This window comes from Schistocerca serialis, chromosome 5, assembly GCF_023864345.2.
Source record: "Schistocerca serialis cubense isolate TAMUIC-IGC-003099 chromosome 5, iqSchSeri2.2, whole genome shotgun sequence".
Taxonomy (NCBI): domain Eukaryota; kingdom Metazoa; phylum Arthropoda; class Insecta; order Orthoptera; family Acrididae; genus Schistocerca; species Schistocerca serialis.
In genome coordinates this window covers 15,760,054-15,832,142 of record NC_064642.1, presented here as the reverse complement: position 1 = coordinate 15,832,142, position 72,089 = coordinate 15,760,054, and the positions used below count along the sequence as shown (strand labels likewise).

The 72,089-nt window shown below is 44.9% G+C and overlaps 1 protein-coding gene across 1 annotated transcript; it reads right to left on the bottom strand.

Moving 5' to 3' along the window:
* Positions 1 to 13,053: 13,053 nt before the first annotated feature.
* LOC126481566 (serine protease persephone-like) lies at positions 13,054 to 53,448 on the bottom strand. The gene is made up of 7 exons (XM_050105409.1): positions 53,312 to 53,448; positions 41,526 to 41,816; positions 32,706 to 32,794; positions 30,264 to 30,379; positions 24,250 to 24,503; positions 18,135 to 18,286; positions 13,054 to 13,539 (listed from the first exon to the last, which is right to left on the bottom strand). Exons 1-7 carry the CDS (start codon positions 53,412 to 53,414, stop codon positions 13,378 to 13,380), a joined length of 1,167 nt encoding a protein of 388 aa, XP_049961366.1. The 5' UTR covers positions 53,415 to 53,448; the 3' UTR covers positions 13,054 to 13,377.
* Positions 53,449 to 72,089: the final 18,641 nt, after the last annotated feature.

Below are 72,089 nucleotides of genomic sequence, written 5' to 3'. Positions count from 1 at the left end.
CACACATCCATGCCCGAGGAAGGATTCGAACCTGCGACCGTAGCGGTCGCACGGTTCCAGACTGAAGCGCCTAGAACCGCTGGGCCACACAGGCCGGTGGAAAACAGGTCATCAGTGTCATTTGAATCACACATAATGATCTTATCTCAAGGTCATTGATAAGGGCTTATGGTTATACACTTGGGTGACTTATATTCATGGTCACCCCGAACTACTCTCCCTTTTGTAATCACCGGGAATTGATTAAACTGAATCAGGGAAACCTCCTCCCCTCACCCCTGTCCGCCCCCTGGACCAGTAGGAAGGCTGAGCCAACAGGAAACGAGATGCCCCACCCTCCCCTTTATTATATTATGAATCCAGCTGCCCGAGCACCTTCCCTCTCATTCGAAACCTTGTCGTCACAGTGAGAGGATGAAGTGACAGCAGCGGCAGGGACCAGGCAGCACCCCCATGCACGAGGAATAAGACTGTTACATTTGATAGTAAGTATCTAATAATATTGTTGTTGTTGTGGTCTTCAGTCCAGAGACTGGTTTGATGCAGCTCTCCATGCTACTCTATCCTGTGCAAGCTTTTTCATCTCCCCGTACCTACTGCAACCTACATCCTTCTGAATCTGCTTAGTGTATTCATCTCTTGGTCTCCCTCTACGATTTTTACCCTCCACGCTGCCCTCCAATACTAAATTGGTGATCCCTTAATGCCTCAGAACATGTCCTACCAACCGATCCCTTCTTCTGGTCAAGTTGTGCCACAATTGTTAATATTTTTATTAAGAAATATATATTTGAATATATACTTACGGTTTGTTATTGTTCCTCCAGTGCAGCGTGTCCCTGATCTGGTAGAAGTGGAACTGTTGAATGATGACACCGACCTACTTCTTCTTCTTATTTCATATAATCCAACTAAGGACCACAACTTTCAACTATTGCGTTTGGAGTGGGCTTTGACGTTTGCCCAGTAGTTTCGCATCCTTTGGCTGTGTTGTTCCTTCCTCTCCTGTGTCCAGGGGGCACCAGCCTTCTTTCCTGGTGATCTGTCGTGTAACCTCTTTTGTCTAAGCTTCTTCCTTAGTATTGTCCGATCCTTCAAGTTGCCTTCTGTTATTTCCAGTTCCTGGAGATCTTTCTCCACTTCCACGAACCATGGTGACGTGGTCTTCCTCTTTTGCCAGTAACAGAGAAGCTGGTTGGTTAAACTGCCACGATGCATCCTGTAAACGTGTCCATAAAATGCTAGACGTCTTTTCCTATCTACATCTGTGATTCTTTTACAGTACTCGTAGAGCTCTCTGTTGGGTCGCCTTTTACAATTGTCACCTCCCTTGAGCGGCCCCAGTATCTTCCCCATTATCTTTCTCTCCTGGATTTCGAGCTTTTCAGTACGACCCTTCCTACTGAGTATTAAACATTCTGAAGCATATAACGCTTCAGGATGGATTGACTGTTTGGTAATGCTTCAGTTTAGTGTTAAGGGAGAGACATTTTTATTATACGTATTCTTCGTTAGCTGGTATATCAGCTCTAGCTTGTTGACTCAAGTTGATAGCGCTGTTCCTTCAGATAGATTAGGTTCCAGCCATTCTCCCGAGCACTTAAACCTGTTGGTTTTCTTGATCTGGTCTAGATGCAGTTTACTAAGAGACTGACCTATGTTCGTGATGTACTGCGTTTTTCCAAGTGATACATGAAGCCAAACCTTTGCCGCTTGCTGTCTGAGAACGTTGAGTTATTTCACTGAAGTTTCTATTGAATCTGATAGAAGTGCTAGGTCATCGGCAAATGCCGGGCAATCAACATTGAGCCCATTGTACTTATGCCCCAGAGAGATACCATTTGGAATCCCCTCGCGACCTATCTCCTTGCGCCACTCTCTTATTACCTTTTCCAGGTCACAGTTGAACAGGAGACAGAGGGGACAGACCATCTCCCTGCCTTACTCCCGATTTGATTTGAAAACTTTCTGAGAGCGTTCCTCTGAACTTTACTCCTGACCTGGTGCTGCTTAAAGTCTGTTGGATAAGGCTGTGGGTCTTCTCATGTAGCCCTAGTTCTTGCAGGATCTTCATGAGAGTAGGTCTATCAGCTGAGTCATATGCCTTCTTGAAGTCAACGAAGATGTCGACATACTTCTTACCAGTCATTTTTACTTGTCGTAACACTGACTTCAGTTTCAGTATCTGTTCGGTACAAGAGCGTCCTTTTCTAAATTCTGCCTGGTATTCCCCTGGCTGTGAGTCCAGTTGAGGTTCGGCTCTGTTTAGTAAGGCCTTGGAGAATATCTTGTATGTGACAGGTACCAATGAGATTCCTTGATAATTATTGATGTTAGTCAAGTCCTCTTTCTTGTGTAAGGGATGAATCGAGGCAGAGGTCCAGTCGCTAGGTAATGTTTCAGTCTCCCAAATGTTTTTTACGATTTCCAAATGGCTCTGAGCACTATGGGACTTAACTGCTATGGTCATCAGTCCCCGAGAACTTAGAACTACTTAAACCTAACTAACCTAAGGACAGCACACAACACCCAGCCATCACGAGGCAGAGAAAATCCCTGACCCCGCCGGAAATCGAACCCGGGAACCCGGGCGTGGGAAGCGAGAACGCTACCGCACGACCACGAGATGCGGGCTTTTACGATTTCCGTCAACTTGCTTACACTCTTGTCTCCCGCCTGATTCCATAGTTCAGCCACTATTGAGTCTTCTCCTGGTGCTTTATGCTTTCTCAAGGACTGCATGATTTCTGTTACTTCTTCTTTCGTCGGTAGTTGCGCGTTTGGATGCTTGGTGCTGTCCTGGTAATGACCTACTATTGTTTGCACTGCCACAACAGCTTGCAGATGGTCTTCCCGGTTTCTTGGACCTGGTGTCATTCAACTATACCGCACTGCCGCAGTCGCAGGAGCCGCCACTGTTCAGCCACTGCAGCAGCTGCCACCGTTAGAACTGCCACAGCTCACAGAACCACAAGCAAGCCATCATGTGGATCTAAACGAGTAAATGTGGCTCCGTCGCTGGGTGTTGACTTTGCTGTGGTGACTGTAGTTGAAAATGCACGACATGTTGCTACCATAGTTCAGTTGTCATGGTACGAGTGGGAATATTTGTATAGTACAGTGGTAGACATTCGTATGTTTGGCCGTAAAGTCTCAATAGTTCATATGTATGGCGGGGTCACGTTACACTTGACTTCATTTGTGACAACCATATAGTTAAAATACTCAAGTGCTGTGAATTTAGATCTGTACTACGCATTGTCGATCGCCACAGAAAGATTGTGCCACTGGTAACCGTATATAAGAGCGGATGAATATGACATTGTGGACTATTTGAACAGAAATAGTGTTACAAGACAGCAGGCGGCGCAGCATGTCAATTCCTGTACATTGCCATCTACCAAAGCACGTCACTGTAGGAGCTGTAAAGTCTGTAGAGGGTAACTTCGCAGAGGGAGTTCCTATGCGAGTAATGCCGCCTATTGGTCTGAACGCCATACAGGTTGAATATAAGGCCTACAGCCGGCATCTGTTATCAAAATTTTGTGCTACCACTGCACAGTGAAACTTGTAGAAAAACTGACGAATAAATCACCGTGTGTTTTCTACAGAACTATTTGTTTCACATTAGATTAGATTAGATTAGTACTTGTTCCATAGATCATGAATACGACACTTCGTAATGATGTGGAACGTGTCAGACAAAATATTACATGACACTCAATATATATTTTTTTTTTGTGGAGGTGGGGGAATTACCCACTTACTATATCCAAAAAGTCATCTAATGAGTAGAAGGAGTTGCCATTAATAAATTCTTTTAATTTCCTTTTAAATGCTATCTGTCAGGCTTTTGATGCTATTAGGTAAGTGACCAAAGACTTTGTGGCAGTATAATTTACCCCCTTCTGAGCCAAAGTTAGATTTAACCTCGAGTAGTGAAGATCATCCTTTCTCCTAGTGTTGTAGCCATGTACACTGCTATTACTTTTGAATTCGTTCGGATTGTTAATAACAAATTTCATAAGTGAATATATATACTGTGAGGCTACAGTGAAGATCTCTAGCTCTTTAAATAATTGTCTATAGGATGATCTTGGATGAACTCCAGCAATTATTCTGATTACACGCTTTTGTGCAATAAACACTCTTTTACTCAATGATGAGTTACCCGAGAATATGATGCCATACGAAAGCAGAGAATGAAAATAGGCGTGGTAAGCTAATTTACTGAGATGTATATCGCCAAAATTTGCAATGACCCTAACGGCATAAGTAGCTGAACTCAAACGTTTCAGCAGATCCTCAGTGTGTTTTTTCCAGTTCAACCCTCATGAATGCATACACCTAGAAATTTTGAATATTCTACCTTAGCTACCGATTTCTGATCGAAGTCTATTTTATTAATGGGGTCATTCCATTTACTGTGTGGAACTGTATATACTGTGTTTCGTCAAAGTTTAATGAGAGCCCATTCGCAGAGAACCACGTAATGATTATCTGAAAAACATCGTTTACAATTTCACCAGTTAATTCTCGTCTGTCGGGTGTGATAGCTATACTTGTATCATCGGCAAAAAGTACCAGCTTTGCATCTTCGTGAATATAGAATGGCAAGTCATTAATATATATTAAGAACAACAGAGGACCCAAGACCGAACCTTGCGGCACCCCATTCTTGATTGTTCCCCAGTTTGAGAAATCACCAGTTTTTTGCATATTATGTGAACTGTTTATTTCAACTTTCTGCACTCTCCCAGTTAGGTATGATTTAAACAATTTGAGCACTGTCCCATTCATACCTTATGCCCTCCCCAACTGTCTATTAAACAAGTGCACAGCTTGTTACCGGGAGTCAGTGTGACAGTGCGCCGCCTCACAGCCACGCTGCCTGACTCCGGACGTGAATGACTGTCTGGTACGGATTGTGCGTTGAGAGCTGAAGCCCTGATAAGTGGCCGCAGGCACTCGCCTGCAGAGGTTCATATCTCTCAGTAAAGGATGGCTATAGCGAGATTCAAGTGTGTCTCACTGAACTATGAATTACTAGTTCATGAGAAGGTGTGGCCTAGTTGGCAGCATCTTACGTACCTCCACCAGTTTTTCCATTCGTCTTTAAACAATTCGTGTTAGTGTTTTGCAGCCGTGACTTATTAAACTGATAGTTCGGTAATTTTCACACCGGTCAACATTTTCTTTCTTTAGGATTGGAATTATTATATTCTTCTTGAAATCCAAGGGTAATTTTGTCTCATAAATCCTGCTCACCAGATGGTAAAGTTTTGTCAGGGTTGGCTCTCCCAAGGCTATCAGTAGTACTAATGGACTGTTGTCTACTCCTCTGGAGCCTTGTTTCGATTTATGTTTTTCAGTGCTCTGTGAAATTCTTCACGCAGTATCATATCTCCCATTTCATCTTCATCTAAGTCCTCTTCCATTCCCATAATATTGTCCTCAAGTACATCGCCCTTGTATATACCCCTTGCATCTTTCTGCTTTCCCTTCTTTGCGTAGGACTGGTTTTCCATCTGAGCACTTGATGTTCATACAGGTGATTCACTTCTTTCAATCCTTTAGTTATTCTGAAGTTCTGTCTAGAAACTTCTTGTCCTGCTTTAATGACAGATTCTGCTGACTTATAGAGGTTTGTGATACTTATTATATAAAGTTTTGTTAGTTCACCTGACCATAGCACTTCCAACAATACCTTTTCTGGCACGGTGTCATAAGCTTTCTCAAGATGTATGAAAACCAAATGACTGCTTAGATATCTTTCCAGTCTCTTCTCCATGATATGTCTTAGGCTACGATTTGTTATCTATACACGTCCTACTTTTACTAAAGCTACTTTGTTCTTCCACTTCTATTACAAAACTTTTCCATTCTTGATTATAAAATCCTCCCACGCTACTCGCCACTTGGGCTTGTAACACTTAGGCCACAATAATTGCTACATATTTTCTTGCTTTCTTTTCTATGTATGGAGCTTCCATACTCTAAGTTCCCCTCTGTTATAATTTACTTCCCATCCCATAACGAGAACTTAATTTGCTATTAATTACTCCCTCTTTCTTCCAAGATCCTCAGACCTAGAGAGAAGAGGTGTACACAGTTGAACTGGTTATATAGCATGATGAGGCGGAAGAGAGGGAGCTCGAATCTTTTTGGTCGAGGGTTTATCATTTTAATGCGGTCTCATTGGTCCAGGGGTTTTCCACCAATTTCATATCATGCGATCAGTGTCGAGTTACATTATGTCCTTGAATATAACGAGTCCAACTGCCTAAGATGTATGGTGGGTTCTCCTGGATGACCTTGATAAATTCCTGGTGATTCCTGAGTGGGGGTGATATTGATTATATGTCGCCCGAGTCTGTAACCTAGTATCAAAACCCCTTACCACCGACCTTGAGATAAGATTGTTACCTGCAACTGAAATGACACTGATAACCTACTTAGAACGTCATCTGTTTCGATACTATCCTGCGCACAACGAACGAGCTGTATTGACATTTCCATGAGCTTCATCATAACACAAACATTATCAGCAAGTTCTCCAAAATGATATATAATTACCTTTCATGAAGTCAGAACTTTTCATAAATCATCAGCCTTGTGACTGGTTTGATGCGACCTGCCACTAACTCCTCTCTTGTACCAACGTCTTCGACTCAGAGTAGCACTTGCAACCTACGTCCTCAGTTACTTGCTGGATGAATCCCAGTCTGTGTCTTCCCCTAATGCCTTTACCCTCTACAGCTCCCTCTAACACCACGGAAGGTGCTGCCTGTTGTTTTAACATGTCCAATCACTTCGTCCCTTTTTATTGTCACTATTCTTTTTTTCATTGACTATACGGAGAACCTCTTAATTCCATACCTTATCAGCTCACTCAAGTTTAACATCCTTCTACAGCAAGACGTGTCAAACTATTCCTTTCCCTTCTAGTCCATACAATACTGTGCTCCTAACTTACGTTCTCAGAAATCTCTTCCTCTAGTTTAAGGCCAATGTTTGATACTATCGGACTTCTAGTGTCCAGGCACGGCCTCCTTTCCTGTTTTAATCTACCTTTTATGCCCTCTTTTTTTCGTTCGTCGTGTGTTGTTACATTGTCAAGGTAGGAAAATTCCTTAACATCCTCTATTTCACTGTCCCCAATTCTGATGTCAAGTTTATGATAATCAGCTGATCACGCGATGTTCCCTGAGTATATATTTATTCCAGTATTCTAGTTGTCCACCTCCTCCTTTCTCCTCTTTCTGCACATCTCCTAACACCCCTGGTATCCATCTCTCCCATCCCCTTCTCTCTGTCCATCTGCTCCTCCCCCCCCTCTACCCAGTTGCATCTCCCCCCTCTGTCCACATCATCCTCCCCTCCTCAGAGCAAGTCTCTTCCTCCCCCTCAGTCTCCTCCTACGTGCTCTCTTTGTCCATCTCCTCCTGGCCCCCTTTGTCCCCCTCTTCCTCCCCCTCTTTCTGTCCATGTCTTCTGCCTCCTCTGTCTCCTCTTCCTATTCCTGTCTCTCTATCCAACTCCTCCACTTGCTTTCCTATGTCCATTTCCCCCTTCCCTTGCTTCTGTCCATCTTCTCCTTCATTCTCTCTGTCCATCTCCTCCTACCTCTTTCTGTCCATCAACTCTTTCCTTTCTTTTCCTATCTCTTCCCTCTTCCCCCCTCGTTGACCAGCTCCTACACATTCCTCTGTGTCCAGTCCATCTCCTTCTCTCTGCTGTCTATCTCCTCCAACCCCATATCTGTGTCCATGTCCTCCTTCCCCGTCTCTGTCTATTCATCTCTTCCTCCCCTCTTCTCTCTGCACGTTGTCATCCCTATGCCAATGGGAGGTTGGTGGTTCTGAGCCCCACAGTATTTCTTTTCAGATATTAAGTGATATGCGTACCAAGTTTGGCTGAAATCGATGCAGAGTTTTAAGAGGAGCTTTTTACACATGGCTTTGCCCCTTACGCACTTGTCATATATTTAACATATTTCACACATATTTGTGCACACAGTCAATTTGTATCTGTAGTGAATCTCGTACTAGGGTACAGGTGATAATTTGGAGAGAGACGACGGTAGGAGAAGATGGGACAGATAGGAAAGGGAAAGGAGAAGGTCGATACAGATAGGGGGGAGGAGGCGAGGGACAGAGAGAGGGGGAGGGCGAAATGGACAGAAAGGGAAAAGGGGGAGGTGGACAGAGAAAGGAAAGAGGAGAATCACGCCCTGTCCATTCTTTTTCAGGTAGCTCAATGTTTATGATGTCATGTGTCCTGAATTATGTGTCGTACAACGATATAATTTTGTAGGTACATTCAGCGGCGTGTGTAGAAACTGCCTACGAAACTAACTGCGAGTAGAGTTAGTAGGAGAGAAGTAATAAATTTAAATGTTATGTATGGTGTGGCAGTTTCTCATCCTTTTAACTGTTTATGACGTCATATCTCCTGAACTATGGACCGTACAATGATATCATTTTGCACATATATTTAACGGCATATGCGGATATTGTGTGCCAAAAGCGCTGTTAAGACTGTCTGCAAAATGTGTTGGTAATACTGTTAGTAGTAAACAAGTAATAAAGTAAAACGTCGCGTTTAATGCGGCAATTTTACTGCAGGCACATCGAAAGTGGAGTAAGCGAGAAAAAGCTTCGCTAAGGTTTGAAATTATGTGTAAAGTTTGTTGAAAGTCACAAGTGCTCTCATTGTCAAATAGCGGATGAGTAAGTGCCGGGCACCCGCACGTCGTGGGCTGCACCGCTTTTCCACCCCCTTTGATGGGTAGGAGGTTCTTACCCCCACAGTGTTTCTTTGCAGACAGTACCTGATTTGTGAACCACGTTTAGTCGAAATCGGTCCTGTGGTGTGGGGAATATACGTACATACATACGTACATATGTATGTGCATCCACTTTTATGATCTATATGGATCTAATTTCCGCTACTCCTCAGTACTTTCGTCTTTCTTCGGATTCCTCTCAGTCCGCCCTCTCTTCTCGTTATATTGTTTATTCCATGCAAGAGGTCCTGGGATTCTTCTTCAGTTTCACTGAGGATAGCAATGTCATTAGATAATCGCATAATCGATATCCTTTCACCCTGAATTTTAACCGCATACTTAAATCTTTCCTCTGTTTTTGGGATTGTTTATTTGATGTATAGGCTAAACAGTAGAGGCGAAAGAGTATATTCTTGGCGTACACCATTTTTAATCCGAACGCTTCATTCTTGGTAGTAGATTCTTATTGTTCCTTCTTGGTTCTTGTACATATTCTTCGTTACCTGTCTCTCCTTATAGCTTACTCGTATTTTTCTTAGGACTCAAACATGATGCACTACTTTACATCATCGTACGCTGTTTCCAGATCTACAAATCGTATTGATGTGTCTAGATTTTTCTTGAGTCTTGTTTCTGTTATCAATCGCAGCGTCATAACTGTCTCTCCGGTGCCTTACTTTGCCGAAATCAAAACAGATCGTCATCTAACGAATTTTTTCTCTTCTCCCGTAGCTATACTATTCTTGTCAGCAGCCTGGATGCGCGAGTTGGTAGGTTGATTGTGCGATAGTTCTCGCCCTTGTTGGCTCTTGCTGTGTTGGGGATTGTGTGTGTGATATTTCTCGAAAGTCTGCTGGCATTTGTCCACACTCATTGATTATACACAGCACCATGAATAGACGCTTGGTTGCCACTTACTCCAAATGTTCTAGATATTGCAAAGGAATGTTATCTATCTCGTTTGCCTTGGCGAAAACTCTGACTGCAGTACTGGATCCCCTATGTCCTCTATTGCGATTTCTTTCTCAGTCACGTCATTAGACAACTTCTCCCCCTAGTAGAGGCTTTCAGTGTGTTCTTTCCACCTACCCGCTCTCTCCTCCGCATTTAAGAGTGGAATTCCTGTTGGACTCTGAATATTAACGCCCTTGCTTTTTAATTTCACTGAAGGTTTTCTTTGACGCTCCTACATGCTGAATCAGCTCTTCTTTTTAGATTTCTTTACGTTTTTATCGCAAGCATTTCGTCTTGGCCTCCCTCCACTTCCCATTTATTTCATTCCTAAGGCACTTATATTTCTGTGTTCCTGCACATTTTTGTATTTCCTTTTTTCGTCGATCAATTGAAGAATTTGTTCTATTACCTGAGGTTCCTTTGAAGTTATCTTCCTTGTACCTACGTTATCTAACCAACTTCTGTAATTGACGTTTCTAGAGATATACATTACTCTTCAACTGAACTGCCTACTGTGGTATTTATTATCGCAGTACCTAGCAGCCTTAGAAAACTTCAAACGCACCTCTCCATCCCTCACTGCTTCAGTATTCTACATCTTCCCACATTCATTCTTTTACCTACTTTTCATCATCACTAAACTGTGATCGGGGTCTACATCTGCTGCTGGGCACACCTTATAGTCCAATAGGTGATTTCAAAATCTCTGATCATGACGTAATCCAGCTGGAATCTTCCTGTATATCCCGGCCTTTTCCAAGTATAGCTTCTTCTTCAGCAACTTTTGAACAATGTGTTCGCTGTTGGTAGATGAAGTCTATATTGGAACTCAGACAGTCTTTCCCCTCACTCGTACCTATTTGTCAACTCCTTTTACGAATTGAACTTCGTGTTGAACATCCTCATACACATTATCTATCTCCTCATCTTCCCGCTTGTGACATCGTATGCACGCATGAATTATTGTTGGCGTTTGTTTGCTGTCTATTCTGATGAGAACAATCATATTACTGAAGTGTTCACAGTAACTCGCTCTCTGCCCAGGTGTCCTGTTCATAACGAATCCTACTCTCGTTATACTATTTCCGCTGCTGCTGATATTACCCTATACTCTTCTGACCAGAAATCCATGTCTTCTTCCCATTTTACTTCACTGACTATGTAGGTCTATGAACTGAGTGTTTGCAGTTCCCTTTTCAAATTTTATAACTTACACATCACATTCAAACTTGTGACATTCCACGTTCTGACTCGTAGTATGTCACCCTTTCGTTCGTTATTCGGTCTTTTTCACATGGTTACCTTCCCCTTGGCAGCCCCTACCATAGATCCGAGTGAGGGAGTGATCCGGAATCTTTTACAAATGGAGACATCATCATGACAGATTTTCTTGTTACGGACCACATGTCCCGTGGGCGCGCATTGTTTGTCTTTATTGCAGCGGTTTCCATTGCCATCTGCATCCTAATGCTGTTGGTCGTTGCTAATTATTGCGCCTTTTAGGGGCAGTTACTCAACACCAACGGCAAGAGGTCGCCCAGAATCTCTGTCCGCTTCTGTGCCCTCTTTGACATGAGCGCTGGCCGAACGAGGGTGACTCCTTACATCAGAAGTCCTCGGCCGCTATTGTTGTTGATGTTTATTCAAAATTTAAGCAATGGCTGGGTTCGAACCCAGGGCACAGGACGTTTTATTATTAATTAAAGACGCTACCCTTTTCTTTTGTTACTGTTCTCGGCATGTGATTTGGGAGGACGTCGCATGGCACCCATTCAAGTTTATTGTTAAATACTTCATTCATTTTTTTAAACAAACTGAGCTACCGTGACGGCACCCCTAAGCCACGGGTCGTAATTACAGTACGTAAAGCACGGCGAGCGGACAACTGTACACTGACTCACGTTGACCAGCGTCGCGTTTACATCAAAGAGCCAGTGGATGGATGGAGTGCGTTGAAGAACGCCAGTCACTAAGTAAACAAGTTGCTGTACACAGGCTCGGGCAGACTTCTGCAGTTGTGTGTTTGCAGTCTTCCGTCTGCAGCAGTAGTGGATGGCGGCGTAGCTTCCCTACTGCTGTCGAAACTTTATTTCACATTTTCTGCTACAGGTACCTTTATTGTAATGATTTATGAATTTAATCATTTACAGTTTACCAAAGTTTTAAAAGGCCATTATGTGACACCGTGTGAATACAGTTTTACAAGCAACTCTTACACTAGACAATCTGTAAACTGGTTGTGACATGGTAATTAACTTTTTTCCCTGTATTACTTGTTTCATGCCATACAGTTGGAGCCAAAATTCCAAGAGGCCACGTTCCAAAGTGAGTGAAGAAACATTTTACCTCCTCCGGTACATCTCTCGTGTAATGACCGCGATGATAAAGTTAGAGGATTCAGAGCTCGTACAGAAGGATACGGACTACCTGTCTCCACACACGTTTCATCCACAAATGGAATAGGCTGGGAGAAAATGATACTGGCACTGTACAGTGTACTGTACCCTCCAAGTTACACCATGCGGGGAGGTGCAGAGTTTAGAGGCACGTGTGCATGTTGCCCTCGATGTGCGGTAGTGACTGGCGTCAGGTGTCAGGCGTCAGCCATATTGCTTTCGAACATGTTTTGTTTCAGACTCGATTGATTTATCTAGATTGTTAAAAAAAAGTGTGTTGAGCTTTCAGAAAGGAGAGCTGTACAAGAGTCCAATGCCACCATTCCTGGAATTCTCAGTCCTCGGTCGTCTTAACCCATCCGTAAAGAAGCAGAAACACTGGATTTAATAGAATATTGTTATTAAAACTGATGTGAAATCGACAAAATGCTGTAAGTCGAGTACATTAATACAATACTGAGTCCAGCATGCTATCTACATAAATACACAAGTGTAACTTAAAACCGCAACATTTCTCCTCAGGAACATATTACGTCAGAGAAATTCTGTTTTCGGACATGCTAGGCCCTATTAAACAGGACCATTAAAAGTGAAGGAAAAGTCATAATTTTTTCTTTACTTCTCTAACTTTTAGTATGTACATTGCTATAGTTATGTAGTATTTACAAAATAAACAACTATCATTTTATGAAAATGAATAACAGTAGTGAGTTGAATTGTTGTGAACACAGTACGTAAGAGTTCTATAGATTCGTCGTGTTGTGTGAGTGGTCCAGTCAATCGAAGTTTGATGTATGCTGAGATGATATTAGGAATAATACCAACTGGGACTGACGGTGAATTATTTTGTTGGCTGTCTTATTTGCAATATGCAGAAGTCATTTTAAAAACAGGAAGTAAGCAACTAGACTTGGATAAATTTGAAGTCTCATTACAGTACATGCGAAATATATGAGACGTTGTTGTTGTATTGCCTATGGGACATAAATTTTTCTCATATCGATACGTCTTTGAAGCAATTATTACAACGTGCAAAACTGAACTCTGACACTTTTCACAACTAATAAATAGTATGAGAGCATTCTTACACTAAACATATAGGTTATCACAGTTTGACAGCCGGACAGTACGCTTTACTGGCCATTGAACTAACTGGAATACAGTGTATGAAGGTATGTACTGGAAGACGAAGTTCAATGACTACGACTCCCATAAGCAGTTTAGTTTATGAATAATGTTTTATGGCCACACGTGTTTCTCAATCCAGTCTAGGTAGTTGGAGACTCGCGTGTACACACTGGGTATGGAGCCGCCGCACGGTTTCGGGCCTACGCTGGTAATCCCGACAATTGAACACGGAGCACGTTCTCCGATGACTTGAAGAGGGCCTCCGGAATCACCCTGAAACAGGACGAACAATCGTTTAGTTAGACAAATTTAAGTACACGACTCACCCACACATCTTTCTCCATAGATTCTAGCGTGACTCTTTGGAGATGAGAAATGAGTCAATATAAATACCAACTACGACACAATTGAGTCCACGCAATGAGTGATCGAGGAGGTACAGCGTTTCCTCTCTTTATTTCCAGTCGACGTTCACAAAACATTATCCTCAGCGTACCGAATTACTGAAGATGGTCATTACCATTTGAAATGGGTTATCGACAATGCTGCGCTATCATAGACTGGAAACAAGGAAAAGAATTACGAACATAAATAAACTGAGTATATGCTATTATAAAATAGTTTTGTTAGTTGCAATGAAAGTGCATCTAACACGTATATACACTGAAGACCCAAAGAAACTGCTATACCCGTCTAATAAGGTATAGGACCCCCGCTTGCGGGAAGAAGTGCCGCAACACGACGCGCCGTGGACTCGACTAATGTCTGAAGTAGTGCTGGAGGGAATTGGCACCATGAATCCTGCAGGGCTGTCAATAAATCCGTAAGAGTGCGAGAGGGTTGAGATCTCTTTTGAATGTATGCAGGTCATCAGACAGGATGGTTACTTACGTGTCACCTGTCAGAATTGAATTTAAACGTATCACGGGTCCCATATCACTCCAACTGCACACGCCCCACACCATTACAGAGCCTCCACCAGTTTGAACAGTCCCCTGCTGACATGCAGAGCCCATGGTTTCATGAGGTTGTCTCCATACCCTTACACGTCCATCCGCTCGATAGAATTTGAAACGAAACTTGTCCGATGAGGCAACAGTCATCAACAGTCCAATGTCGGTGTTGACGGGCCGAGACGAGGAGTAAAGCTTTTTGTCACGCAGTCATCAAGGGTATACGAGTGGGCCTTCGGCTCCGAAAGCCCATATCGATGATGTTTTGTTGAATATTTCGGACGCTGACACTTGTTGATGGCCCAGCATTGAAATCTGTTGTAATTTGCGGAAGGGTTGCACTTCTATCGCGTTGAACGTTTCTCTTCAGTCGTCGTTGGTCCCGTTCTTGCAGGATCTTTTTCCGGTCGCAGCGATGTCGGAGATTTGATGTTTTACCAGATTCATCATATGCACAGTACACTCGTGGAGTAGTCGTACGGGAAAATCTCCATCATACCGTGTCCCATTGCTTGTGTGCCGACTATAACGCTGCGGTAAAACTCAGTTAAATCTTGATAACCTGCCATTGTAACAACAGTAACCGATCTAACATCTGCACCAGACACTTGTTGTCTTATATAGGCTTGGCGACCGCAGCACCGTATTATGACTGTTTATATATGTACATATTCGAATACGCATGATTGTACCAGTTTCTTTGGCGCTTCAGTTTACATTGAGCTCACCTGAATTTCAAATGGCTGGAAATGTACATGTCGTCCAACAAAAGTACCATAAATGCTTTGAAAGAAAGATGCTCATATTCAATTTATATAATTCAAAAGTTTGTTATGTGACAGATAACACGTTATTTTGACATACGCATTGGCAGCCATGCAGGTAGACATGGCCTGACAAACATAAGTGAACCATTTAGCACACTCGATTAGATGTCAATGTAACTTGGTACTCGTGCACGCCGTGTGCGGATATCTAAATGATTAGAGCGGTAGTTGTCTGTGACAGGTAGATCGGCCACCAGTGTATGTTAGTGACGTGTGCGTTTCGTGTTGTCGCCAGGCCTGGTAGGGTATATAAGAGGCGTAACGGCGGCGTCAGACGTTTTTAATCACCGTGAAGGACGCGCAGCTGCCGGATACTTCCGCGAGACAACGTTATCGGCAATTGACAGAGTTCGACAGGGGTAGTTGTCGGCGTCCATTTGGCCGGCTGTTCGAATAGTGCAGTATCCACATTTGTGGCATATTCGGATGTGACAGCGGCCTTACGTTGGACTGGATGGGAACGTGAGGACAGCCCAAGTCTGACCACCAGAATGGAGGCTCGCTGAGTTGTGCACCGACCACTCTGCAGCTCATTCACGTCCGTGACTGCCACCAAACAACAAGTACTTGACTGTACGTCTGCCTGCACCATTGGTCGGAGGCCGGCTGGCAGCAGTCGGACTAGGGGAGTGACGACACGCCTGCCGTGACACCGCGACACGGACGGCTGCTTTTAGAGTGGTTCTGGGACAGTGAAGCGTGGACTGCGGATGTCTGGTGTCGCGTTGTCTTTGGCGATGAACTGTGGTCCTGCACCGCCGCGGATGAGCATCGTCGGCAAGTATGGCGGCGTCCCGTTCTTCAAATGATCTGGAGAAGCACCGCGGCTGTACTCCTAGCGCCACGATGTGCGAACTCAGCAGGTGTGACCAGTGGTGATGGCTGGCAGCCACAGAGAGCTGGCCCTGCCGCACCTCCCGGACACCCTACGCTCTCACCTGTGTCTTTCCGTGCGGTGCGGTCGTGTCGGACCCAACTCTCTTTATTTGTTCATGAGACCCAGAAAATATTAGATACAGGCTCCCAGGTAGATGCCATTTTCCTTGACTCCCGGAAGGCGTTCGAGATAGTTCTGCACTGTCGCTTGATAAACAAAGTAAGAGCCTACGGAATATCAGACCAGCTGTGTGGCTGGATTGAAGAGTTTTTAGCAAACAGAACACAGCATGTTGTTATCAATGGAGAGACGTCTACAGACGTTAAAGTAACCTCTGCGTGCCACAGGGGAGTGTTATGGGACCATTGCTTTTCACAATATATATATATGACCTAGTAAATAGTGTAGGGAGTCCCATGCGGTTTTTGCGGATGATGCTGTAGTATACAGAGAAGTTGCAGCATTAGAAAACTGCATCGAAATGCAGGAAGATCTGCAGCGGATAGGCACTTGATGCAGGGAGTGGGAACTGATACTTAACAAGACAAATGTAATGTATTGCGAAAACATAGAAAGAAGGATACTTTATTGTATGATTATATGATAGCAAACAAACACTGGTAGCAGTTACTTCTGTAAAATATCTGGGAGTATGCGTGCGGAACGATTTGAAGTGGAATGATCATATAAAATTAATTGTTGGTAAGGCAGCTGCCAGGCTGATATTCATTGGGAGAGTCCTTAGAAAATGTAGTCCATCAACAAAGGAGGTGGCTTACAAAACACTCGTTCGGCCTATACTTGAGTATTGCTCATCAGTGTGGGATCCGTACCAGGTCGGGTTGTCAGAGGAGATAGAGAAGATCCCAAGAAGAGCGGCGCGTTTCGTCACAGGGTTATTTGGTAAGCGTGATAGCGTTACGGAGATGTTCAGCAAACTCAAGTGGCAGACTCTGCAAGAGAGGCGCTTTGCATCGAGGTGTAACTTGCTGTCCAGGTTTCGAGAGGGTGCGTTTCTGGATGAGGTATCGAATATATTGCTTCCGCCTACTTATACCTCGCGAGGAGATCACGAATATAAAATTAGAGAGATTCCAGCGCGCACGGAGGCTTTCCGGCAGTCGTTCTTCCCGCGAACCATACCCGACTGGAACAGGAAAGGGAGCCCGCATCTCGTGGTCGTGCGGTAGCGTTCTCGCTTCCCACGCCCGGGTTTCCGTGTTCGATTCCCGGCGGGGTCAGGGATTTTCTCTGCCTCGTGATGGCTGGGTGTTGTGTGATGTCCTTAGGTTAGTTAGGTTTAAGTAGTTCTAAGTTCTAGGGGACTGATGACCATAGATGTTAAGTCCCATAGTGCTCAGAGCCATTTGAACCATTTTTGAACAGGAAAGGGAGGTAATGACACTGGCACGTAAAGTGCCCTCCGCCACACACCGTTGGGTGGCTTGCGGAGTGTAAATCATACGTAGTACGTGTCTCTGTGAACTGGTTACGTGACGCTGAGCTACTGCCGTGGCGAACGGTATCCCCCGATGTGTCGTAGGCAGGACAGGTGCGCTACCAGCTGGGACGTCAGCTCCACGTGCGTGCCTGCATCGTCCAGGGCGTGACAGACCGGTCGGAGCACTCGCAGGCCAGCTTGCACCAGGAAGGGGGTGCGACGGCTGCGTGACGCCGTCCCCAACGTGCAAGCCCTTCCTAAATTTGACTCGATTTTGTAATCACTGTCGCGCGGGATTAGCCGAGCGGTCTCGGGCGCTGCAGTCATGGACTGTGCGGCTGGTCCCGGCGGAGGTTCGAGTCCTCCCTCGGGCGTGGGTGTGTGTGTGTTTGTCCTTAGGATAATTTAGGTTAAGTACTGTGCAAGCTAAGGGACTGATGGCCTTAGCAGTTAAGTCCCATAAGATTTCACACACATTTGAACATTTCTTTTTGTAATCACTGAACTGACATCTGACTCGTCTTTGTAATCACTGAAATAACATCACACACCCTCCCACCTCTGAAGTTTCATTTCCTTCTCCCCTCCACTTTCGCCAGCTTCACTTTTTATTTTTGCCACGCTGTGTCCTTAAATCTACGTCACTCTCACGTAAAGAAGAAACGTGGAGTCGTTTTGACGTCTGAATGGTGAATGAATTGCAGTTTCCATCGCCGCATTTTTGCATGATGTGCTTACGCCAATGCGCAGAACTGGCCTGAAGTACTTACGACGCAGGTGTCGGCCTTCCCCTGCGGGTCGCCGGCGCAGATCACCGACGAGTCCAGCCCGTTGGGGAACTTGTTCTCGTAAGTCCTCTGGCAGTGCGACAGCGGGAACGGGGAAATTGTTGTTTTCAGCAGCAGCGGGCTCATCCTCGTCCCTGCAAAGAGGTCGCACATGGACTGTTAATATCTGTTACCCTCGGCTGCACGAGGAAGTGACTGATATCTAGAGGAGTAACTATAAATGTTTATAACCGTCGTAACCGATGTGTCTCACTACATACAAGGCTCTATGCACAAAGGAATGATCAATTTATTCACACAAAATAAGAAACAGAAGAAAAATATTAGGATGCAGTTAATCTACTTCTCATCACAGGCAGATAATACTACCTCTTTCTGCTGACACAGGCTCGTAGTTCGAAGATGCAGGTGCTCATATGTCCAGAAAAAAATTACGTTTTGTAATTATACTAGTACTATTAATTACTTAAATCATTCACACATTAGATGCACAATAATGCTGTATGACGTAGAACAACTCAATATTTTATAAAGTCATTATGTTACAAGGTCAATATATTACGAAGTCAGTATACCAGATAATATTTGGTGAACAGTCCTCACACATTCAATATGGTGCGGCACTACAGACGTACACTGACGGAAAAAGAAATTTGGAGCACAAAAAAATAATTAATGTAGAGTAACGAAATTTCGGGACTACATTTGTCTTGGAAACATATTTAAGTGATTAACATTGCGAGATCTCATGTTAATATAATCGCGAAATAAGCCATTGCAAATGTGAACTGCTGATATATTAATAACCGGTGTAACTGCCAGAATGTTGAATGCAACCATGAAACGTGCGTTCATTGTGTTGTACAGTTGCCGTATGTCAGTTTGTGGTATGGAGTCTCACGCATACTCTACTTGATCGGTCAGTACGCGTACGGTAAATGCTGGTTGTGGATCAAGCTGGAGCTGTAGACCGATGACGGAATATATGTGCTCGACTGGAGACAGATCTGGTGACCGACGACATGCCAACACTCTGTACAGCATGTTGGCTTACAACAGCGGTGGGTGGAGGAGCGTTATCCTGTTGGAAAACACCCCCTTGAGTGCTTTTCACGAATGGCAGCGCGACAGGTCGAATCACCAGACTGACGTACAAATTTGCAGTCTGGGTGCGTGGGATAACCAAGAGAGTGCTCCTGCTGTCACATGAAATCACACTCCGGACCATAACTGCAGGTGTAGGTGCGATGTTTCCAGCACACAGACAGGTTGGTTGCAGGACCTCAGCTGGCCTCCTACCAACCACCACACGGCCATCAGTGCACCAAGGCAGAACCAGAGTCCATCAGACCACTAACCCGCCCTGCAGGGAGCTCTCGCTTGACACCACTGAAGTCACAAATGACGGTGATCTGGGGTCAGTCTGGCTCGGAGCTGTCTCAGAAGTGACCAATTTGCAACAGTTCGTTGTGCCATGTGGTGCCGACTGCTGCAGATGGAGTATGATGCGCCACAGCCAAACACCGAATAGAACGTTCTTCTCTCTCGGCAGAGCGACATGCCGTCCGGAGCCCGGTGCTCTTGCGACTGTACATTCTCGTCATCACCGCTGCCAGCAGTCACTTACAGTGCCTACTTTCTCGATAAGCCTTTCTGCAGTATGGCAGAAGGAACATCAAGCTTCTCGTAGGCCTATTACACGACCTTTTGCGTTGGTCGATGATGGCGTCTTTGGCGCCTTAAAGGCATTCTTGGCTGACTCATAAAGTCCAGTCCCAAAGGTGACTAATGGTCACGACCGTTATGGCGTGCATTCAGAGCCAAACTGATTTGCATCCTCATAGTGACGCAACTACTACCACTCTTATGCGATTGGTGCAAAATGTGAATAGACATCATATTTCAGAACTAGAGACACGCCTACCAACTTTCGTATACGTCGGGCAACTCCTTCCTAGTCCTGCAATTTTTTTTCCGTCATCGTACTTGCTATCAGAATGAGTGCACAGGAAGTATAGCGAGACTTCAAACGGGCCGTAGTTTCAGGACCGTACTAATCCCGGCATTCACTCAGTGATGCAGGAGTGACTTGTATGTTGGTCCACCGTTAGTGCCCTTACTGCAACAGAACGTAGAGAGACACGCAGACTTGGAAACGTACTATTAAGTATCAGACACCAGAGAATCTAGTCACAGGCATGCTGAACGTGACCTCAACAGGCAAAATTTCTGCTGTTGTTCAGGTATATTGTCTGAGTACTACGGTTTAAGGAGTGTGCAGACTGCGGTGGCTCGTTGCAAAGTATCCTTTCTTTCAGGATTGCTAGTTCTGCAAGGTTCACAGGAGAGCTTCTGTAAAGTTTGGAAGGTAGGAGACGAGGTACTGGCAGAAGTAAAGCTGTGAGTACCGGGCGTGAGTCGTGCTTCGGGAGCTCAGTTGGTAGAGCATTTGCCCGCGAAAGGCAAAGGTCCCGAGTTCGAGTCTCGGTCGGGCACACAGTTTTAATCTGCCACGAAGTTTCGTTACAAAGTACTTCATTACGATCACTTTCTTTCCTCCATTTATCTTGCTATCTGAATCGCACTCAGACCGTTGGCATTACCGTGTAAATGTCGACGATATGCGCTGCATGTTTTTAGGAGAAATGAACCTTTTCCATTCATACATGGTATCTGCTGCTGGAAAAAGTAATGCCCACATTACTCTTCGACCTAAAACTTGCATTCGGTATCAGTCCATCTTGTCTCGGATACATCTTTCCAGCAGGCCAGCAGTGACTCTGCAGTGATGTGCAGCAGTGTGTGTGTGTGTGTGTGTGTGTGTGTGTGTGTGTGTGTGCTGAGGTGTTGCGGGCCGCAGTGACGGACCACCACGACGCGGCACTTTCGCTTCTGCCTGACGGCCGTCGCGTCGCTCTGCGTTTTGCGTTCTTCGTTTTGGTGGCTGTGTACTACAGGGCTTTCCACTGCTGTGAAGGTGTTCTCACAGAAACAGCGGTACGTGGTGTGACGAACCGTATACTGTAATTACATAACTACTCGAGATGACGCGACTCTTACATCAAAACTCAGAATGTATCCCTGAATCTCATCGGTAGAAAAATGGCTCTGAGCACTATGGGACTCAACTGCTGAGGTCATTAGTCCCCTAGAACTTAGAACTAGTTAAACCTAACTGACCTAAGGACATCACAAACATCCATGCCCGAGGCAGGATTCGAACCTGCGACCGTAGCGGTCTTGCGGTTCCAGACTGCAGCGCCTTTAACCGCACGGCCACTTCGGCCGGCTTTCATCGGTAGATTTCTGGTTCAGCTTGTAATGATGACGACTGCTTCAGTGAAAACTTATTTCAGGATATCATGCAGTAAGACGTTAAAAAGTGATTATGAGCAAGGAACTTAAGTTTTTGACATTTCTACCACCAAATTACTGTCGTCTGTGGTATAATCTCAATAAATATGGATCTCTAAGCACTTACTGTTAAATTTCCAAGCAATGTTCACAGCAATAAATCCTATAACTTTCTGTTCATTTATTATTTGTCCGTATTTCTGCTGTTTATCAGCTGTGCACGGATATAAAAATTTCACTCTCTCGTGAAGGTACCTTCGAAACCAGTTCCCTGCGTCGGTCATTTGATCGAATAGCTCCGTCTGTAAAATGAGTTTTCATTGTGGACTAGCACAGTTTCAGCACTATGCTGGAATACACACCTGCACAAAAAATAAACGAAAACTGCGTATGGCTTATCTGGCCAGGACTCTCCTGCTGAGGAGTTCGCCCGCCTGCTGCGAGCCATTTCGTTTGCCGGCACTTCCGTCGAATAAAGGAAATGTCAACGGTGACGCAGCTCTCCCTACCGATATCGTTTTATGCAACCCACAATGTTATATGTAGCCTCCAAACGCTGCGGGGGGTTCTCATACTCTCTCGTTCGCTACGTGCAAAGTAATAGTGCTTCAGAAAAGAATAATGGACGAGACTATTTGTAGGAAATTTAGTGTACTTAAATTCCGTACTGCGATCCGTTTTCGCTTGAGGCTGTAGTTGTCGAATAATTCAAGAAAAACGTACAAGATTGACCTGCAAAGGCACCCTACTCACACACTCTCTCCCCCCCCCCCCCCCTCCATCCCGGTCATGGTTTCTAGTATGTTCTGGGTGGTATTCGCTCCTACGAACATTTGCGAGTGCACGAATTATTTCCCACATTGGAAATTTTTTGGTCCTCATTCAGTGGCATTACGCCACTGGCTTAGTCGATCACTCGAAAATTGTAAAACTGACGTTTGTGTAAATTTTATGTAACAATTTTGCGAATTTAAGCAGCAGAAAAAAATTATATTGTTTTACTCGTCAGTTCTTCTGACTACGAAACTACTGTGTTTCTAAGGGTTAAATTAGTATCGAATTACCTGCCTAATCAGTTTTAGCGTAACGTTTACAAAAGTCGTTTTTCTTTCGGTACCTTCACGGGCACGTCTAAATTAATAATGCTAACGAAACAACCGACTATGCTGGTGGTGTAAGAGTCCAATCGATACTGACCAGAAAAGGTGGAATATCGGAAACAATTCGTGTAGTCAGACATGTTTGTACTGTGGTATGAGGGCTTTCCCGGCACGAATCCGCCCGGCGGATTAGTGTCGAGGTCCGGTGAGCTGGCCAGTCTGTTGATGGTTTTTAGGCGGTTTTCCATCTGTCTCGGCGAATGCGTGCTGGTTCTCCTTATTCCGCCTCAGTTTCACTACGTCGGCGATTGCTGCACAAAACAAGTTCTCCACATACGAGTACAGCACCATTACTCTACCACGCAAATATAGGGGCTACACTCGTCTGGTGTGAGACGTTCCCTGTGGGGTCCACCGGGGTCCGAACCGCACAATAACCCTGGGTTCGGTGTGGGGCGGTGAAGGGGTGAAGTGGACTGCGGTAGTCGTCGTGGGGTTGCGGACCACTGCGGCTGCGGCGGGGACGGAACCTCTCCGTCGTTTCTAGGGCCGGCCGAAGTGGCCGTGCGGTTAAAGGCGCTACAGTCTGGAAGCGCGAGACCGCTACGGTCGCAGGTTCGAATCCTGCCTCGGGCATGGATGTTTGTGATGTCCTTAGGTTAGTTAGGTTTAACTAGTTGTAAGTTCTAGGGGACTAATGACCTCAGCAGTTGAGTCCCATAGTGCTCAGAGCCATTTGAACCATTTTTTTTCGTTTCTAGGCCCCCGGTTAACATAGCATAACATAACATAACTGTGGTATGAGGGAGTGTCAGGAACAGTACACTAGGACTCCTGAGTGGTGACGGTTGAGCATGGGGGTGGAGGTGCGTTTGAAGGTCACATTTGTACATTTCCTTGAGTAGCTCGAAATCCGTTGCCTCTGGCGAGAAACGTATCCCTGTAGAACATTTAACTACATTAAACGTCGTACAAAAGGGTCATGTTCGTTTTTCTGCAGGACTAATAGTTTGCGTGTATCAAAACGAATATATAGTGGAGGCGTGGGGGGGTGGTGGTGGGGGGATGGGTGGGTTGGTCGCTGATGGTGTCTGAGCATTTATGTAATGTGTCTGTGTGGATGGATGACAACAGAGCGACACAATGACACAATCAGTGCTTCCGTGGTAAAACAGAAACAGGTGGAATAGGTTCAAATGGCTCTGAGCACTTTGAGACTTAACATCAAAGTTCATCAGTCCCCTAGAACTTACAACTACTTAGACCTAACTAACCTAAGGACATCACACACATCCATGCCTGGTCGCGCGGTTCCAGACTGAAGCGCCTAGATCCGCTCGGCCACTACGGCCGGCTGTGGAATAGGTGTGAGTGTGTGTTTAGTGAGTGAGTAGGATGACTGTGTATAAGTTGGGCGTAGATTCATCCTAACAGATTTCTTTTACCGTTAACTGCCTTCCGCTCTTGTATAATGTGTGTAACTGTATAGCAGAAGTGGAACGAGTATCGCCTCTTGTGCTGCGTTAATGTTGTTGTGAATGACCGCGGTATTACAGTGTGGGAGAGGACGGTGTACGGACGTGGTACAGGCTACAGTGGCGGCGAGGCGACAGTGGCGGTGCGGCGCAGGTAGGCCTACCCACCGCTGGCCGTGGTCGCCCCCCAGCCGGTGGCGGTGAGCGTGGGCGGGTCGCCGCCCTCCGTGTACAGGCAGGCGGGGAACACGGAGTCCGAGAACTGCACCCGCCGGTCCAGCCTCAGGAGCGCGATGTCGTTGGCGTAGTAGGGCCGCTTGTAGCCCGGGTGGACGATCACCTCCTTCACTCCGTACATGGAGTCACTGCCCTCCGTGGGGGGGATCTCCAGCGTCCCGATCTGCACCCTCAGAGGTCTCCTCCTGCAATCCAAAGGTCCGGGATTATCCCTGCTTTAATGTAAAACAGGTTCTCTCACGTGGATGCCAGTCTCTTTAACGACCGTAAACGGTACCTCTAAGCAAATTTGTCAGAAGAAATTAGACAGAGAAGACAATTAACTTTTATTTACTGTTTTCAAATCAAGAGCATTACTTTACATTAATACTTGTTCCATAAATCATGAATACGGCATTTCGTAATGATTTGTATTACAGTTGCCACTTCATATCTAAAAATTCATCTATTGAGTATAAGGAGTTATCATTCACAAATTCTTTTAATTTGCTTTTAAATGTTGGTTGGCTATCTGTCAGATTTTTAATGCTATTTGGGAAATAATCAATGGCTTTTGTGGCAGCATAATTCAGCCCTTTCTGTACCAAAGTCAGATTTAGCCTAAAATAGTGAAGATCACCCTTTCTTCTAGTGTTGTAGCTATGAACTTCACTATTATTTTTGAACTGGCATGGGTTATCAACAACAAATTTTATAAGTAAGTATATGTATTGCGAAGGTACTGCGAATATCCCGAGTTCCTTAAATAAATGTCTGCCAGGTGACCTTGGGTAGACTCCAGCTATTATTCTGATTACTCGCTTTTCTGCGGTGAATACTTTTTCTCTCAGTCATGAATTACCCCAAAATATGATACCATTTGAAGGCAGTTAATGAAAATAGCCATAACAGGCTAACTTACTGATACGTTTATCACCAAAATTTCCAGTAACCCAACAGTATATGTATATGAACATAACCGTTTCAGCAGATCATCAATGTGTTTCTTCCAATACGGTTTCTCATCAATGCACACTCCCAAAAATTTTGAATATTCGGCCTTAGCAACAGGTTTCTGTTCAAAGTCAATATTTACCAGTGGCGATACGCCATTTATTGTACAGAGTTATGCACAGTGTGTTTTCTCAAAATTTACTGAGAGTCCATTTGCAGAGACCCACTTCATAATTTTCTGAAAGACATTGTTTACAATTTCCTCAGCTAACTCTTGTTTGTTGCGTGTCACTACTATAATTTTATCATCAGCATCTTCATGAATATAGAGTGGCAAGCCATTAATATATATTAAGAACAATAAGGGACCCAAGACTGAACCCTAAGGGACACCATTTTTGATACCTCCCCAGTTAGAACTATCTGCCGATTTTTGCAGACTATCCATACTGTTAATCTGAATCTGTCATGTACAGCAACCATTTAAACTTAAACGTGATATTATTATTAAGATCACGTTGCACAATTATAGCTTCATTGTGAGCATCATGAAAAATATTCAATATAACATCTTATTTATGAAAAATGAAATAAAATTAGTATCAAACCTTCATCACCTGAAGTTATGAGCGCAAGGAGACAATATCTTATTGCAGCACAAACGTGATGTTCATGATTTCTATGTGTTGTATTAAAATACGTTACTTAAAAACTTATCTCAAGTGGCTACTTGATCTGAAGAATCTTTATTTAAACAACTTTTTGAAGTGCTCGAGTTATATGTATTCCGTTGAAACAGGCAAATCGCAACCCCATCTCTTCCCAGAAATGTTTAGTTTGGACCATTAATTGTCAACTAAAATTTATTAATAACTGAAGAAAGTTTATAAGGAGTTTTCTCTTCATTTGTAACACTTAAGAAATGTGTAACTACCGTACTTCCACTGAACATTCTTAAACTGAAATCACAGATACAAAATCCGGAAAGAGCGCAAAATTACGTATCGGACAATCGTATATTATAGGTCTACGAAATATGAAGTACCTGACGTCACAGGAGCATCAGAAAAGTGTTTGGTACATTTTTCATGGGGAACTAACTCTGAGGAAACACTGAGAATTCTGTAAAAAGCGTACCGCAGTAGGCGAGTGGATATTAAAAGTCAATTTCTCAGCGATATTTGGACTGTTTTGGAAGGAATCCTATTAATTTTCTGTGCCAACTTGTTATTTGTGGTCGAGACTAGGTTCCATTTGTTAACGAAGGAAAGCAGCAGACCAAAGCAGAGGGTGCAAGCAGATGGCTCTGCACCAAAACAGGCGAAGTTCAACTCGTCGGCTGGAGCGAAGTATATCAAACAAGTGAATAAATGGATTTTGCAAATGACGAAAAACTAATCTATACTCATAATAAATCTCTAAAACCACCGTGTGTCTGTCTGTTAATCTTTCAACACGCTAATCTCCAAACGCGCTAGACGAATTATCATGGGGTTTCCTAAGATAACGTCAGCAAATTTTAGTAAAACTTTATTGTATGTCTGTCTGTCTGTCTCCACATGCTAATCTCCAAAATTACTATACGGACTTTTATGGTGTTTCATTGGTAGCTTCAGCGTAGATAAAAGAAGTGTAGGCGACGTCTTGCGAGTACCCATATTTTATTCATCCAGTATTTTAGAGCGAGAGCCCTTACAGGGTTAGTGATTTGCAACAAACTTTATTCGCAATTTCAAACCTTCACGATAATTTTTCTCGTTACAACTCTCATATAATGATGAAACGAAAAAAAAAAAAAACTTACCGCTTGCTACCTTTTCCCTGTTCGTACAGTGAAACTGTGGCATGAGGCACATCGTTTTAATTTATTATTGATTACTGATAACTGTATTCACGATATATTTTTCAGACAGTGTTCACATATGGCTCTGAATAAATGTGCAAAATTATAGAATTGCGCGGCTATAGTCTTCAGTCACCTAGAACTTAGAACTACTTAACTAACCCAAGGACATCACCTACATCCATGCCCGAGGCAGGATTCGAACCTGCGACCGTAACGGTCGCGCGGTTCCAGACTGAAGCGCCTAGAACCGCTCGGCCACAGAGGCCGGCTGACGTAAACACTGAGATGCATGAAAATCCGCTGCATTTCGCATGACTCTTGAATTTATTACTTCTTTGATATTAACTCTGTTCGCAACGCATGTAGCACACAGTAGACACATGTGCCGCTGAATTTATCTAGAAAATTATATCATTCTATCGTACAGGGAGAGGGAGAGCAGGAGATCGACAGAGAAAGAGGGGGGACAGCAGATGGACAGAGAGATGGACACAGGATTGGGGTGGTGGTGGAGGAGGTGGACAGAGATGAGGGAGAGAAGAAGGTGGGCAGGGAGGCGGACAAAAGAGATGGACAGAGAGAGGGGCAAGGAACAGATTGACGAATAGAAATGAAATAAATACATGCCCGGGCAACTTCTGCTAGTCAGCTAGTCTTTCATAAAGACAAGGCACATGCTTACAGAGCCGCTTTGGTGATGCAAAAGTAAGGGATTTTAAGTATAAATTGTTGGAACGTACACACTCTTCAACAGAATACGTAGAATCTAACTTACATCTTATGCAGAACCTAAAGAAACTTGTGGCTGGAAATATCTGGAAAATATTTCGAGTTCAATGGGAAGGTAGCTGAGGCCGTAGATGGGTGTTTTGCAGACCTTACAGAATCACACTTCAGGTCTGGCGTCTAATCTTTTCGACCGGAAAAACGTTGAAAAAGAGCATTGACCCAAAAGTGAACAAGTGCATTAGTGACCAAAGAAACACTGCCTCTCACTTGCAGGCCGACAGATTCTTATTTTGTCCTTATAGAATACGTTCCATGAACATTTTGTTGTACATCCGAACGTAAGGTACCGTACCTAACGTATTTGGTACGTTCTGTCTTGGTAGTACTACAGTCTTCTAAATCTGTTGGGATTGTTGCTATGCAAGCTATCTATGCTAATGAAGTGCTGAAATAAGAAAAAGAGTACGTGACACTTACATACATGGTAACACACATTCACTGGCAGGAATTTGTTGATATTCACACTAGGTTAAACAGTTACTTTTTTCAGGACATCTATTTTTTTATATTTGACAGGTCTGAAAGTTTTAGTTAAAGCATGGGTGCTTATGTTCTTAGGTTTAACACAGCGATTCAAAGCACTGATAAATAGAAGTGGCAATGGATGGAGGGCTCATCCAAGAACTGATGCTGTCCGGCTCATAAATTGCTTACTTATAATTCATTCAAGTAAAAATACAGTCGTACAGGCATATGATAAGAAAACGTGAAGGGACTAAAGTTGGTATCGGCTTCTTACAACACACATTCGCCGTTGAAGCAGAGTTCGGTGGCTGCTGCAGAACCGAAATAACGCGACTGGACAAGTGTGTGAACTTTCTCCTAGTTCTGGAACTGTAGGCGCACTGAAGGGCGACTACCTTGTTTGGTGGTGTTGCCACCGTAAAGTAGAAGTGGAACTGAAAAATGCGGGTAAGCACACTGTGAAAAGTGGCTCATTTAAACTTTACATCATTGATAATGCAGTATAATTCAGTTTAAAGCACCTAAATGTTAATACAATTCCACGCTGCAAATATGGAGCGAATTTAGATGTTGTTTCTGTAGTTAGAATTGATTTCACGTTGAGCTCAAGAACAGATCTAGCAGGTCTCGGGTACGGGAGTGTGCAGGTAAAGTTAATCGATTAATCTGGGATGCAAATACTGCGAACAGAAATAGGATGGCAGGTATACTGAGGTGATAAAAGTCACGGGACAGCGATGTGCACAAACACAGATGATGATAATGTCGTGTACACAAGACACAGAAGGGTAGTGCATTGGCAGGTCTGCCGTTTGTAGTCAGTTGATTTATGTGATAAAGTTTCCGACTTATGACCTTATGTCGGGAATTAACAGACTTTGAACACGGAATGGTAGTTGGAGCTAGACGCATGGGACATTCCATTTCGGAAATAGTTAGGGAATACAGTGTTCTGAAATTCACAGTGTCAACGGTTAGCCGGAAACCCCGAATTCCAGGCATTACCTCCCACCACGGACAATGCAAGGGCCGTCTGTCTTCACTTGACGACCGAAAACATCGGCGTTTGCTTAGAAATGTCAGTGCTAACAGACACGAAACACTGCGTAAGATAATCGCAGTAATCGATATGGGACGAATGACGCAGCAATCCGTTAGGACAGTGTGGCGAAGTTTGGCGTTAGTGGTCCACGGCAGCAGGTGATCGCCTTGGAGTGCCTTTGCTAACAGCACGACTCCGCCTGCAGCGCCTGTGCTGGGCTCGTGAATGTATCGGCTGGAAGACTGTTGCCTGGTCACACGAGTCCCGATTTCAGTTGGTTAGAGCTATGGTAGGGATCGAGGGTGGTGCAGACCGCGCGAAGCTGTGCACTCAAGTTGTCAACAGGGCACTGCGCAAGCACTGGAGTGGGCTGCGTTTACATGGAATGGAGTGGCTCCTCTGGCCAAACTGAACCGATCATTGACTGGAAATAGTTATCTCCGGCTACATGGAGACCATTTGCAGCCATTCATGGAAATCATGTTCCCAAACAACGATGGAATTGTTACGGATGGCAATGCGCGATGCCGCCAGACCACTACTGTTCGCGATTGCTTTGAAGAACATTGTGGACAGCTCGGGCAAATGATTTGGCCACCCAGGTCACCCGACATGGGAAATAATCCAGAGATCGCAGACTACTGCAGCGGGAACACTTGCGCAATTGTGGTCGACTCCAGAGGCAGCGTGATTCAGAGGACCTCCATGCCACGTAGATCCGCTGGACTACGCCGCCGACACGATGTTAGGAACTGCCCCATGACTTTTGTCACCTCAGTGCGTATGTGACACAGTGAGAAGGACGAGGCGGCGGAGGTGCGGCCTCTCCTGGTCGCTCAGTGACTGCCGAGGCAGCAGTACAGTACTCACATGACTCTGTTGGCGCAGCAGTGGGCCGCGGTGAGGACGAACTGGTCGCTGATGAGGGTCCCTCCGCACAGCCAGCTGAGGCCCTCCGTGCCCGCCACGCTGTAGCCCAGGGCCGCCTGCAACACGACAGAGTCTGCTTGTGCACTCCACACACTACCTGGTCGAGTGTAGTTTTGAACCGGTACTACGGGTAGCCACTTTCCGTCCCGTTCAACCGGTGTAAGGAGCGACGGGAAAATCCTCAACAGGCCGCTAACCGCCTCTGAAACTCTCACGCAGCTTAAGCGAGTTATGCGATAGGCACGAGGAAAGTGATGCGCAGTCTTCCTTCAATAGTGGTTTTCTGCATTTGCGCAATAGTCCTGGGTTGCTCACAAGTACCTCCGTGGTTTCACAAAACGACTGCACGAAAACTGTGGGAAATACAGAAAATAGATTCACTGCCACTGGTCAGAGCGTCTTTCCAAGATTTTAACTCTTATTACAGGTGATCAACATGGGCGCCGCAAACGTCAAAACAAGCGTGCAGTTCATTGAAGCCCCTTCTGCTTCTTTCAGGCTGCAGAAACGATTGCAGTGCTCTTTGGAAATCTGTCCACTGGGGCCGGCCGCAGTGGTCTAGCGGTTCTAGGCGCTCAGTCCGGAGCCGCACGACTGCTACCGTCGCAGGTTCGAATCCTGCCTCGGACATGGATGTGTGCGATGTCCTTAGGTTAGGTAGGTTTAAGTAGTTCTGAGTTCTAGGGGACTGATGACCATAGATGTTAAGTCCCATAGTGCTTAGAGCCATTTGAACCATTTTTGTCCACTGGGTTGTTTATTTGCAGGTGATAACTAATTCGATGCGACAATCCAGAGCAGATGAAATGATCGTGTGGCATTGTTGGGCTGGAGGCCCCATCCGGAGAAGTTCGGCCGCCGAGTTCCAAGGCTTACTTCAGGTGATGGCACACTGGGTGACTTATATGTCGGTGATGATGAATGATGATGAGGACAACAGAATACTCAGTCCACGAGCGGAGAAAACCTCCAATCCGCCCGCGAATCGAACCCGGGACCGCCGCATGATAGGCAAAGCGCGTTACCACTCAGCTAAGCAGGCGGACTGCACAGCAGAGCCGGCCAAAGTGACCGATCGGTTCTAGGCGCTACAGTTTGGAACCGCGCGACCGATACGGTCACAGGTTCGAATCCTGCCTCAGGCATGGATGTGTGTGATGTCCTTAGGTTAGTTAGGTTTAAGTAGTTCTAAGTTCTAGGGGACTGATGACCTAAGATGTTAAGTCCCATAGTGCTCAGAGTCATTTGAACCATTTGAAAATTCTGAAGCTGATTTCAGAGGCCAGGCGAAACAGAAGGTTTTACGTTTTTCATACAATTATCGGCTTGAACGTGGCGGAGCTGAATAAAACACGCAGAATTGTTCCTGATACGAAACATCGCGGATGAGGATTCCTGACAGTTAGCTGCAGGACGGAACAGCTTCGCCAAAGCACGGATGTGGGAACTATCGCATCTGTAAGGGCAGGCTCTTCTTTTGTTGGAGTCAGATGCAAATTATTTGTGGCAGACGTGATTGCAGAACTGATCTCCGTGTTGAAGTGTCGGCAATCTCTGTAAGATATCCACCACAGGCAATAGCCACACATAACATCTTGCAGTGTAAATTATGTAGTGGTACAGTAACACGAAGACTGGTATGTGAGTCTGTGCAGTAAATCATAAGCAGTGGAATACGCCTGACATTATTGTGACACACAACGATCTGGACGCGCCAGAAGAGGCTCAGGTTGTGACGCTTCTCCGGGACAATCTGCAGCCGTGGCGTGTGCAGGGCTTCCCGCAGGCGTCGATGGTGTGCGGCTGAGGGTTGCTACAACGCACGCGACTGTCGAGAGGATGCCACACGTGTAGAGTCCCACTCCCCTAGCTCCTAAGTAACCAGCGTGACCGGGCTGAGGTCACTCCGTTCCAGTCCTGCTACCTAAGAAAAGTCGTTGGCAGTACGGGGCATCGAACCCATGTGCTCTGCATCGCAGCCAGACACGCTGACTACCGAGCCGCGGAGGCGGGCTTCCCAGCTAAGACTGTGAGACATTCAGATAAAACTTAGAACTAACTGAATAGGTCCAGCTTTTTTTTAAAAAAAATTTTCTCGACCTTCTATTTTCAGTGCTCTTATTTTTGACCGTTCGTCAACTCCATGTTTCTAAACAAGGCCGATGTGGTGTTGACGTTACTGGTGGATAAGGACGTCTGTTGCATATGCTGAGGGTGATTTAAGTCAGCCACGAAGAACACCATTCTGCCTAATATGGCTCTAGCATAGTACCTAGTGCTCACTCCGTGGGAGACTTGCGTGGCGTGCATCGACACGGACCGTGTAAAGTGTACTTACATAAATGTATAATGTTGTAAGCAAAAGCATTTTCTTAGACTTACCATATGTGGAAACTCCGCCTGTCGAGCTTTCTCGCCGTAGAGGATGTGGTACGTCAGACCATCGCGTTGACTCCTGTAGGATTTGCAGGCTGTGTAAGAGAAGAAACAAGGCTCTCAGTAGTTCCATAGCATCTGACGATATCTCTGAAATTCGTTAGTAGTTTTTGTTGTACTGAAACTTAAAAATAATTGTGTTCGTATTCGGTTCTATGCAAGTCGAAGGAAACTATTTTACACAGGATAGATACTAGGCAATGAATACGTGAAGACGGAGCGACTTTTCATGCAGAGTGGTTCGTATTTACTGTTTTGCCAGTTTTCCACGAAGAACCCAGGGAGGTAAGAAACAAACCCATCTGCAATATCGGATGCAACATACTTTCTACAAACAAGTATGTAATGAGATCGTTAATCGACTTCATTATTTGCACTTCATACAGTTTGAGACAACTATCTATCTGTGTAATTGCCAGAATTACTATTGTTTGGATTCTCACCGTTTCATCAGTGGTTTTCTTTAGCCCGAATCGCCAGGTAGTCTGAAATTTACTGCACCAAAAGGGCTCTAAACTAATTTAGGCCGTACTTAGGGACAATTTAAGTGGATTGTTCTCTAGCTGCCATGTCTGTGCAGGTGGTAGCGTCATGTCGTTCCGACACCCGTGCTTTTAATTGTTTTCCATAAGTGACTTTTGCTGGAAGTGAGGGAGATCCAAATTTGCGAAATTTTCGCTGTTAGAGCATGCCTAATATATCTACCAAAGGCCGAGGTAGCAGAACCAATGTATTTACCCGCCTTTTGGAAGCTCCTCTATCGAAAGATGAAGAGGGAAGAGGTGGTCAGCATCTACATCTACATCCATAAAAAATGGTTCAAATGGCTCTGAGCACTATGGGACTTAACATCTGTGGTCATCAGTCCCCTAGAACTTAGAACTACTTCAACCTAACTAACCGAAGGACATCACACACATCCATGCCCGAGGCAGGATTCGAACCGGCGACCGTAGCAATCGCGCGGTTCCGGACTGCGCGCCTAGAACCGCTAGACCACCGCGGCCGGCTCTACATCCATACTCCGCAAGCCACCTGACAGTGTGTGGCGAAGGGTACTTTGAGTACCTCTATCGGTTCTCCCTTCTATTCCAGTCTCGTATTGTTCGTGGAAAGTCGGTATGCCTCTGTGTGGGCTTTAATCTCTGTGATTTTATCCTCATGGTCTGTTCGCGAGGTATACGTAGGAGGGAGCAATATACTGCTTGACTCTTCGGTGAAGGTATGTTCCCGTACCGAGCTACTGATCGTCTCTCCTGCAGAGTCTTCCACTGGAGTTTATCTATCATCTCCGTAACGCTTTCGCGATTAGTAAATGATCCTGTGACGAAGCGCGCTGCTCTCCGTTGGATCTTCTCTATCTCTTCTATGAACCCCATCTGGAACGGGTCCCACACCGGTGAGGAATACTCAAGCAGTGGGCGAACAAGTGTACTGTAACCTAATTCCTATGTTTTCGGATTGCATTTCCTTAGGATTCTTCCAATGAATCTCAGTCTGGCATCTGCTTTACCGACGATCAACTTTATATGATCATTCGATTTTAAATCACTCCTAATGCCTACACCCAGATAATTTATGGAATTAACTGCTTCCAGTTGTTGACCTGCTATATTTACCTAAATGACAAAGGATCTTTCTTTCTATGTACACTTGTCTGCATTGAGATTCAATTGCCATTCCCTGCACCATGCGTCAATTCGTTGCAGATCCTCCTGATTTCAGTACAATTTTCCATTGTTACAACGTCTCCATATAGCACAGCATCATCCGCAAAAAGCCTCAATGAACTTCCGATGTTATCCACGAGGTCATTTATGTATATTGTGAATAGCAACGGTTCTACAACACACCCCTGCGGCGCACCTGAAATCACTCTTACTTCGGAAGACTCCGTTGAGAATGACATGCTGCGTTCCGTTATCTAGAAACTTTTCAATCCAGTCACACAATTGGTCTGATAGTCCATATGCTCTTACTTTGTTCATCAAACGACTGTGAGGAACTGTATCGAACGCCTTGCATCTACCTATGAAACCCGTGTCTATGGCCCTCTGAGTCTCGTGGACGAATAGCGCGAGCTGGGTTTCACACGATAGTCTTTTTCGAAACCCGTGCTGATTCCTAGAGAGTAGATTTCTAGTCTCCAGAAAAGTCATTATGCTCGAACATAATAAGTGTTCCAAAATTCTGCAACTGATCGACGTTATGCTTACATTGAGTAATTCAAGGAGACAGCAGGATGCTGTTTCTGGAGAAATTCGAACGCAAACACCTGTAGGTGAGTTTGTTAAATGCCGCTTCCGTGGCGGTATTTCTGCGGGTGAAATCAGTCGCTGATTATCACCCGCGGTAGGAAGCGCCTGCGGGCGCTGTCATTATCTCTCACGCCCAGCGAGCAAAAACAGGCCCCACGCAAGTACCAGCTCGGCTGGCCTTCACCTTCGCCGCCGCCACAGGAGCTGCTGCTGCTGCTCGCTCACCACACGTCGTGGCAGGTGGGCGCTCGTCCACTGCGCAGCGGGCCGCCAAGAGGCCATCACCGCGGCGCTTTCTGCTGACAGTGTTTCTAATTGCGGGTTTTTTTTTCTTTATTGATTTTCAATTGCCCCCGAAGGGGGCGGGCTGGCAGCAGCTTACTATGCTGCTCTACAGCCTACAGACTTTTTTTTAAAAAAAGGAAGAAGAAAGAAACAAGAAAAAAACAGGCGATAAAATGGTGATTTAAAGTGGAAAATGGCGTAAAAATGCGGAAAGTTAAAACAGAAAGCAAAAGGGGACGGCAATGTTGATAAAATACACAGGAATCAGACAAGTAACATAGGAGACACACAATTAAAAAACATGGCGACAGTCTGGTTTCTGTTCGCAAGTGATAAAAAGCACACCCAGCGACAGTATGATGGCTGTTCGCTACACTGCCCAAAAGACACAACACGGAGCACGCACTGGAAAAACACACTGTAAAACACTGCACGAAAAAGGCGGCACAAATATGGCACTCCCGACCCAAGGCAGATGGGGGGGGGGGGACCTGGAGTGGGGGGAAAAACAAGGAGGGAGGAGAGGAAAAAACGAAAAGGGGGGGGAAACAAGGAGGGAGAGGACTAATAAAGATGGGAGAAGGGCAGATGCGGGAGGGAATGAGAGGAGGCAGAGGAGGGAAATGTAAAAGGACCCGGGGGAGAGAAGGGGGCAAAGAGAGGGGAGGTGGGGAAGAAAGAGGATGGAAGGGGGGGAGAGGGAGCCCGGGAAAAGGACAGAGGAAAGGAGGGGGAGTGAGGATCAGAGTTGATAGGAGGGATAAATGGAGGGAGAGAGGGCATCATCCGGGAGGGGGAGTTGATGGAAGCCACCTTGGGAAAGGAGATGTAGGGTGTAGAGATGGAGGGTAGGGGGGACACAACGGTGAAGACAGGGCAGGGGGCGGGGATCGGAGAGGAGAGGAGCAACTGGGGGGTGAGGGGGTTCGAGACGGCGGGAGGTGTAGAGGATGCGGATATGTTCGAGGAATAGGAGCAGATGGGGTAAAGGAATGAAATCATAGAGGATCCGCATGGGGGACGGGAGGCGTATATGGAAGGCGAGGCAGAGTGCATGACGCCTAATTGCGGGTCGGCGCTCCGCTATTACGACTGTCTCCTTGAATTGCTCAATGTGAGCATAAGGCACGGTTGTCTAGTACACCCCACAAGCTCATGTACCGAGGTGTTACCTTTGGTTTTCTTCGTGACAGTATAAATACGGGATGTACATAACGTCCGGGACCACTTTCAATTATTTGTTGCACAAAAACAAAACATTGTACAGTGTTGTGTACATAGTTCCGAGTAGTCAGCGCGTACACAACTTTCCCACTAGAGCGCGCCCCGCTAAGCACAACAGCGCAGGCGCAGCGCTCGTCCGTCTCCGCACTGCGAGATGGCGCTGCCATAAAGACGGACCAAATTCTGTTTCTGCCGATCCGCGTATTAATATGTAACGCAGCCAATGAGATTGCTGCTAACGTAGAACCTTTTCTCCTTGCGGATCACACTCGCTCAGTGATACATGAACGCTTTAGGTATTATAACGAGTGTACAGACCTCCGATTACCAGTCTGCATTAGTCTGTACCAGTCTGCATTTGTCTGTACCAGTCTATAGTCAAGTTTCAGTCTGCGCCTAATAAGATTACCATATTCCTTTACATAGCCATGAAGACAAATGACTAGACACTTTGTCAAGTATCAGAGATACGTGAGAATAAGATTAACGTACCAAGACCAAAGGAACTTCAGATTGTCGATTGTAAACAGCATCCTGAATCAAGTTACGTAATTCCTACTTCGACATGTTGCAGCAACGGATGATGCCTCAAATGCATTCAGACTCTCCGTTCATCTTTTAGACATCACCGTCAATCTGCTACTCTAAGCATGCAAGTGGCATTTCTATCGTCTGACCTAACGGCAGAAGATAAATACGCCACGATAAGACCACGAGACATATTGCTGACACTCGCCTACTTCGTTAGAGCGACAAGTCAAATAATCTGATGGTGTGTGTACCGAAGGTCTTACAGTACGCACACCACATACAGATATCATACATATGTCATTTTGAAGAGAAGCCCTGAAAGTTTTTCTTTTTTTTTCATGTATACCGCCACAGCATAGTTTGGTAATTTGCCGACAGTCAGCGCTAGCAGGAAATATGTCACGTCGGAAACTGTACAGGCCATTCTTCTTCGCCGAGAGCACTGTCACTGGGTATTCCTAGTCGGACATGTTGCAGCAATGGATGATGCCTCAAATGCATTCGGACTCTCCGTTCATCTTTCAGCCGGATGGGGCTCCACCCCGTTTTCATCGTGAAGTTCGCGGGTACCTGAACACGGAGCTGCCGCACCGATGGATCGGCCGTGCTACGGAAGGGGACAGCTGTTCGATGAAACGGCCTCCCAGATCACCAGACCTCACTCTGTGTGACTTTCTTCTGTGGCGACACATTAAAGATCTGGTGTACGTACCGCCTCTACCACGTGATGTAGCAGACCTCTGGGAGAGAATACGGGAAGCGACTGCCACAGTCGACGATGCCATGCTGGGACTGGTACGGCAAGAATTCGATTACCGTATTCACGTCTGCCGGGTCACTCATGATTCGCATATCGAATGTTTGTAAAAATATCTTTCAGTGTTTCTCTTCAAAATGCGATATGTATGACATCTATACAATGTTTAGCTCTTGTGCAATAAATAATTGAAAGTGTTCCCGGACTGAATATACACCCTGTATATTGAAATACCTCACTATTGTCGCATAATTAATAACTAACTACACATACATCATATTTACTGACCAGTTAAAGGCGAATTGCGACAATAAGCACGGTTAGACCATTTTTTTGCTTTAATTGCACGAAAAAGTCGACATATTTCTCGCGCTGAAACTAGTGGCTGTGGAAGTCTATGCTAGTTTTTCATGTTTCAAACATTCAGCATTATACAAGTCAATGTCACAGGCTCATGCCGGATACGCTGTATTGTTCGTTGAGTTACCAGCAACTATATACATGAAGGTAATTTTCACAATTTTCGTAAAAAATATATGGTCGTAGAAAAATGTGAGTAGAGATGGATATGAATAAAATGTTGCAGTCTAAACTCAATTCGAAATTACGAACTATCCCTCATGTTGTTCAGCAAGTCGACAAATTCGGGTAAGGTTGTGTGTGACTGTGCGGGGAGGCAACAGTGTTGACCGGCGTACAGCTCCCGTCGTTATCCAGGGCCACCTTACCGCTGGGCGGTACATCGAACGGATCCTGCTGCATCATGCAGTGACTGCTGCGTTATGCGGGGGACCGGAATTGCTTCTCATGCACGATAATGCGGGGGTTCATGTGGCGGGAGCCACCAGGTATGTGTCGCGAAACCTGGATATTGAAGTAACAGAATGGGCAGGGGTGAGTCCCGACCTAGACCCCATCGAGCATGTGTGGGACACCCTTGACGGACGTGTTTGTGGTCTCCTGCTGCACCACACACTTTCCAGACTCGCTCGAGGGGTCTCACTGAAGAACCGAAACGGTTGCCACAGGGTGACCCTTGTAGACTTACATCTAGCATACCATGTAGTCGTCAGGCCATATTGAACGCACACAGATGTGATACATGTTGCTGAAGCTCTCAAAGTCCAATGAAAAGCACCCATGATCACTGGGTGAATGGCCGGCCGCGGTGGCCAAGCGGTTCTAGGCGCTTCAGTCCGGAACCGCGCGACTGCTACGGTCGCAGGTTCGAATCCTGCCTCTGGCATTGACGTGTGTGATGTCCTTAGGTTAGTTAGATTTAAGTAGTTCTAAGTTCTAGGGGACTGATGACCTCAGATGTTAAGTCCCATAGTGCTCAGAGCCATTTGAACCATTTTGAACTGGGTGAATGATTGTTCCCACTTGTCGGACCTTTCTGTTCTTTTTGTGTAAGTGAAAGGATATAATGATATTTTGTTGTGTTCTTAATTTGTGAAACATATAGGTTTAATTCGCTAACATACCCAGTCCTCAATTATTGCTCAATGGAAGATGGCAGATGCCCAAAGTGATGTTCCTCTATTCATCTGAGTTGACTCAAGACAACTCATTACCTCGAAAACTACGCATTGCACCAAAAAAAATGTTGTAGATGAAGACTTAATATTAGTTAGGAGAACATCTGTATGTTTTACAACAGGCCACTCCCTAACCTACCTCCTGCGTGGGCAGGGTCGACATTGTATTTTAAAATGCGAACCACCCCTCTCCCAGTCATACCATTTTTATTGCATATTCGAATTCTATGCTAGAAGATGCGTACGGTTCACTGGATCCACCCTTTTCCATTCGTGGTAGATGGCGGTATAATCGACAATTATCAGGTGTGCCTATTTTTGCTATTACGAACCGACGCATTTGATTCTACATTTCATTTACGATAGAAATGCAAACCTTAATGCTATAATGGTTGATATTTACGTGTGAAACATACTTTATGTTGCAATTTTGATTGTACAGTACGGTATTGTTAGCCGTTCCAATGTCTGGATAGATACGACGTTCAGCGTCGTTCAGGAAAAACGACCTGGATGTAATAGTTTTCTGCTCCCAGCAGGATGGTTCAAATGGTTCAGAGGGCTCTTTTTTTTTGAGCACTATGGGACTTAACATCTGAGGTCATCAGTTCCCTAGAACTTAGAACTACTTAAAGCTAACTAACCTAAGGACATCACACACATCCACGCCCGAGGCAGTATTCGAACCTGCGACCGTAGCAGTCGCTCGGTTCCAGACTGTAGCGCCTAGAACCGTACGGCCACTCCGGCGGGCCCCACCGGGATGGTTGATATCGGTGAGTCTCCTTGCTTCTCACCACTGGGGTGCTTGATTTCAGTGGGTATCCACGGCAGGTGCGCCTGTCGCTGTCGCTGTCGCTTCGTGGACGTTTTACCCCATTACAATGGTTGTGGTTTGCATTCCGCCGGTAGCCGCGTAGCGGCCAGCGCGAGAGTTATAACAGTTGGATGGAAACACACACCGAAATCAGTCAGCCTGATGGGGGATTCGAGGGCGGCTACCCAAATTAACCATTCTGATGGTTTGAGGACTCAACACGTCAGAACACTGTTGCGGAAGCAACGAAAAAAAGCATGGCAAATTCAGAAGAACGCAAAATCCCCAAGACTGGTTAAGTTTTACGGAAGCTCGAAATTTAGTGCGGACGTCAATGCGAGATGCTTTTCATAGTTTACACAATGAAACATTGTCTCAAAATATGGTAGAAAACCGAAACAGATTCTGGTCGTATGTAAAGTACACCAGTGGCAAAAAACAGCCAATACCGTCACTGCGCGACGTACTGTGATGTTTCAAAGTTCGGAGCAAGCCCATTCGTAGAAAACCAGTCAATAACTTTTCCAAAGACAGTATTTGTATCATTTTCTATTGGAGTTTCTTTTCATCAGCAAACAGTGTCATTTTAGCTTCTTGTTTCAGATAAGAAGGGAGGTCGTTCACATGTATCAAGAACAGAAGCGGACCCATGACCGAACCCTGTGGAACACCTAATGTAATTTCACCCCAGTTAGATGAAGTGGCAAACTTATTTAAATCACTTGACCCATATAAGGAAACTTTTTTGCCTCCTGTTCTGTAGGTATGACTTAAACCACTCATATGGTATTCCATTTATACCGTAGAATTGTAATTTCCGTAACATAATGTCATGGTCCACGCAATCCAATGCTTTGGATAAGTTCATAAAGACATCGCCCCTCCTGGCGAGACTGAGTTCTGTCGCGATGTTTGTGGGAGGACATGGGAATAAGTTCACAGGAATGCTGTACAAACGACTGGATACTCTACAATGATAATGCAGGACACGTAAGCCGTATATTACTCAAGGATTTTCGTGTAGAAACGGAATGATAGTTGTTTCCCACAAACCATAGTCCCTTGACTTGGCTTCGTGGAATTTCTTTCTCTTCCCCAAGATGAAATGAAATTGAAGGAGCGAAAGTTTTATACAGTGAAGGAGGTTCGAGTGATAAAAAAAGGAGGACTTACGGGGTGCATTTGAATAGCGGCAGAAACTGTGGGATCGATGTCTTCCTCCCTTGAGGGGACTAATTTGAAGGCGACAGTGCGGAATAAGATCTGGATAAACGTAGAATTTCTAATTAACTAATACACCTGGGTACCCCCTAACAGTGCGAGATGACGAGAGAGGCAGCGACGTGAGCAGCTCACCTGCGACGCTGGGCCGTTCGGCCGCGGGCCTCCTCCAGCCGTCGTCGATGATGTTGTTGGTATCGCCGCCGCCGCCGTCGGTGTCCCTGTTGGGGAAGTAGTCGGGGGCGACGACGTCGGGGACTGGCGGCTCCTGCTCCTCCTGCACGCAGCACACCACCTCCTCGTAGCCGGCGAACCCGCAGCGGCGCGGCAGCGGCCGGCGCTGCGCCAGCGCCTCGCGCGCGGCCGCGCAGTCGCGAACCCGCAGGCAGCGGCCTTCCGCGCCCGACTCCCAGCACTGCTCGCCCTCTGCAACACAACGCAACGCGGCGCGCGGCCGTCTCACTACTGCCCGGCGGCTAGGACTGCGCAAGCGGCGGACACTATCTCCACTCCGTGTAAAGAACGGCCCGACGGCACGCGGTTACAAGAGACGTCATCAGAATCTTGCGCACGTCACAGCGCACACCTACGAGGTGCATTCAAGTTCTAAGCCCTCCGATTCTTTTTCTCGGGACTGGAAAGAGATAGAAACATGCGCATTCTTTTAAAATGAGGCCACGTTCATTGTCAATACGTCCCAGAGATGGCAGCACCGTACGGCAGATGGAATTTTACCGCCAGCGGCGAGAATGAGAACTGTTTTAAGTACTTAAAATGGCGACGTTTTCCTTACTTGAACAGCGTGCAATCATTCGTTTCTGAATTTGCGTGGTGTGAAACCAACTGAAATTCATCGACAGTTGTAGGAGACATGTGGTCATGGAGTTATGGATGTGTCGAAAGTGCGTTCGTGGGTGCGACAGTTTAATGAAGGCAGAACATCGTGTGACAACAAACAGAAACAACCTCGGGCTCGCACAAGCCGGTCTGACGACACGATCGAGAAAGTGGAGAGAATTGTTTTGGGGGATCGCCGAATGACTGTTGAACAGATCGCCTCCAGAGTTGGCATTTCTGTGGGTTCTGTACACACAATCCTGCATGACGACCTGAAAATGCGAAAAGTGTCATCCAGGTGGGTGCCACGAATGCTGACGGACGACCACACGGCTGCCCGTGTGGCATGTTGCCAAGCAATGTTGACGCGCAACGACAGCACGAATGGGACTTTCTTTTCGTCGGTTGTGACAATGGATGAGACATGATGCCATTTTTCAATCCAGAAACAAATCGCCAGTCAGCTCAATGGAAGCACATAGATTCACCGCCACCAAAAAAATTTCGGGTAACCGCCAGTGCTGAAAAAATGATGGTGTCCATGTTCTGGGACAGCGAGGGCGTAATCCTTACCCATTGCGTTCCAAAGGGCACTACGGTAACAGGTGCATCCTACGAAAATGTTTTGAAGAACAAATTCCTTCCTGCACTGCAACAAAAACGTCCGGGAAGGGCTGCGGGAGTGCTGTTTCACCAAGACAACGCACCCGCACATCGAGCTAACGTTACGCAACAATTTCTTCGTGATAACGACTTTGAAGTGATTCCTCATGCACCCTACTCAACTGACCTGGCTATTTCCAACAATGAAAGACACTCTCCGTGGCCGCACATTCACCAGCCGTGCTGCTATTGCCTCAGCGATTTTCCAGTGGTCAAAACAGACTCCTAAAGAAGCCTTCGCCGCTGCCATGGAATCATGGCGTTAGCGTTGTGAAAAATGTGTACGTCTGCAGGGCGATTACGTCGAGAAGTAACGCCAGTTTCATCGATTTCGGGTGAGTAGTTAATTAGAAAAAAAATCGGAGGCCTTAGAACTTGAATGCACCTCGTATTTAACAGTAATGCGTTTGGTCGGCCGGGGTGGCCGAGCGGTTCTAGGCTCTAGAGTCCGGAACCGCGCGGCTGCTACGGTCGCAGGTTCGAATCCTGCCTCGGACATGGATGTGTGTGGTGTCCTTAGGTTAGTTAGGTTTAAGTAGTTCTAAGTTCTAGGGTACTGATGATCTCAGAAGTTAAGTCCCATAGTGTTCAGAGCCATTTGAACGATTTGAAGTAATGGGTTTCTTTATACATAACTTCCTGTTGCCAGTCACGATTTTCTTCGTATACGAATGCAAACGAAATGCTAAACGAAAAAGTTGAAAGTGAATCGGTGAATTTCTTCAGATACTTCGGCTATACACTTAAATAAAAGTAGTAACACACAGAAATAAACACCATTGTAAAACAGGTCTAAGCAAATCCCCTTTGTTATATAGCTAGAGAAGGCCGAAATGCACGCTACTAGCTCACGCAGGATGGCGTGAGGTCTGAAACAGGATACGTAATGAATGCTATAAAGAAAAGTACGTAGCTTCTGGAATACTTAACTTTAATCCATCATTTGTATACATCGTTCTTGATGAGACATGCTTCATACGATAACTATCAATTGCTATGGCGCCTTGCTAGGTCGTAGCCATTGACTTAGCCGAAGGCTATTCTAACTACCTTCTCTGCAAATAAGCGAGGCTTCGTCAGTGTTGCATCGCTAGCTAAGTCGTCCGTACAACTGGGGCGACTGCTAGTAAGTCTCTCTAGACCTGCCGTGTGGCGGCAATTACTGACTGCAATTACTGACAGTGGCGACACGCGGGTCCGTCGTATACTAGCGGACCGCGGCCGATTCAAAAGGCTACCACCTAGCAAGTGTGGTGTCTGGCGGTGACACCACACCCTTAATACCTTCTATACAATAGACGAGGGACACGAAAGGGAACCAATGGTTGAGAAGGGAGTGAGACGGGGTTGTAGCCTATCCCCAATGTTATTCAACCTGTACACTGAACAAGCAGTAAATGAAACCAAAGAAAAATTTGGAGTAGGAATTAAAATCCATGCAGAAGAAATAAAAACCTTGAGGTTTACCGATGACGTTGTAATTCTGTTAGAGGCAGCAAAGATCTTATAAGAACAGTTGAACGGAATGGACAGTTGATTGAAAGAAACATAAAAGATTAACATCAACAAAAGCAAAACGAGGATAATGGAATGTAGTCGAATTAAATCAGCTGATGCTGAGGGAATTACATTAGGAAATGAGACATTTAAAGTAGTAGATGAGTTTTGCTATTTGGGCAGCAGAATAACTCATGATGGTCGAAGTAGAGACGATATAAAATATAGACTACCAATGCCAAGAAAACCGTTTCTGAAGAAGAGAAATTTGTTAACATCGAGCATAGATTTAAGTGTGAAGAAGTCTTTTCTGAAAGTATTTTTTACTAGGAGAAGGGATCGATTGGTAGGACACATTTTCAGGCATCAAGGGATCGCCAATTTAGTACTGAAGGGAAGCGTGTCGGGTAAAAATCGACCAAGAAAAAAAAAGTCTGTGGTAAGGTCTTATGGAACTAAACAGCTGACGTCAACGGTCCCTAAGCTTACGCACTACTTGATCTAGCTTAAACTAACTTACTCTAAGGACGACACACAGACTGGGGGAGCCGCGCGGACCGTGACAAGACGCCCGAGACGTCTCGGCTACACCGCTCGGCTGAGGGACACCAAGAGATGAATACACTAAACAGATTCAGAAAGATGCAGGTTACGGTAGTCACTCGGAGATGATGAGGCTTGCACACGATAGAGTAGCATGGAGAGCTGCATCAAACCAGTCTTTGCACTGCAGACCACAACAACAAAACAATATCTGTGGAGGACCTGTAACATTATCTCTGCCAACTACAGCTAAAAACATATTCATAACTCTTTGTTTATGTAAGATATTCTCGACGTGTACAGTGCACTGAAAGTTGTGACTGATGTTTAATATGTGTGAGAGTCTGCACAAGTGGACCATAAGACAATTGTAAGTATAAGTTCTTCCAAATTTCGCCACTAACTACATATAATAGTCGATAACTTACTAAAAATTGCTCGTTTTTAAAAATTGCCGTAAAGTCAACAAAACGAAGCAGAACCTCACTCATCGAAAACATTACGAAAAAACGGCAGAATACAAACAAACACACACTGGAAAATGGGGATCATTTCCGGAAACGCGTCGTCATGTGGTTCAAATGGGTCTGAGCGCTATGGGACTCAACATCTTTGGTCATAAGTCCCCTAGAACTTAGAACTACTTCAACCTAACTAACCTAAGGACATCACACATAGCCAAGCCCGAGTCAGGATTCGAACCTGCGACCGTAGCAGTCCCGCGGTTCCGGACTGCAGCGCCAGAACCGCACGGCCACCGCGGCCGGCCGTCGTCATGTAAAACATAAATAAAAGCAAATCGTGACTGGTAGCGGAAAGTTATTTATAAACATACCCATTATTTTCACAGTTGCAGGTTTTCAAGAAACCCATTTATAATGGACAAAATCAGATATTTAGGAATAGCATGACGTAAAAAGCGATACGAAATGAGATGACGTAAGATAAGTATTACGGAAAGCGAATGGAACGATTAGATTTGTTGGAAGGGTTGTGGGCAAATGCAATGCAGAATGTTGGAGAATCGTGGTTAGTGGGAGTAAGTGCACTGAAAACAGCCAGTGTGTCAGGCATAATGACGACGACGACAGTAAGAGCCAGTAACGGTACATTGTACAAGCAACAGTGGACGGACACTGATCGTCATTTGGGATACTATAACTATTACTGTTTGTATTTTTCTGCTATCAGTCACGTTTATTCATTTTATTTTTAATTTAACTCAATGAAACGCGTTTTGAGCATGTTTTGCTCATCATCACGCGTTTACACCTGCAGGTGTTACTTAAAGATAAAGTGTCTCGTTCTATATGAACCTAGAACTGTTTTGATCACTTGTTCTGCTGCTGAAGTAGCTATTGCGGTATGTTGGGGGAGGGGAAGGCAATGGGTGGTCGGAAGTTGATGTGCAGCCTTGTCCTCTGCTAGTGTGGAGCTGTGCCTTGTTGTTGTGGTCGACACCACAGTCTACACAGGGCGCAGACGAGTCAAGAGGGTGGTTCATATGGTTCAAATGGCTCTGAGCACTATGGGACTTGACATCTATGGTCATCAGTCCCCTAGAACTTAGAACTACTTAAACCTAACTAACCTAAGGACATCACACAACACCCAGTCATCACGAGGCAGAGAAAATCCCTGACCCCGCCGGGAATCGAACCCGGGAACCCGGGCGCGGGGAGCGAGAACGCTACCGCTCGACCGCGAGCTGCGGTCAGTCAAGAGGAATGTTACATACGAGTCGTCGGCTTTGGCCAGTTACATAATGTTAATTCCTGCTGTCACGCAACCTTTTCGTGCATGTATTCTCAGTTTCGTTGTTAGTTGGCAAAGCCAACGATTATGAAATGGAAGGAAAGAAGCTGGTGGTGGTGACAGACAGGTCTGTAGCTTTGTCCGAGACCCAGGTTGAGCTGACAGGTGACAGTTCGGTTGTGAGTTGGCGAAGCCAACTAATGTGATGCTAAAAACGTGGTTGTGGTGGCAAACTGATCAGTAGCTTATCTCATTAAAGAAAAAATCGCCAATAACATCACGTCATAGTCGTCATATTGTTTACAGCGTTTGTCGCACGGTTTTCTAAGTCACTGGCCAAAGCCGACGACTCGAATCGAACATTCCTCCATATTCATTAGTTTTGCATCAGCCGTTATGGTGTGATATACTTTTTACATGTCGGTCGTTCACTTACGATTTTGACGTCCCAAAGCTTCGTTTGCATCGTTGGTACACTGGCGCAGCTGTTGTCAAACATTACACTACGGCACTGCTTATTTAAGACTGCTTTTTGACGCACTTTCACTGCGGAAACGTTTCTCCATAAATATAAACGGTACATCTTAATTACATTATGGCGGCCTTGCAGCGTGTGGTTGAGTATCGCTGATCCTTATATAAGCGATATTCGCTACACTGACATTCTGGTAGTCGCTTGCTTCACGTTCTGGTACTAGTTTGTTTCACACTGCACGTCTTACATATTCTGTGCATCTTACATATCTTGCATTAGTACTGTTTTAAGGCTGTTGAAGAATTTTTAGTTTTGAGCTCACTTTTGTCATTATGAATATCATAACATCTTTTATATTAAGAATAAAAATTTCCATTTCTTCCATGCTGTCCAGTCTTTTACTTTTTTCGATTTTCTGCAAAATTTTCAAATTGTCTTCGATTTTGAGTGGGTGGTCTGTGTCATCAATGTGTGTCGACCTTCTGATTTGTTACATTTCTCACTTTCAAGTACTTACTTTAAGCTTCCAGCTTCATTTCACATGGCCCAAGATTGAAATTGGTCGATCGCACAGATAATAAAAAGAATATAACATAATTGGACAACGCTTTCATTCTCAAAACACGTTGAGGCTGTGCACCCCCACGAAAACAGAATTGGAAAATTTCTGTCAGGCCTATACAGTATTTCCGGCACTGGCTGCAGATAATTTTGTAAATGTCAGATGCGTCAACATCTGTATCTGGTGGACTTATGTCTCCTACTTAGGTTGTTGATGGTGCTGAATCTGATTTTTTGCCTGTGTTTTTTGAATAACCTAGCTAATCTATCAGGCGTTACACCAAGAAACGGAATTTTTACATATTTCACTGCTGGTCAGCTGTCATTTGTGAGTGTAGTTTGCTGTTGTTTGTTCAGTTTGTTTTTTATTTGTTGTGACATCGTATTAATGCGTGAAAGATCATATCCATTATTTACTGGAGTAAATTTTATGGTTTCTGTTTCTTGCTGGAGTTCTGTATCTGGCAATTTGTGGGCTCTATAGCACTAATCTATGTGCAGGTTCTTTGTGGTAGTTGGGGCGTGTAGAAGAATTTGCTATAGGAATGTCTATACCAAAAGTTCTTTTTGTGAGCATTGAAAGACACCTGCTGGTTCTGTTTCGATATTTTCAAGGGTGAACTGGTATTTTTATGCAGACAATTGGATTTATTAAAAAGGGGTCTTACTTCATCACCTGTTACATATTACAAGTCTGTGTATAGAGCCGTGGAATATACTGCATACAAGTGACTTAAAAACTCGATCACTTTTCTAGCCACGTTGCTATGCTATCCACTCAAACTGAGCATCTACACACGGGAAACAGTCACCAGACTTCCATTACCTTCTCGAACTCGGTAGCAAACGTCAAAAGTGATCATACCGTGCTTCGATGAGTGAAGGCTCACCTTTATATCACAAAAGATGATTTTTATGGAAGCCACAAACAAGCTTATGTCACGGAGTGCCCAGATCCTACCGTTAAGCACGGATATATCTGGTCCGTAGCGTTGCAGCAGTTCCAGAGTATTCCAAAGTTCCCCATAGAAAAGTTGCAGGCAACGATTGTGTGGATACCGTTATCTGAGGTGATGCATTTTTGTTACGGTATACATGCTATTCCCTAATAGGAGCACTGTGTTACATACATAACGAAACCAGAGTTCATAGCGCTACCTCTGTTTAGGTGTGATTTGAAGAACGTGAAATCGAATTTTAGCACCTGTCCTGGCTAGTTTTCCACTGACCTTCACTGAACTTCTGAGGTGCCTGTGGAGCGGAGTTCGGTGCAAAAATTTGTATCATCACTTGCTGCACTAGGTAACGATTCATAAAAAAACTCATTTACAAATAATTAACGCCTCTTGTTCACGCATCCCTTTACGGAAACAGTCAAATACCTTTTTAAAATGAATAACAGATACTTTAGCCAATGCTAATTAATGGCAAGCGCACGAAATGTATTCCCGTGTAGGAGGTGGTCATGGATGAAACATACATAGGGGACACCAAATACCGACAATACCAATGAATGGAAATATTGTCTTCTCAGCCACTTGATATTTTTGACGAGAACTTCTTCGTCTGTTGCTAGTACAATGTATATTTTCACCACAACAGTAAAAGCCTCTGCAATTACATTACTTCCTAGAGTACATACACAAAATGTAAGTTTTTGAGTCTGGAGACACGTATGATTCTGTAGCATGTACTCTTATTACTAAACTTACGCGCTGCCGCAAACAAAACGTAAAATAAAAAAGTCAACTTTGACCAAAAAAAATTGCAGTCAGGCGTACACTGTTGTGAAAACAACGACGTTACATCAGACAGACTGAACGCTGCTTTGCAGTGGAAACGTTTTCGCTTTAAGCTGTAGATGACCTTTCAGAGCTACTGAATATCCATAACAGCAAACACGTACGTGTAGAACGTAGTTTGCGTTGTGTGTGTTTGTGTGTTGGGGAATTCGAAGGCGCAAGCACGACATTTACGTGCTTGGCGATGATTGATAGTTTGTAAATGTTCGTCGTACTACAATAATACATGATATTTATAATGTAGTGTATGTTCGAGTTTAACACATTTTTTTTCCATTGTATAAAGTCTTATACTCGAAATTTTCATGCATGAACGGGGTTTATGTGAATGATGTGCCTTCATCGATAGTTCACTATGTGTAATGACACTTCACTTATAACAAGAACAAAGTAATCAAGAGAAATACAATGAAGAGTTTTTCTATAGGTTAAAAGGTTAATAGATATTTTAGGGAGAACAATTTGCTAGTAAATGCAACAAAGACGAAAATCATGCAGATGCATGAAAACAGGACAGTGCAGCCAAATGATACCAATTTTGAGCCTGGATTCTCAGTTATAAACGAAATAGTCAGCTATAAATTGAAAGATGCAACGACTGATGGAGACATGGCATGGGAAAATCACATACTGAAAGTCTGTTGCAGAGAAAACATTAACATAACCGAAATGAAGTAAATGTCAGGGACAGTAAATGGAAATACACACTCTTTGATACAGCTGCATAATAAGCGGAAATGCAACTCATATTAATACAGAAAATTTTTAAAGGGTGCAGAATAAGGTTTCAAGTGCATTCATTATTAACTAGCCTCCAACACACTCCTGCAGTGATAAATGTAGACGTCTAAATATATTGACTCTGCCCTCACTGTAGGTATATAATATTTTACTTAAAAACAGCAGGGCAGATCATGGTTAAAATTCGTAAACACGTTTTTTTATCTCATTGAAATGAAGTGTGTTAAATTAAGTGAAAATGAGCCCATAAATGTTGAATGAATTTTATAAAAAAATAGCACACAGAACCAAAATTTACAAACGAGCAAATGACACACAGAGTTAGAAATCAGTTTAAGGATTACTAAATTTCATTCTGTTTTTGTGGTGTACGGCGATTTTTACATTGGTCCTGGTGGAGGTTCGAGTCCTTCATCGGCCATGGGTGTGTGTGTTTGTCCTTAGGATAATTTAGGTTAAGTAGTGCGTAAGCTTAGGGACTGATGACCTTAGCAGTTAAGTCCCATAAGATTTCACACACTTTTGAACTTTTTTTTTTATTTTTAAATTCCATTTATTGTAGAGGGACGTGTTAAATGTAAGATCTTCCTCATCAAGTGAGGTATCTAGACAGATAAAATGTATACTGTGTAATATCTAGACAGATAAAATATATACTATGTACATGATGTGTTTTGATATTGGAATGCTTTTGATTCTGCTTTTTTCTTGTTTCAGTTACCTTCATGCACACGGGAGAGAACTGAAGCGAGTCTTGCAAAGAAGGAGGTGGACAGGGTGAAGTGAAACAGTGTGAGTAAGGTAGCTGGTATATAACGAGCTATACGTGTCCCTGGGAGTGAATTAGAATAATGTATTATAACTGCGGTAATATTTTGTCAGTAGTATTCACAGACAGGTGTAGTAATTCATGGCCAACGAATAGATATGTTAAGATATGCCGATGATATAGCTGTCCTGGCTGAAAGTGAAGAAGATCTTGTAGTCCTACTGAATAGAATGGATAAAGTTATGGGTGAAGAATATAATATGAGAATTAATAAAGCAAAAACAAAAGTAATGGCATGCGGCAAAGAAGATCAAGTGAAAGTCCAAGTTCATGTAGGCAATGAACTGCTTGAACAAGTTGATAAATTTACTTATCTGGGCAGTAATATTACCAGGGATGGAAGGAGCAAGGCAGAAGTGAGAAGTAGAATAGCTCAAGCAAAGGCTGCTTCTAACAAGAAGAAAAACATATTAACATCTAAGAGCATCAGCCTTGAAATCAGGAAAAGATTTTTGAAATCATATGTGTGGAGTGTGGCATGCTATGGGTGTGAAACATGGACTCTCGGGACAGAGGAAGACCAGAAGCTAAATTATTTTGAAATGTGGTGCTATAGACGCATGCTCAAAATAAAATGTATCGACAAGGTCACAAACGAAGTGGTTCTGGAAATAGCAGGTGAGAAGAGAAGCTTCTGGAGTTTCATTGTTGAAAGAAGAGTTCAATTTACAGGCCATCTATTAAGACATAAAGGACTCCTGAACACAATCATAGAGGGATATGTCGAGGGAAAAAGACCAAGAGGAAGACCACGACTGAGGTACATGAATCAAATCGTGAAAGATGTGGGATGTGACACCTATAAAGAAATGAAGAGAAAAGCTGAAAGACGCACAGAATGGAGACAAGCTGCCATTGTAGCTGTTGCAAGCCGATCCTTGGATTGACCACTACAGAAGAAGAAGAAAGTATTGTTACATGTTTCTGTACAACTTGAAGGTTGGAAGGCACTGCTGCCACCACTGCCCACGACAAAAAGGTGGGTATGTTGATATGGAAGTTATACTCGACATTCTTATTCGTACACTTGAAACCAGCTCTGATGTCCTATAGGAAATTTAAGGTAATGATTATAATGAATTTCGAAACCAACGACTGTTTTGTGTTATTCATTGTAATTACAAAAAGTAATCGTAATCAGTACTAGCACGTGACAGTGAAAATAAGAAGACGGATGATTTTCTAAGAGATTCAAGTAGTCATGCATAACCCGCAGTTATGACATACACGAGGGACAGCAATATTGTTTTAATTATCACCTCGACGTGTACTGGGCGTTTTAAGAGTGTCGGAGAGTATTTTAAAGGGTGAATGCTGAGACGATTCCTTTGAAAAGAACTCGCCAGATTTTCGTTCTCGTCATTGTTCCATATGAGCGACCGCTCTATCACTAACGGCGTCGCTAGCTGTGCGTAAAAACTTAACCTGTCGTATTTTCTCGAAGTTGTGACTTTTCAGTCACTTGCACAACGTTAAGTTTTAAAAAATTCTTGTTGAGAGTGTTTAAAAACCTTTTCTGGTTACCGTTGTTAACTAATGGCGGCAATGTTGCTTCGGTTCCCGGTTTCCAGGTCGGATTTTTCTGTTCTGGAAATTACTGGAACGGGTCCAGTCAGCCTCAACTGAAACGCTCCTCGACATGCGACCATCAAAAGTCTCCGCGTCGGAAAGCTTTAACTGTTGCGCGAGCCGCATGAGTTGTTCTTGTTATTCCAAATGCATACACGGTGCACTAATAATAATATGAAAGATGGAAATGCTTATAAGTTATAGCGAACGCACGAGCTAAATTAAAATTCTGTCACTGCGAGAAATATGTTTATATTCTTCTCTATGAGCTCGTAAAATCATTACGAAATTTCCCGCTGTACATCAGGAACGTAAATCGACGTAAATGATAAAAAGAGGTGACTTGATTTGAAAATACTCACTGCGACAGCATTTCTGCATGCCAACACACATAGTTCCACAAGCCAAGAAGGTAGGGGTAGACACAAAACAGTTGGGCTTACATAAGTGAATCTTCGACAGTATTCTTCCCTCTGTTTAAACATAGGAGGTATAGAACATGTGTCACTGACATACCAGAAAACCTCATTCGCGTCCACACAGAGACAGTAAGTGACGAACACACACTGCTGTGAAGGCGACACTCGTACCACAGCAACCGCGAGAGGAGACACCGGAGCTATGAGAATGTTGCGGGAGCTGCGCTCACCTGCGAGGTGGCGTGGAAAAGCGGCAGCCGCCGCAGAGGCGAGCAGCAGCAGCGGGCAGAGCACCGCGAGGCCGGTCCCGGGGCGCGTCGACGTCATCGTCATCGCGCGAGAGGCAGCCGCTCAAACTGTGCCCGCCACGGTCGCCGCGGCGCTCTTATACTACAGGACCTTGCTACAGCCGAGGCGAACCGTCCAGAGACAGACGAGTGGAACTGGCGAGCTGAGGGGAGGGGAAGTGAGGGGAGGGGAGGGGCTGGCGGTCGCCCCCCCCCCCTCCCCTCACGGCCACGCCCACGCGTAGCGACGTCACACATCAGGTGTCCAGTCTCCACCTCTCCGGGCCGTCCGGCGTCTTTCCCCGAGGACGCCGGTCCATTTATTACGGGGACCTGCTTCCGGGTCTTTGCACAGCGTCTACTCGGGCTGCAAACGCGAGCTACAGGAGGGGAATTCTCGAGGGAAAAAACGTAAAACTGGTAGCAACGTACGTCTGAGAAAACACGCTCGGTCCACAATACACTGTCATCACATGGCGTAACACATCAGCTCCATTAACGGAAGACTCTCGTAGCGGACTACATAGGTCTCGTAGCAAATGACCAAAAGTCGAATCTACTGTTCCGTATTGTGTCAGAGGTTACAGGCTTCGTAGCATACACTGTACAAATCTGACGACTTGGCAACTGCCGGCCGGGGTGGCCGAGCGGTTCTAGGCGCGCAGTCCGGAACCGTGCGACTGCTACGGCCGCAGGCTCGAATCCTGCCTCGGGCATGGATGTGTGTGATGTCCTTAGGTTAGTTAGGTTTAAGTAGTTCTAAGTTCTAGGGGACTGATGACCACAGCAGTTGAGTCCCATAGTGCTCAGAGCCATTTGAACCATTTTTTTTTTTTTTTTTTACTTTGCAACTACTGTTCGACAAATGTTGCATGACGAACGATGCAAGTCCGCATACATATTAATCTGTTTGGTACGCATGAGATTGCCAAACAATGTTTATGACTATAGATTTCAGGAATAGAAAACAAAAACCTGTATATGCCACGACGACACTAAATTGATAAACACAAGTAAAATATTCTAAAAGTAAAAGAATATTATTAAATGAAAGCCGCGCGGGATTAGCCGAGCGGTCTCAGGCGCTGCAGTCATGGACTGTGCGGCTGGTCCCTCGGGCATAGGTGTGTGTGTTTGTTCTTAGGATAATTTAGGTTAAGTAGTGTGTAAACTTACGGACTGATGGCCTTAGCAGTTAAGTCCCATAAGATTTCACACACACTTGAACATTTTATTAAACGAAAGAATTTCCACTTTTGACTGTTAAAACGTTGCTACTACAATTTCGACACGTAATTTTCAAATATTCTGAAAGCAATCGGTCGTCAAATATAATACAAATAATTATGAAACTGACAACAATGAGTGGTTGTGTTTGTCCTTAGGATAATTTAGGTTAAGTAGTGTGTAAGCTTAGGGACTGATCACCTTAGCAGTTAAGTCCCATAAGATTTCACACATTTGACAACAATGAAAGTGAAAATTTTAAACCAACTTACGTGGGATGTTGTGATCCACTCAATAACACCAAGCTGTGCCATTCTGTGTGATAGCATTTGCATGAGGTAAATTTATTAGTTACTCTATGTAGCATATACGTTATAGAGCCGGTGAAATAATGGTGTAAACGCTGAAGTCTAAATTTTGTGTATTAGGCGGAGTAACTGGATCACAACAGCGCCAAAGATGTGTAGATACAAACAGTATGAGCTGTGGAGTCGAAAGATGCTACTATACGGAGTCGATATAACGTCGTTTTTGAAATGTGCGCGTAGAAAAGAGAAAAGTGACGGAAATACGTGTAAAATAAAAACGGAAACTGCAAATAATATTGGGAATACAGATTAAAAGTAGGTGAAATGTTTAATTGACTGTCAGGTCAAAATAAAACAATATCTAAAAATAAAAATATGGAAGACGGTCTAAAATCTCAGATATAGACAAAATAACCGGTCTACCTACGTAAAACAAGCGAAAGAAATACATAAATGTAGGAAAGGTGAGAGGTAGGAGTAAGCATAGCATGGTCTGGAATATAACTAGATTATAAGACCTTCCTGAAGCAGTTCAGGGTTACAACATTCCACGTGAGTAGCTTTAAAATGTTCACTGTCGATGTTTATGAATTTCAGAATTATGTACATTATATTTCACGACTGATTGTTTTCAGAATGCTTGAAAATGACAACTCGTCCAAACTGCAATCGCAATAAATAATGTTTTAACAACAAAAAGCGGAAACGCTTTCCTTTAAAAATTTCACAAAGGCTGTGGATCCAGTTATCGTCAAATAACTTCTAAAAGAATATTAGTTACCTGTCATTTCCAGTGTCACTTAGGATGATCGTCGCCATCTTGCTGCAAATCTTTTTATTATAGCTGCTTGAGTAATGTTGGTCAGACTGAATACTGCGATTGATGCACATGTTCCATTCGACTTTTCTCATAGATCTACCACTATTTCTGGATTTCTACGTTATCGAATTAGTTTTACTTCCTCCACTCCCGTTCCCCACCGCAGCCATAGGGACAAAATTGTGATATAATTTTTAATAAATTGTCCATAATTGACAAATAATGAATAGCCCTTTGTTGATACTTTTAAACTCAGGGCGGAAGATAATTTTCAAAAGTGCTGTCAGCAATAGATAAAACATTAAAAGTTAACAACAGCAATAAACAAAATTTTATCGGTGAAAGAACCATGCAGTTAAGACAATATTCACACCAACAAATACGCTTCTAAAAATATTTGATACGGAAAACATTATCATTATTTTCAACTTCGCATGCTGGAAGTATTTCGATAATGACTCGCATAAAAGTAGAGTTTCAGTAATTCAATCAAATAATAACGACTGATGTTATTCGTAATTAAAAGTCCAGTGTCAGTTTAAACTTTAATGGTTCTTTATGGATGTTGAGTAAGTGCAGACAAGTACTTAACGTATCTAATCATTGTTTAACGTGCAATAATTCTCACGAATATTACGATCTCTCCTAATAGTAAGGTAAAAGTCATCTCTACCACGAAGCTCTGGAATGAGACCATTGTATACAGATTTACGGGGTATGATTAGTTGGATGTCCATCCGAAATAGCGCAGTACAGGGCGGTGTGGTCACAATGAATCGCAGCATTATATAACACATTCTTTTGGTTACAACTGTGGAAATAAACTTTGAATTACAGGTATTACCTTTTGCAACGGTTATTCCTCTGCCCTCCATTGCATGTAAGTAATGCATAATCAGAATAATAAAGGTCATTATTATCGCTTCATCGCCAAGCATTTGGACTTTAACAGTGTTCCGGGCTGCAAAACAGCATAATGTAGGAGGAGGAAGAGGAAAAAAATGGTTCAAATGGCTCTGAGCACTATGGGACTTAACTTCTAAGGTCATCAGTCCCCCTAGAACTTAGAACTACTTAAACCTAACTAACCTAAGGACATCACAGACATCCATGCACGAGGCAGGATTCGAACCTGCGACTGCAGCAGTCGCGCGGTTCCAGACTGTAGCGCCTAGAACCGCTCGGCCACTCCGGCCGGCGAGGAAGAGGAGATTAGTGTTTATTGTCCCGTCGACAACAGGGTCATTAGAGACGGAGTACAAGCTTAGATTAGGGGAGGATGGGGAAGGAAATCGGCCGTGCCCTTTCAAAGGAAGTATTCTGGCATTTGCCTGAAGCGATTCAGGGAAATCACAGAAAACCTAAATTTAGATGGCCGGACGCGGGTTTGAACCGTTATCTTCCCGAATGCGAGCCCAGTGTGCTAACCACTGCGCCACCTTGCTCGGTGAGCATAATGTAAAACGGAATAATGCGTGCGGTTTAGCTACACACTCCATCTTAGAAAGATGGTTGGGAACGTTTCGTGCCTTCTGTAGGTTTATATTTTTTGCGTGTGTCCTGAACGTTTTCCACTCATTTACACACAAAGGATCATTGCCCTCCTTGCAGCAAGCGCTTGGAGTCTCTTTAGTTCCTCGTGTTTAAGTTCTGCAAGGGCTACAGTCTTGGGTCTAGTACCAGGACAGTGAGAAAGCTCTACCGTCGCTATCACTGAGGAGGTCGCGACCAGCAATGGTTTTCCCCGTCACGGAGGAGGCGTCAGCCTCTGCGAACCGCTGAACGAGACTATGCATTTTTGTAGAACTGAGGAGTAGCGACAGCTGCAGTTGTTATGAAATATGTTGACCACACTACCAGTTTCGACACTACATTAGTGTCATCTTCAGACCCCTGTGCAAACTGAATGGTGATATCCAACCCTCGGTGCATTTGGGCAGGTACCGTGTATATTCACTGGATTTCTATTTACACGATGTGTGCACCCCAGCCGTCTAACAACAATTGTCTCAACTTTGGCAGTTGCTGTTAGATGGCTGGAGTGCACTCATCGTGTAAATAGAAATCCAGTGAATATACCGAGCAGCAAACATAGCACACGCCCGTTGGGCATTTTGATCACAATGTCCATACATCAACACGATATCGACCTTTTCCGCAATTGGTAAACGGTCCATTTTAACACGGGTAATGTATCACGAAGCAAATACCGTCCGCACTGGCGGAATGTTACGTGATAGCAAGATACGTTTGTGACTATTACAGCGCCATCTATCACAAAGCGAAAAAAGTGGTCCAACTAAAACATTCATATCTATTTACGTACTACACGAATATGTAATAGAAAGTGGGGGTTCCTATTAAAAAAAAAAAAAAGAAACGCAGTTAATATCCGTTTGACTTATGGCAGCGCCATCTAGCGGGCCAACCATAGCGCCATCTGGTTTCCCCCTTCAAACTAGACGAGTTTCGTTCTTTGTAGTTTTTTCGTTTGATGCTTATTTCGTGAGATATTTGGCCCGGTCACTATCAATGGACCACCCTGTAAATAAAATCAGCGGTCCACGTACGTAAAACAAGCGAAAGAAATACATAAATGTAGGAAAGGTGAGAGGCAGGAATATGCATAGCATGGTCTGGAATATTTCCCAGGATTAACTACACTCATGCTCATAAATTAAGGATAATTGCAGAATATGGTGCCCCACAACGTGGCACTCCACAAAAGTGGCGCTAATAGCATAGGCACATAGGGAACACACACGACACAGATATGTAAGTCCACGGTATTGGTGATAAGTTGAGAAAACAGCCCCGAAACACATGTGCTACAAAACGCCACTGTTTCCTGCACATCTACGCCGACATCAGTATGGGATATGATCACCAGGCACACGTACACAGGCCGCACAACGGGTTGGCATACACTGGATCAGGTGGTTGAGCAGTTGTTGGGGTATAGCCTCCCATTCTTGCACCAGTGCCCGTCGGAGCTCCTGAAGTGTCCTAGGGGGTTGAAGACGTGCAGCGATACGTCGACCGAGAGCATCCCAGACGTGCTCGATGGGGTTTAGGTCTTGAGAACAGGCCTTTTTATTGGCTTGGCTTTTAGGACGTACCCATACGGCCATCCATCTCAATAGAAGGAAGTCAGTAAGGCGATACGAACGTAAGGATAACACAATATCCAGTCCCAAAGTGGAAAAACATCTCCGACCTGGCCGGGAATCGAACTTGGGTTCCTTAGGTTTGCAGTCCTCCACGCTGAACCCGCAGCTACAGAGACGGACAGTGCTGGCCCTTGTTGCCCTTACTGTTCAGACATTCGCACCGCCTATGCGTGGGGCTCTACACAGAGTTCAACCTACCACGGTTCTCCTCCTTTTTCTCCCGCTCCTCGCAGACTGTCCCCATACCCACCAGCAGGAGCTCTGGTACCGCCATACCACAGTCCTGCAGACGGCCGCCTAGCCAAAGATCACAACATTCAGCACTGCACGCCACTTTTCCTTGCGTCCAGACCACTATTGGCACCTAGAACACCAGCAGCAAGTGGACGAACACCCGTAACTTCACCATCGTCATAAGGACCGTGGTCAATTCCATCACACCCATTCCGAGCGGCAACAGCTGGAACAACAGCAGTGACTAGCATCTCCTGCAGAAAATTCCACCAGTGCTGAACGGCCCACCGCCTAGGTCTAGAATCCAAAGCTCCCATCCACAAATCCACAGTCGCCACCCTGTGTAAAGCGCACTGTAAAATGTTCAACGCATGAGTTTACGGATGAAATTCCAATCCCTTACCCCAAGAAAGCTCAGAATGACTCCCTCACGACCGAACCCTTGGAAATGAACCTTATAAAATCGTCTCCCTGTTCCTCGCACAGAGCAGCAACTGAACGCAGCACCACTGATGAAACAGAAACGGACATACATTTTCGTCCAGACCTAAACATATATGAAGCCTCCCGTATCAGAAATAATCCAAGTTAACCTTTCTCGTCCGTGTATTCTCAGGATCGTCATCCACAACTAATCATCTCCTACAATGCCACAAATAACATTAAGCTGAATCTTTCAAAGCTGCCTCTCGAGCTCGCCTTTGCTCTGAGGGTCAAATACAGTGATCACCTATCCCAAAACTGCTTTAACTCACTGTAAGGAATCGTACCATCGCAGACATGGCCCTAATCTTTAGTTCCAATATGCAACACCCGCGATAAAACCAGTCCACATACTCACACAAACGCAAATCCAAACCACTACCTCTTAAATCCAGTACACATAATTTATAATTCAATTCCGTTCGTACAAACATTTCCCTCTGTACATCACTCGCACAAGCCGACGTAATTTGCTCCCTCGAAATTACACTCCGCCGTTCCCAATGCTGAACATCATTCCTCTCGCTGTCGTCTCTACTTTCGATCTTAACGTCTTCGCTGTGTATGCATCAAACAAGGCACAAGTCTTTTCAAAGGCATGCACAGGTCTGTATAATCTTATCTCTTCCGGAACGCCCTGTCTACATGCGAATCAAATCCATATTTTGCGTAGCCTCCTTCCTTCTTTCTCTTGGTGCACGATTTAATATCCTGTCACTCTTGGTCATCTTCTTTGTCTCCATTAGAAACTGCCCGTATTTCTGCTGCTGTTATTCCTGCAGCTATCCTGCCATTGACGTCACAACTATCTCCAAACTGCATCAGCATCAACCGACTAACAACATCAGTAGCAAATAGAATAAAGCATCGCCTCCAGCACCATTGTGTCCACCAGCAACATCACCCGAATCACTACCTCTGTAACTACATGAGACCTCACCAAAAGCGCCTGCAGATCTCAAAATCCATAACTTAGTGCCAATTAGTCATCACATCTACATCTACGTCTACTTGATTACTGCCCAGTTCACAATTAGGTGTCTGGCAGAGGTTCCACCCACTCTCGAACAGCGCGCGGGAAAAATGAGCACTTAAATATTTCCGTGCGAGCTGTGATTTCTCTTATTTTATTATTGTGGTGTCACCGCCAGACACTACACTTGCTAGGTGGTAGCCTTTAAATCGGCTGCAGTCCGTTGGTATATGTCGGACCCGCGTGTCGCCACTGTCAGTGATTTCAGACCGAGCGCCGCCACACGGCAGGTCTAGAGAGACTTCCTAGCACTCGCCCCAGTTGTACAGCCGACTTTGCTAGCGATGGTTCACTGACAAATTACGCTCTCATTTGCCGAGACAATAGTTAGCATAGCCTTCAGCTACGTCATTTGCTACGACCTAGCAAGGTGCCATTATCAATTGCTATTTATCTTGTGATGCATGTACCGTCAGACCAATGTTCATCAATTATGGATTAAAGTTAAGTATTCCAACAGCTACGTACTTTATTTGCTAGACTCAAATCCCTTAACTGTTCCAGACCTCACGCCAGCCTGCGTGAGCTTAAACGCGTGCCTTTCGGCTTCACCTTGTAGTGGCTTGGCTGTCTTGCCAAGTCACAACATATTGGCGACGAGCTAAATCACGTTTGTACCAAAACTGTTGCCCTGATTTACTTGTGTCATGGCTTCACCACAATCTCCAGATGTACTCTCCGAATTTTATCGCTTGCAGAATCAGCAGACGCAGGCCTTATTGGATGCCCTTGGACAGCTCGTCCAGGGTCAACGCGCACTGCAAAACGATGCGATAGCCGCCGCTCCACCGCTTCCGCAGTCACAACACGTAGTTGCACCACCTTTTCGTCCTTTTGATGCGGCATTGGAACGCTGGACGGAGTGGTCACGCCAATTTGGATTCCATCTCGCCACCTACAGAATTCAAGGTAATGAGCGGCAGCCTTTTCTCCGGACGTACCGTGTGATAGTGAAATTATTTCCCCGACGCGACGTAGCAACTCTGTCCTACGACGAAATTTTGTCTACATTAGATGCATATTTCAAAGAATCAGTCAATATCGTTGCCAAACGCTATACGTTCTTTCGTACAAAACGTACGGCCGGTCAGACTAATAGGGAGTGGGTTGCAACCTTGCAAGGCCTTACTAGGGATTGTGCTTTTGAGTGTCAATGTGGACTCCCTTATTCAGATACTGTGGTGCGTGATGCAATTGCACAGAACGTTTCTGATGTTCGTATACGAGAACAGATTTTGAAACAAGTCAATCCCTCCCTTCAACAAGTGATAGACATATTGGATCGGCAGGACACACTTGACTTTGCTCAGGAATCATTTGAAGATTCGCCAGCCGTGTGTCACATTAACCAGCCCGCCGGGCGAGCTACACGGAACAGTAAACAGTCCTCGCGCCCGTCCGCGCAGCTGCCGCCAAGCTCTCCGCCACGTGTGCCACGCAAGCAAGCACATGCAGTGCTCAAATCATGCCCTCGGTGTGCTACTAGACATTCGCGTGAGAATTGCCCGTCACGCCAGGCTATTTGCTTTTTCTGTAACAAAAAAGGACATGTTCAAAGTGATTGCCAGAAAAAGCTCAGAACGGATGCTCACAACCATTCCCGGCCCTTTGCTTCACTCCGGAATCGAACCAAGAATACTCGGGCTCGTGAACCTTCGCCCATGGAAATTCATGTAGTTCATTCCACTCCGCACAGTGCCACTCTCTCTAACAGTGACTGTGTTCATCCCACAAATAGTGTGTGTCGACATCGCCGGAACTCCCGTCAAGTAGCAAGTGATTCTGTATCAGTGTCAGTTCACGTTGCACGAGACAGTCGCTCTTGTCGTCAGCAGGACAATAAACTTTTTGTAGACTTGGACATTAATGGCAACGTGATCCCATTCCAGCTCGATACCGGAGCTGCAGTTTCACTGATCAATCAAGACACGTACAAACAGCTGGGCACACCTCTGTTGCGTGCCGCAGATGTTAAGTAGTTTTTCAGGACAAGTAATCCCTGTGTTAGGACAGTGCAGCCTTCTTGCAACATACAAGGGACAAACAAAGCTTGTGTCATTGTACGTCCTTCGTTCTTCTTCTGCAGTGAACTTGTTTGGTTTGGATTTATTTCAGTTGTTTAACTTGTCTATAGTCAATCAGGTCCTATCAGTGAACCAGACTGTGCCTTCAGACAGTGTTTCTCGTCTATGTGAAGAATTTGCAGACATTTTTGCACCTGGCCTTGGTTGCGCTAAGAACTATGAAGCACATTTGGAACTGAAAGTAAACGCGCAACCGAAATTTTTCAGAGCGCGCAATGTTCCCCACGCATTGTGTGATGAGGTCGCAAGAACATTACACGATTTGGAATCACAAGGTGTGATTGAACGTGTGCAGGCTTCTCTCTGGGCATCACCCTTAGTAATTTTGCAAAAACCTTCCGGAAAATTGAGACTTTGTGTGGACTTCAAGGCAACAGTGAATCCACAACTAGTGATTGCAACTTTTCCTTTACCCCGCCCAGAAGATCTTTTTGACAAACTGTGCCCGGGTAAATATTTTTTGAAGTTGGACCTAGCAGATGCGCACTTGCAAATACCGATGGACGAAGACTCCCAGCTCGTTTTGGTGGTTAACACGCATCTTGGTTTGTATCGATTCAAACGACTGCCCTTTGGGTGTGCATCCGCCCCTGCATTGTTTCAGCAATATCTACAAACTGTTTGTGCGTCGGAGCTGCAGTTTCACTGATCAATCAAGACACGTACAAACTCCGACGGAATGCGAACTTTGACTTGCAAATACCGATGGACGAAGACTCCCAGCTCGTTTTGGTGGTTAACACGCATCTTGGTTTGTATCGATTCAAACGACTGCCCTTTGGGTGTGCATCCGCCCCTGCATTGTTTCAGCAATATCTACAAACTGTTTGTGCGTCGGTCCCTACTGCAGCAAACCATCTGGACAATATTGTGATCTCCGGAAAGACAGAAGAAGAACATTTAGCCAATCTCAGAACATTATTTCAGGTCTTGTGACAAAATGGTCTTCGCTTGCGGAAGGACAAATGTGTGTTTTTTGCTCGTGACTTACCCTATCTGGGCCATGTACTCAATGCTCAAGGCATACATCCTAGTCCCGAGCACCTCCGTGCCATACAAGACTTGCCTTCGCCGCAGAATTTGAAGCAGCTGCAGAGTGTGCTGGGAAAAATCAATTACTACCATAAATATGTGCGCCACGCCTCTTCCATTTCAGCTCCGCTTCATCGATTACGCCGTAAAGGTGTTCCGTTCGTCTGGACGACGGAATGCGAACGCGCCTTTCGCCAGTTGAAATCGGCGTTGCTTTCCAATACTTGCCTTACGCCATTCGATCCCCAGAAACCCCTTTTGTTGATGGTGGATGCATCGGATTTCGGGATCGATGCTGTGCTTGCGCACAAAGATGGATCGCATGATCGCCCTATTGCCTTTGCGTCCAAATTGCTCTCGTCTGCACAACGAAATTATTCACAGATCGAGAAAGAAGCATTGGCTCTCGTATTTGGTGTTACAAAGTTTCATAATTTCTTGTATGGTCGTCACTTTACCATCATCACAGACTGCAAACCTTTGACATCGCTTTTTCATCCGAACAAGCCTGTACCTCCACGTACAGCGCAGAAATTCATTCGTTGGTCTATTTTCCTCTCGCAGTACCGCTACGATATCTTGTATCGGTCCACTGCTAAGCACGGAAACGCCGATGCGTTGTCCCGTTTGCCTGTTGCTGAGGATAGAGCATTCGATTCCTCCGGACTTGCTTGCATGTTCATTGATGTGGAAACCGATGACGTGGTCGAATCATTTCCGATTGATTTTCGTCGTGTAGCCACAGCCACAGGTGCTGACCCTGTCCTTGCTACCGTTCTGCATTTTGTTGCTAAGCAATGGCCCTTGTCAAAGTCACGGATCGAGGATCCGTTGGTTCGCCGATTTTTTGCTCACAAGGGGAGACTTTTTGTACGACGTGGTGTTTTGCTGTTGCGTTCTGATAATGATCAGTCCAGGGTCGTGGTCCCACGTTCGTTACAGTCCTCTGTCTTACGGCTTCTCCGCCAAGGACATTGGGGTATAGTGCGAACGAAACAACTTGCTCGTCACCATAGTACTTGGTTCGGAATCGATGCTGCGATTACGAAAATGTGCTCTTCTTGCATGGCGTGTGCCAAACAACTATCCGCCCCACCGCGGAAATTCTTTGCATGGCCACAAGCCACTTCCCCGTGGCAACGCTTACACATCGATTTAGCTGGTCGATTCTGGAATGCTTGATGGTTGGTTGTTGTCGATTCATGCAGTAATTTTCCTTTTGTTGTCCGGATGTCTTCCACGACGTCATCTGCCACCATCCAAGCGTTATCTGCTATCTTTTGCATTGAAGGTCTTCCACAGACTATTGTTTCCGACAATGGCCCAATTCATGTCCGCAGAATTTCAGTCATTCTGCAAGACCAATGGTATTCAACATCTGACGTCCGCGCCGTTTTCGCCACAGTCAATCGGTGCCGCTGAACGGTTGGTCAGGACTTTCAAGTCCCAGATGTTGAAGTTGAAAGAGTCTCATTCTCGGGAGGACGCGTTATTGCTCTTTTTGTCCACGTATCGCTTTCAGCCCCGAGATGGTCGCTCGCCGGCTGAGTTGCTCCACGGTCGCCCTCATCGATGTCTTTGCTGCATCAGGTTCCTGTGCAGCGGCAGACACCTGCTTTTACCCCAGGCGACGTTGTCTACTACCGCCACTATCGAGGTTCACGGTGTTGGCTCGAAGGGCGCATTCTTCGCTGCCTCGGCCGCGCTATGTATCTGATTTTGGGGGCCTCTGGTGAGGTGCGTCGGCATCTCAATCAGCTGCGCCTCTGTCGTCGCACGGGCTCTGCCGCTCCCCGTCTGCTTTCAGCGACAGTGCCGTCCGGCCAGCGCCCTGGGGACCCATCTACTGGCTCGCCTCGGCCCCAGGTGTTACCGACGCTGCCTCCCATTTGCCTCATGGCGACGCGCCGCCGCTGCCGCCGCCGCCGCCGCCGCCGCCGCCGCCTGTACTCCCGCCGGCGACGCCCGCAGTGGACGCGTCGCTGCAACCGGCGGGCGCCTCCCTGGGTCACGCGCCGCCGATCGCTTCCCGTGACCAGCTGTCCTCCGATATGGAACTCTTGCCCGCTCCGGACCACATGGCGTCTTCGCCCGTCGGTTGCCCCGACCCGATGGAGGTCGACCCTTCGGCCCCTTCTGTCTCTTTACGGGCACATACACCGCATGTTGGCGTGCACCCTGGACTTGGTTTTCAGGCGTTTCCTAGCTCCCCTCGGACCGAATGGCAGGGTGCGGGTGGCACAGCCTCGCCTATTGTTAGGCTCCCCACCTCGTCGCATACGTCAACATGGGGTCCTTCCCACTGCGGGCGGAAGCCTTATAACACAACCGTACGCCGATTTGCGGGGGAGGAATGTGGTGTCACCGCCAGACACTACACTTGCTAGATGGTAGCCTTTAAATCGGCTGCAGTCCGTTGGTATATGTCGGACCCGCGTGTCGCCACTGTCAGTGATTTCAGACCGAGCGCCGCCACACGGCAGGTCTAGAGAGACTTCCTAGCACTCGCCCCAGTTGTACAGCCGACTTTGCTAGCGATGGTTCACTGACAAATTACGCTATTTGCCGAGACGATAGTTAGCATAGCCTTCAGCTACGTCATTTGCTACGACCTAGCAAGGCGCCATTATCAATTGCTATTTATCTTGTGATGCATGTACCGTCAGACCAATGTTTACCAATTACGGATTAAAGTTAAGTATTCCAACAGCTACGTACTTTATTTGCTAGACTCAAATCCTTTAACTGTTCCAGTCCTCACGCCAGCCTGCGTGAGCTTAAACGCGTGCCTTTCGGCTTCACTTCGTAGTGGCTTGGCTGTCTTGCCAAGTCACAACAATTATGATGATCATTTCTGCCTTTGTAGGCGTACATCAACAACATATTTTCACACTCTGAGGAGAAAGTAGGTGCCATCTTGAAAAATCGGGATTTCTATAGGTAACAAGCGTCGTACCCGCACGACATAACTACAATCTTCATCAATTGCTCCTGCTTCCTATGAGTATTGCTAGTTACGCGATCGAAATGTCGTGCAAGTTCGACGCGGATTACGGCAGAAGACCGGGTTTTCCATGGTGACACCACCTCACGAGGAAAGCCTGAAGACCTACAGAAAGTAGGTGATTGAAATTTCATGAGAAGATCCTGCCGCAACGAAAAACGTTTTTGGGTTAATGATTGCCACCCTCAATTCACTTATAATATCCGTGACACTCTCTCCCCTATTTCACAATAATACAAAACGAGATGTCCTTCTTCGACCTTTTTCGATGTCCTCCGTCAATCCTTCCCGGTGCGGATCGTACACCACACAGCAGGACTTCAGTAGAGGACGGACAAGTATAGTGTAAGCAATCTCTTTAGTAGACTTGTTACATTTTCTAAGTGTTGTGCCAATAAATCGCAGTATTTGGTTTGCTCTCCTCACAAAATTGTCTATGTGATCGTTCCAATTTAAATCATTCGTAATTGTAATCCCTAAGTATGTAATTGATTTTACAGCCTTTAGATGTGTGTGATTTTACGTGTAACCGAAATTTACCGGATTTCTTGTGGTATTCATGGGGATGGCTTCACACTTTTCATTATTTAGACTCAATTGCTACTTTTCGCTCCTTACAGATATCTTATCTAAATCATTTAGCAGTTGGTTTTGATGATCTGATGAGTTTACAAGACGGTAAACAACAGTATCATCTACAAACAACCTGAAGGGCTGCACAAACTGTCTCCATAGTCTACGTACGAGTAGACCGGGAACAGCAGAGGGCCTGTAACGCTTCATAGTGGACTGCCACATTTTACTCCTGTTTTACTCGATGACTTTCCGTCAGTTACTACGAATTGTAACCTTTCTGACAGGGAATGACGAATTCAGTCACAAAACTGAGACGGTACTCCGTAGCTACGCAATGTGATTAGAAGTCACTTGTGGGGAACGGTGTCGAAAACCTTCTGGAAATCTAAAAATATGGAATGAATTTTACATTCCCTGTCGATAGCACTCATTACTTTGTGGGAAAAAAGAGCTAGTTGTGTTTGAAAATAACGATATCTTCTGAATATTTGCTCACTGTGTGTCAGTAGGCCGTTACCTTCGACGGAATTCATAATGTCTGAGGACAGTATAAGTTCCAAAATCTCACCGTACTGCAAAATAACGTTAGTGATATGTGTCTGTAATTCAGCACATTACTCCTATTTCCTTTCTCGGACACTGGTGTGGCTCGTGCTACTTTCCGGTCTTTAGGTTCGGATCATTCGACGAGTGAGCACTTGAATGTGATTGCTAAGTATGTAGCTATTGTATCGCTTACTCTGAAAGGAACCAGACTGGTATACAATCTGGATAGGAGGCCTTGCCTTCGTTAAGTAATTTAAGCTGCTTTGCTACACCGAGGATATCTATTTATCTCACGTTGGCCGTAGTTACTGATTAGAAATCCGGAGTATTTACTTCGTCTTCTTTGTTGGAGGAATTTCGGAAAACCGTGTTTAGTAAGTCTGGTTTAGTGGCACTACCATCACCATTGTAGTCATGGAATGAAGGTACTGACTGAGTCTTTTCGGTGGTACACTTTACGTACGACAGAATCTCTTCGGGTTTCCTTGAGAGGCACCCACATGCCTTGCTCATACTGTGGCATCAAGCAGTCAGGCCTGCAAGATGAGTGGTCTGCCAAGCGAGTGGATTCATTCTTATTTATCGAGTAACATGAACTCTCGTACTCACAATTAAGTCACTAATCAACCTCCTGTATGAATAATACGCAACGGAAACGCAGTACTGACTATTAGTAATTTACAGGACTCTGACTGTTCACTACGCACTGGCAATACCACATTTTCTTTTTTCTTTTATTTAGCGGCTTTTATCAACACGTGGCCACCGCACTGAATATGAATGGCGCACACATTATAAATTCGGGACATCATGACAACATACAATTCGAAGGAAAAGTCCACCAATCTTTTTCTTTTCACTATCTTATTTATTCCGATAAATTCTATAACCTAAACACACAAATTCTATAACCTACAACAATAACACATGAGAAATTCCGTCCAGTGGGCATGGCTTTACATTGGTGATTCTCTACCTTATGGTCTCGTAATTATTTAACGCTACAGTGCACTTTCTGGATAGGATGGTGGATATTTTATTATACCTCACACTTTGACTCTCACAATCATCATCACGAAACTTTCCTCCAGACCGAGCGGTACCGAAGGAACAAGCATAACCCACTAACCTTTTGAAACTACCTTGCTACTCTCCCATGCAAACCACACATACCCAAATTACATGACATATACCACACTACAATATGAAATACTACACAGGTAATAGTCACAACACTATCACTTTCAGCTTTCCCACTTCAATTAGTATTTATCACAGTTTCACACGACACTGCCCCACTTTGTAATTCTACTTTCCTACTATGAACTCTGGAGATATATGCACGTCGTCCTGTGCAATGCAAGCCAAGTGGCGTTGCTGGATAGACGGCCGACTCACCTTGCTTCTCTCTCAGAGTTTGAATCTAGCGTCACACGGAATCATATCATGCAAAGTAATATTAAGCACACACGCGAGTCCTCAACTGATACCATGGACGAGTACTTCTCTTTATCCTTTGTCTCATACACAGACTGAGACTCACACAGTACTCACCACGTGGAAGTACTCGTCTCTAATTTTTAGTCCTGCACACGCCATTTCTTAAATATTTCAACTTATGGTACACACACTATTTCTTAAATATTTCAACTTATTGTACACACGCTAGTAATTCAGCTTAAGCACACGGGAGTATTTCAACTTATTGCTACACGTGGTTTCATTGTGACCGTTGGTCACTTCCGAAGATTACTACGATCCCATTAATATTACCTGCCTGACATTTAATTCTCCCCACAAAAGTTCCTGAAATAGAGAAATTATTATTTGAAACTACTCTGAAATATTCCACATGCATACCATGTCTCCACTCTTTTGTCTTTACAGAGCACAACCAAGACAGGTCTTAACAGCACAAGATCCAGTGGCAGAGTGCTGAAACATGGCCGTTCTTCAGGTCCTCTCGCACCTCTGCTGAAGTGGGGGAGCACCTTGCTACCGTATTGGTCAGCCACATTTCAGGTGCTCAAAGCTCGGGTAAATTTCATCTCTTTGGTCCCACCAAAGGTGGCCAAAGGATCGTCTCAAAGATGATCATATATTCACATTCACTATCTGCGGTTAGCAGACGACCATACATTCATTCATTTCACAGATCTCACCAAACTGGATGTAGGGATTTATTTTGAGGGAGTGCACATATGATCAATTAAATAAATAAATTGTCATTCTTTCCCACACTGGTATCCGGCTTCGCTGTATTAATTGAAATTGAGTTATTTTACAAAAAATGTGTTGTTCTGACAATAATAATGAAGTATGTTGTACCTATTTTCAATGTCGGGCGGTACTGAACCCTTTCATCCTGACAGATTTAGAGTCAGAGTTTCGTTGCGGAAACTGTTAAAAGCATCTTGAATTAAAGTTCGCGCTGCATTTCGAACGTCTGTTAATCTTTGCCAATCTTGGGTATTTTGCGTTCTTTTACATTCGGTATACTGTTTTCGTTGCTTCTGCTACAGTGTTCTGAGCTGCTTTGTGTGCCATGGTGGATCAGAATACATATCCGTCGATTCTATTTCTCTGAATTTAAACCACATGTAGTCAACCCTTACACAGTGAGATTGGAAGGAGTCGGGAATGTCTCTTAGGAAGGCGTCAAGCGAATTTTTATCTGCTTTAAAAAAAAAAAAAAAGGTGTGTTTTGCGTGTTCAGTCTCGCTACATCAGCTGGTCGAGCGGTTCTAGGCGCTTCAGTCTTGTACCTCGCGGCCGCTACGGTCGCAGGTTCGAATCCTGCCTCGGGCATGGATGTGTGTGACGTCATTAGATTAGTTAGGTTTAAGTAGTTCTAAGTCTAGGGGACTGATGACCTCAGATGTTAAGTCCCATAGTGCTCAGAGCCATTTGATCCATTTTTTTCGCTACAGCAATCTTGTGGTCACTAATGCCTATATCTGTCGTAATGTTCCTAATTGCTGAGGATTATTTGTTGGTAAGTGCCGGTCGCAGTGGTCTCGCGGTTCTAGGCGCTCAGTCCGGAGCCGCGCGACCGCTACGGTCGCAGGTTCGAATCCTGCCTCGGGCATGGATGTGTGTGATGTCCTTAGGTTAGTTAGGTTTAAGTGGTTCTACGTTCTAAGGGACTGATGACCAAAGATGTTAAGTCCCATAGTGCTCAGAGCCATTTGAACCATTTTTTTGTTGCTAAGAGGTCAAGTATGTTTTCTCAACCATTTTCAGTTCGAGTGGGCTCCTGAACTGAGGAAGCATATGGTACTATTTCAGACCATGTTTTTATGCCCACTGCCGCGACTTTCATCTTGTACTTTCGCCAACACATCGAGAGTAGATTGAAGACACCACCAACTACGACTATATCAGTCGGATACCTTTATGAAATGAGTTTCGTGTTTTCTTTGAACTGTTCTGCAAGTGTGTCATCTGAGTCGGGGGATCGGCGAAAGGAACCAATTATTAATTTACTCCAGTTGTCAAGTTAACCTCTACCCATACTGTCTCGCAGAAACTGTCTTCTTATATTTCACTACAAAATAAACTATTTCTGACAGCAATAAACACTCCACGCCATTTGTATTTAATCTATCTTTTCTGAACACGGTTAAGTCATTTGTAAAACTTGCGGCTTAACTTATTTCCGGCTTTAGCCAGCTTTCGGTACCTATAAAGGTTTGGGCTTCAGTCCTTTCAGTTAGCGGTTCGAGCTCTGATTCTTCTCCAACACAGCTATGACAATTTACAACTACAATCACGATTGTCGCTAAGTCTCCTTTCCTGTGTTTGCCCTGCGCCATTTTAGAATGACGCCCTTTCTGTTATTTTCCGTGACTTTCTAACCTAAGCAATCACCCAGTCCCCTCCAAAACAGCTACCGTCTGTATGTAGTGGACTCCTGACCCTTTTAGCGAAACCCGGAGCAGTCTGCAGCCTACACGGTCGCATAACCACTTGAGCCTCTGTTTCAGGCCCTCCACTCGGCTGTGTACAAAAGGACCACGATCGGTTATGTCGACGATGCTACAGGTGATAAGGTGCACCTTCACTCGCAAGCAACACTGTCAGTTTTTATCACTTCAACTATCAGAAAGAAACCAGACAGAATCTCTTTCAATCCAAAGCGGCACAAATCGATGGTATTGACATGGACCACCACTTGCAGCTGGCTGCACGCTGTTCTATTCAT

Coding starts and splice junctions, on each gene's coding strand:
- LOC126481566 (XM_050105409.1), bottom strand. CDS start 53,414: ATGACGATGACGTCGACGCGCCCCGGGACCGGCCTCGCGGTGCTCTGC. Junction 32,795..41,525: donor CGAACGGCCCAGCGTCGCAG/GTGAGCTGCTCA, acceptor TCTCTTACACAG/CCTGCAAATCCTACAGGAGT. Junction 24,504..30,263: donor TGCTGCGCCAACAGAGTCAT/GTGAGTACTGTA, acceptor TTTGGATTGCAG/GAGGAGACCTCTGAGGGTGC.